The 72,089-nt window shown below is 43.2% G+C and overlaps 2 protein-coding genes and 1 pseudogene across 2 annotated transcripts; 1 reads left to right on the top strand and 2 right to left on the bottom strand.

The window, feature by feature from the left end:
* Positions 1–15,421: 15,421 nt before the first annotated feature.
* LOC147420374 (uncharacterized) lies at positions 15,422–30,354 on the bottom strand. The gene is made up of 13 exons (XM_086503905.1): positions 30,218–30,354; positions 28,845–29,056; positions 20,727–20,787; positions 20,465–20,645; positions 20,318–20,356; positions 20,180–20,241; positions 20,035–20,071; positions 17,207–17,256; positions 16,993–17,059; positions 16,811–16,877; positions 16,658–16,731; positions 16,031–16,099; positions 15,422–15,917 (listed from the first exon to the last, which is right to left on the bottom strand). Exons 2-13 carry the CDS (start codon positions 29,020–29,022, stop codon positions 15,855–15,857), a joined length of 948 nt encoding a protein of 315 aa, XP_086360031.1. The 5' UTR covers positions 29,023–29,056; positions 30,218–30,354; the 3' UTR covers positions 15,422–15,854.
* On the bottom strand, positions 30,241–45,263 carry LOC147420373 (uncharacterized). The gene is made up of 5 exons (XM_086503906.1): positions 45,125–45,263; positions 44,842–44,940; positions 30,841–30,926; positions 30,541–30,625; positions 30,241–30,456 (listed from the first exon to the last, which is right to left on the bottom strand). The coding sequence occupies exons 1-5, from the start codon at positions 45,173–45,175 to the stop codon at positions 30,361–30,363; spliced, it is 417 nt and encodes a 138-aa protein (XP_086360032.1). The 5' UTR covers positions 45,176–45,263; the 3' UTR covers positions 30,241–30,360.
* Positions 45,264–58,624: 13,361 nt separating this feature from the next.
* On the top strand, positions 58,625–59,093 carry LOC147420372 (uncharacterized; annotated as a pseudogene).
* Positions 59,094–72,089: the final 12,996 nt, after the last annotated feature.

The raw sequence follows: 72,089 nt of genomic DNA, 5'->3' as shown, positions 1-72,089 counted from the left end.
TATTTTGGCTACTAGTCCTTTGCTCACAACTTTTGAGTTTTTCAATGGCACATCAGAGTGTGTGCCTTCATCCACATCTATCTCTTTTGACAAGAGCAAAATGGTAAGGATTTGACCACAACAAGAATCTCTCTTTACATTTTTTTCCCTAAATCCTCAACATTGGAACCCTGAATATGAGCTAAAAGTGACTATTTAACATAGCAGGCTTTAAAAGCTAGGGTTTGCACTTGATTGACCAAGAGTAGCTAATTATAGTCCTTGCACCTAGTTTTAAGCTTTTTGAGCACCACATAATTACATGAAAAATCACCAAGACTCTTGATCCATTCATAAGGCTATCTATATATAAAAAAATGGGTTTTACAAATTTGAAATTACATTGATCTCCAACAATAGGAAGCTAGGATGCTAGGTGCACTAGCAATGTCAAACCTTCCCGTATATGTCTCATATATTGGGTACACTCAAGAGGGAATAATTCTCACTATCATCCTTCCTTTTGAAATATTGAATAGCTAGAGAAAGATTACTGGGTGGATTTGACACCATAAGCCTCCAGTGGTGCACTATTCAAAACCCACCTATATAATGTGCGTTCAGGGGGGAATCTAGAAACCTCTTTTTAACATATATGAATGAATAAAATGCCCCACACTCAAAAAAAGAATAATTCACCAACATGATCTCAATTCTCTATCAGAAGACCAGCACAAGGCCATTTATTGGTGATAATAAGTAAACATCTAATCACAATATCCAATACATATCTTTGAAATCACTAGCACATTTTCTCGGCTACATATTGCTTTCAATCACTAGTACACATTTCTAGGCTATTGACAAGTGAGAATTTCACCAAGGCTCCACCAAGATTGTCATATTGGTTGTGGTGGTTAAGATAGAGTTTCACCAAGCACCGTGCAAAATTTACCAAGCAAACAAAAAACCGAGCAAAATCTAGGCGAAACATGCACGCGCGCGCGCGCGCGCGAGAGAGAGAGAGAGAGAGAGAGAGAGAGAGAGAGAGAGAGAGAGAGAGAGAGAGAGAGAGAGAGCGCAAAAGAGAAGGAATTATTTGTTGCCATAACCAAGTTTTCTTTTTGATGTTTTCTTGAACACTTTATTGAACACTAACTAGCATCATTCTTAACAACAAAGTAATTCTCACATTGGTTTCATCAAGTACAAAACATGATACTTTACCATGAATCACATTTGTTCTTCATGAAAGCATGTCTTGTATGTGAAAAATACGGGGGGAGAGAGAGAGAGAGAGAGAGAGAGAGAGAGAGAGAGAGTAGGAGAAGAAATTATTTGTTTCAAAATCAAAGCCTCATCACCATCCAATGCTACACAAGCACGCTTCGAAGAGAGACATGCTCTTAGAACAGGAGCAGTCCCACATCCAAACTCCACACAAAGGCCATTCCATCGTCACAAAAGCACCATAAGACTAGCAATGAAAGAAAAGTTGTTACATTGCATGCATCCACACCATGCAAACCGAGAATCCATGATTGCATAAGCAAACTCTAAGCCTTTCAAAATATCTTAAGTGCATAGTGAAGAGTATACATAAACCATATCTTAAGTGTTGTGTAGTAAATCATAGACTACATGCTGACACAAAAGACTCATACATAAACAACATAGACTGCAGTTGATTCGTAAGCATTGGACAATATAGAAACAACATTGAGATAACTGTCTTTTACTTTATGCTCACACCTGTCATGTCAGGTGCAACATTTGTCTCGTGTTGCTTCTTTTTATCTCTCGGGAGCGAAGCTATTTAAAGCAAGGATGGCCATTGAGAACGACTCTAAAACCTACGATCTACATTACATCTATGCACCAAGACATGCATCCTCCTCAACCATATTGTGTCGCCACGGAAGCATTTACGACAATGTCCCATCCCGAAAATGGATCCTTACTCTCAAAACTTTATGGCACTCAGTGAAATGCAAACAAGGCCACAAATGTAATAAAGGTTGAGCAATTCAAGAGCTTGTTAATAGAATGGGAGATTGAACTGACTATCCTGCACCAACACGATATGGATTAGAGCCATGCCCCAAAACAATTATGAAAATCTTTTGTTTGCTTTACTATTCCGCAGATAACCACTTTTGTGCACTTAACTCTCTTGCACCGACACGATGCTGATTGAGGCAATGTTCCATGTGATGCTAATTTTGCTTTGTAAGCTCAATAAATTGCATGTTTTTCACCCTTACCCCTCCCATGGCGACGTAGTACTGAGTAGAGCCAAGTCCCACTTGATGCTTAGTTTTCTTCCCTACTCCAAAGGCACTGTTAATTTTGTTTGTTTAATTGATGACTTTATCAGTGAAGACCCCTTGGGTAATCTATACACCTCTATTTTAAATTTTAATGATGGGTCTGTGTTGTGTGCATGTTCGTTAATATAAAACTAGGAGTGACATGAAGGTTACATTTCTTGAGCCTTTCAATGCTTTCACTAAGTTGTTAAAATACAAATTGTTAATTTCGATAAACCTAAGAGAGTAGGTTTTCTATCTTTACCCTCTGCATCGACGAGGTATTGATTAGGGGCATGTCCCGGTGTTATAGCAGCAAGCACACTACACTTCAGCTTTGCAACATTATCTCTGGCCCTAAATGCCCCGCATCGACGCGATGTGGACTAGGGCCATGTTCCGTCGGATTAATGATGCAAAAATCATTTACGACAATGTCCCATCCTGAAAACAGATCCCTACTCTAAAAACCTTGTGACACTTTGAAATGTAAACAAGGCAACACACTTAATAAAGGTTGAGCATGGGACATTGGACTTAGCTATCCCGCACCGACGCACTATGGGTTGGAGCCATGTCCCAAACAATTATATGATTTTTTTGTTTGTGTAACAATTTCGGAGATAACCAGTTTGAACTTAACTCTCTTGTGCTGGCAGGGTGATGATTGAGGCAATGATGCTATTAAGTTCACTTTGCAAACCCAACAGATTGCATGTTTTCTCACCCTTATCCTCCGGCGCCAACGCGGTTCTGAGTAGGGGGAAGTCCCACTGAGAGAGAGAGAGAGAGAGAGAGAGAGAGAGAGAGAGAGAGAGAGAGAGAGAGAGAGAGAGAGAGAGAGAGAGAGAGAGAGAGAGAGAGAGAGAGAGAGAGAGAGAGAGAGAGAGAGAGAGAGAGAGAGAGAGATGGCAGTGGCCACTACTGTGCTCACGTCTGTATCTAGCTTTTCATAGTTTTTCCCCACACTATGTGGAGCTGCCAAAAAGCATGCAATGCCCCCGTTCTTGACCCTTCAACATCCTGCGTCCGCCCGGAAGGGCAAGCAGTAGAGTCTGAAATCGTTTCTCATCAACAAAAAACCATAATTTCGCTTACACGTTCTTTGTCCTTCAACATATGGCATTGGCATGAAATGTTTTACAGCACAATCTGCAGAGATTTGAAATGTTATCTAATGAGGAAATCAACCCATGTTGTGGCTACGATTATTGGAGTCATGCAAAATAAATATTGTGTGGAGCAAAACCCAAACCTGCACAGAGATAAGGACGCAAATTGTGGCCTAGATTCTTTCGTGCATAGATTTTGAATGTTTTTTTGCTATTGAATGGGCATTCCTCTCTCTCTCTCTCTCTCTCTCTCTCTCTCTCTCTCTCTCTCTCTCTCTCTCTCTCTCTCTCTCTCTCTCTCTCTCTCTCTCTCTCTCTCTCTCTCTCTCTCTCTCTCAATCTCAATCTCAACTATACTAATAGGAAAGCTAGATCAAGCAGAGGTGAAAGCTGTTGAGTAGCGGACAATTGGTCTAGAGCTCGAGCCTCAGATTCAATGGGCGCACTAGCTGCAAGCTTGCCCAGATGGACACTTTTCCCCTTCAGATGCAGTTTCAAAACCAGGATCTTCGACAGTGCGGGTCTGCTATCCAATGGTCTTTTGTTTTGTTTTGTTTGATGTTGTCATCAATTAAGGGGTCTGATATCGAATGGTCCGTTTCCTGGCTTGAGAGAGAGAGAGAGAGAGAGAGAGAGAGAGAGAGAGAGAGAGAGAGAGAGAGAGAGAGAGAGAGAGAGAGAGAGAGAGAGAGAGAGAGAGAGAGAGAGAGAGAGTTTAAAGTGCTATTCTAGGAAAATTACCAAATATCCTTGTAAATTGTGGAAATTTCCAAAATACCCATCAAATTTAAAAAATTCGCCAAGTACCCCTTATATTTAGCAAAAACTTTCCAAAATGCCCTTCAATTCTACCAAAATAACCCTAATTAACCTCGCAACCATCTCTAAAAACTTTTTTTTTGGTGTAAATCTTCATAGAAAGATTGGTTTTCCTCAAGAGAAGATGATAGAACTGGGATTTTAGATGGTATTGAGGACTCTTCAGATGAGATCGTTCATCATTTTTGTACACATAAGCTTCTATTTGTGAGCTCGTCGGCAAATAATTTTGTTTGAGACGCTAAATGATAGATCCCCATTGTCATAAACATTAAACTATGCAAAAAATGGGGCAAATCCATACTAAAATAATGCAAGGGTATATTGGGAATTTTTTCAAATTTGAGGAGTATTTTGAGAATTTTCACAAATTATAGGGGTATTTTGGTAATTTTCCCTTTATTTATTAACCTATGTGTTTAAGATAAAACATGGTTCTCTCATTGGCGTGTTCTCACGTGCACTCCCAATAGTGCTTCTCAGCGCTGAGACGGTGGTGCGATGATGATTGCGGTGTGGGCGTGTCCCCGAAGCTCGTTCTTCTCGTACGTACAAGTGTAGCCTCTCTAGTTGGCATACCGATAGGAGCTGCTCATCTTGGAAGTTGTAGGCCATAAATTCAATTCTCCAATAGTGACAAGCGTGACCTCTCTAGCTAGCACAACGAGGGGAGGTGCTCATCTTGGAAGCTGTAAGCCACAAATCCAAATTTTCAATAATAACAAGAAATATGGGCCCACTAAATAAAAGTGCAAAGGTTTATGTGCTCCCCGAGCTTGTTCTTCTCGTACGTACAAGCATGGTCTCTCTAGCTGGCATGATGATAGGAGGCGCTCGTCTTGGAAGTTGTAAGCTACAAATTCAATTCTCCAATAGTGACAAGAAATATGTTCCCATTAAATAAATGTGCTACTTGCCAATTACCTTACAAACACATGCACTTTGTGTATTTTTGTGTCCTTGGGTTGGACTATAGCTCATGATTTTGTGCATCAATCCGCACTACCAAAAGTGGAGCTATTCCAAGGATTGGGTGGGGGTAGAGTTTCAATATAGCATCGACTTTACATGCTAAAGTTTACGAAACTCTATGGATTGGCCATTTTTTGGATTCCTTATAATTGCCATTGCAGGAGGAGTGCTTGGAGTTTCAATAGCTTATATTACTTAATCAAATACAAATTTGTATTGTGGCAATAATCACCTTCATGCATTGGAGTTTTCAATCCTCTGCAGATTGACCATTTTGTTGGACTTTCTACATTTGACATTATGGTGGGGCTTAATCCAAAAAGCAATTTGTGTTACAATTCTCTTTACTTTTGCTCGAAAAAATGCCACCCTTGGTTTTTTTTGCTTGGTGTATGGATTTCCTCGTTAAGATAAAGCTCTATCATTATGTAAAGTTAGTGTGGTATGGTTGGAGATATCATAGAGGGCATAAAAGCTCCCACGAAGGAAGATTAGCGAGGATTTCTTGTGCCTTAGATTTGCCTCTACAAAGGCATATATGATAGAAATAAAACAACATAATCTCTTCTTCATCAAAACACCATCACAAGCCCATTTATTTGTGACACTAAGTAAACAACTATTCACAATAGCCAACTTATTTCTTTGAAATCACTAGCACACATTTCTAGGCTACACATTTCATCAAGAGTGCCATATTGGTTGTGGCTATGATAAAGCTCTTTCATTATGAGATGTTGGTGTTGTATGGCTGGAGATAGCATAGAAAGCATAAAACAACACGATCTCAATTCTCCATCAAAACACCACTACAAGCCCATTTAACGTGACAATAAGTAACCAACTATTCACAATATTCAACATTTTCACTAGCACACATTTCTACGATACACATAATTTTGAAATCACTAATACACATTTCTAGACTATTGACAAGTGAGAATTTCACCAAGCCTCCCATATTTGGTTATGGCTAAAATAAAGCTCTATCATTATAAAAAGTTTGTGTGGTAAGCTTGGGTATTGTATAGAGAGCATAAAACTTCTCATGAAGAAAGCTTAACGAGGATTTCTCGTATGTTACAAGTACCTCTACAATGACATATATGATGGCAACAAGATAATATGATCTCAAATTTCCCTAAGAACAACACCACAATCCCATTTATTTATGCACAAGCTGCAACCTGCATGTAGTCCTAACTGAACCATCCTTTGTAAACTTCGAACGCTGCATCTTACCCAATATACAGCCTTCACAAACATGCTTAACAGGTGCTTCAAGAGGCGGCAAAGAAGCAACCATATCAACTTTTTACAAACATAGCAAACTGGTAAAATTTAGATGCCCAAAACGTGCATGCCAAAGTTTTGTATCTGAAATAGCCTTAGAATCCATAACTGCATTTGCAAAGTTCTATCCACGCTCGTCATACAAAGTGAGCTTATATAGACCACGACATAAAATGCCTGATGCAGCAATCTCATCACCAAAACTGAGATAATGAATTGTAAATCTGCCATCCACAAATTTCACATCAAGACCAAGTCTTGCAAGTGCAGATACAGACAAAAGTTTCTACTTGATCCCAGGTACATAAGTGCATCAATAAGTATGAAAGAACAGCCATTCACAAAAAACAGCCAACACAGTCTTTCCAACTCCCTTGACCAGATAAGAGACATTGTGGACACAACTGACTGAATTCCCATGAGGGACATACCCTGAAGAGAGGTAAACAAGTCACGATGAGAGGTAATGTTCTTTGTAGCACCACTATCAAAGTACCACACATGAGCATTTGCAACAAATGGCATACATGCATCATTCGACAGAAGGACATAAGTGCACTCTGCACTGAAAGCTTATTCTACATCAGCATCACAATCTTCTTTCACAGAAGACTCTATAATTGTTGCACTTGTAGTGGAACTAGCCTCTTTTGCCTTCAATTTCGGACACTGCTTGATCAAATGATCATTAACTTTACAATAATGACAACGCATCTTCTTTTTGCCCTTTTCACTAGAATCCCCAAACAAATTGTTGCTAGCAGAAGCATTAGGAACATGTGATTTACCACTCGTAGAAGAGCCATGAGAAGTGGCTACATTGCTATTACCACCTTTTCTTTGAGTAACAATAAAGGCATGTTCAATTGCACGTTGTTTACCCCTGTTTTTTAATGGAAAGTGACTCTTGCAGCAACAATGTGCATAATGCATCAAACTTGACAACTTCTGGATTTCCTTAGGTTATAAGTCTCCAAGTACTAGCAAAAGTCTTGTAAGAATTGGGCAAAGCATCAAGAACAGCCTGCACAAGGAAACCGTCAGAAATGACTTGGCCTAATTTACTCATTAATATCCTTGACACCAGTGAGGAAAGTGTCCATTTCATCTTCCTTATGCATATTATTTGACTCCAGCTCTTTACGCAGCAATGCAATTTTAGCCTCACTGCGACTTGCATAAAGACCAGCCAAAATATAACAAGCCTATTTTGCAGATTTAGCTGAACGAATGTGAGGAGTAATAGTGCGCTTCACAGATAATGCAATCAATGCATCAACATGCACATCTCTTACATCCCAACGAGCTTGTTCACCCGTAAGCAAAACAGCTTTGGCAACAACAACCCTACCACCAAAACCTACAATATCCTCAACATCGTCCAATATTCCAAACGCCCTTTGACACAAGGTCATGTTGCATCATGTAAGCACACATAGGGTAATTTTCCCCATCCAATCTATCCTCAGCAACAAACATCTTGAACACATTTGTGATGTTGTCAACCATTGCGAATGCATGCACATGATGTGAAAACTGCCCGAAAAGAGGAGAAATGAAGCGGGACCAACACGTGCTATATAACACAACCCATAGAAGATTGTAAGGGACATGCTATGTAGAAAACGACACTGACAAAAACTCTACAAAAATGACAAAAGTGATAATATGGCCTCTTCCTCTTTAAACGTGAAGAATTGAGAGATTTGAGGGCACTAGATTTGATTTATGGAAAGAGAGAATGAAAGGCATTTTTTTCTCAAATGATTGCAATGATGCATTGTAAGATGCGAAACATGTAGCTATGACAAATGAGGCATGGCTTAATCTAAAAAAGGAGAGTTGTGGCAGATGAAATTTTGGTAGACCTTAAGGGTCTTGACACTACCTATGCTGTGTGAGAAAATAGGACGCCTGTTCCAGGTGCACTTGATGTAAAAATTGATGCGTATGCAATTGGATATTGCACAATCTGTAGCTTTTTACATGTATTCTTTCCCACCTCTAGAATTCTGGTTTGTCCTGTTTTGATGATAAGTTAAAGGCTATTTTCTTGCTTATAAGCTTGCTTGATTCTTGGGAGACTTTGGTGGTCTCATTGTCTAATAACCCAAACCTTACCGTTGATGGAGTAAGGGGTTCTATCCTCAATGAGAGGAAATTAAACGAAAGGCAAGTGGTGAGGCTAATGCTTCGGATCACATGGTTAGAGGAAGGACAGAGTAGGAAAGGCCATAATAAGCCAAATTGCAGGTACTTTTTTTTTAAAAAAGCAAGAAAGAAGAAAGAATGTGGGTGACATGTAAAATTTCACCAATTTTTACAAACTTTTTGCAAAAGTAAGTGCCATAAAAGTAATAGGACACTTTTGAAAGGTCCCCTTTGAAGCATGCTGAATGTTCAAATTTATCGCCCATAAATTTGGAGATTTTTACAATTTCAAGGTGCAATCCACAAATTGATATATGGCAGCTATGTGCATCAAAACGCCCACTTTTCAATGCTAAAATTGACATCTAAATGCTGAAATTTGTCCAAATTTGGACCAAAACACCTGCTTTTTTGTAAATTTTCAACAATTTTAACAATTCTCTTACATACAAAATATGCTCCCATTCGAGAGTGAAGCATACTCCGAGGTGAAATTTCTGAAATGCACTTGTTGTGATAGAAAAGAAGGTGCACACAAGTAGTCAACAAGTGCGCACAAGAAGCAACGAGGCCTTACAAGCAGAGAGGGGTTGCTTATCGTCCCCAAAAATAAAGGGTAAAAGGAGACAATGTTTTTTTTTTTGCATGCAAATCAGAGATAGAAGGGGCCACCAATGAAGAGCGAGAAGTGAGTGAGCTGTTGGAAATCAAAAAATAAATTTGACACCAAGATCACACGTAGAAGAGTATTGAACATCTTATGGGCCGAGATGGCAAAGAAACAAAAGGCTGTCCATGTATTCCCAACTTCTACCATCAATGAGACTTTGGAAGTAGGATAATGGCAATGCCATGCGAGGCACGCAAAATCACTCTAAAGAATTCAAAACCTGCAAGGCCCTCTCTCTCTCTCTCTCTCTCTCTCTCTCTCTCTCTCTCTCTCTCTCTCTCTCTCTCTCTCTCTCTCTCTCTCTCTCTCTCTCTCTCTCTCTCTCTCTCTCTCTCTCTCTCTCTCTCTCTCTCTCACACACACACACACACACACACACACACACACACACACATCAACTTCATTACCCTTCTTGAAAAACAGATTTCTTACAAGATCTAGGAATTTTCATTAGTATGGTCTTCCCAAATAATTGTGGGTCATACCCTACTCTCCCTTGTAGTTATAGAAAAGAATCAAGATGATTTGACTTTCCTAAAAGCAACCAGATGTATAGTCTTTCCAAAAATGAATGATATAAAGCTTAGGTAGCCCAACAAACGAACATACTCCATGTGTGTAGTATGAATTCTTAAATTTCACCTAATATGATTGTAACTTTTGATCTCATAGGTCAGTTTGACATTTTGTAGCGTTGATATCTCTCTCTCTCTCTCTCTCTCTCTCTCTCTCTCTCTCTCTCTCTCTCTTCTCTCTCTCTCTCTCTCTCTCTCTCTCTCTCTCTCTCTCTCTCTCTCTCTCTCTCTCTCTCTCTCTCTCTCTCTCTCTCTCTCTCTCTCTCTCTCTCTCTCTCTCTCTCAGGGATGAGCAGGCTAGGTACATGTGGGTGAGATTGAAAGCAGAGACAGGCAGATATCTCTACCTAGCTATTTGCTACTTTCCGCCGAGTACATCAGTTTATGCATCACCCAGAGGACAGTCCTCTTTCTCTATTTTGGATGATGACATATGGGAGTTCTCTAGGGATGGTGACATTATCATCCTAGGGGACTCAATGCTAGGACTGCCCATCATCAGGCAGTGTTTTATGATACTTCAAAGGAGATGCTAAGAGAGCTAGATGTTGTAGAGACGGGCCTGTCCAGACTATCACACGATGTGGAATATACTGAGTATGGGCGACACCTAATAGACATGGGCACCGCACATGGATTGGCCATCTTGAACGGTCTACATAGATTTCCTGCTCTGCGGGAGGTTTTACATGCTTCCCACACAGACATGGAGCCAGCAGAGTGGACTATGTCATGGCACAGCCGAATCTCATCCCTAGTATCTAGGATCTCACAGTTGGGCCCAGATCGCTTGGGGTGGCAGTGGATCATGCTCTGGTGTCGATGACCATCTCCTTCCAGTTCAGTGTAGCACACATGCCACGGGTAGCAGCGCCTACTCGCTACACATTCACACGGGAGACAGATTCTGTATACATGGACAGGATCTACAGACGCCTATGCACTGAGGACCCGGGGCGACCTCTGGAGAAGCTAACTACTATACTGACACAGACATTACATGATGCAGCAGCAGAAGCATACCCACACACCCAGCTTGAGCAGAGCAGCCGACCAGGGAGCATGCCTCAGAATAGCTGGTATGATGAGGAGTGTCGCCAGACTAGAGCCGACTTCAGAGGGAGGTGCTTTTGGGGGACGTCACTCACAAACAGTCACAGATTGACTTCCGACGCCTGGTGCGGCGGAAGAAGAGGGCTTTTTTGGCTCGACTCGAGCAGGATCTATATCAGCTATTCTTGAGTCAGGACTCGCGTGAGGCGTGGCGGCTCTTTCATGAGCAGTCCCCCCCCCCCGCTATTTCCTCCACAGAGACCTGGGGTCAGTACGCATCATCTTTGTACACAGTACCTGGACAGCCGCCCCTCCCCACCCCCCCGATCCATGCCCACACACGTGTTTTTTTCACCGCTGAGATGGTGAAGAAACCTATTGACAGGATGAGGACTCGGAGAGCATATGATCATGATGGCTTAGTCACTGAGCATTTCATGCATGCCAAAGACCTACTAGCACAGCTTCTAGCAGTTATGTTTAACCGTGCCATGTGTGAGGGCCTACCGGACACTTGGAGCCTATCTACGATCGTATCTATCTTCAAGTCAGGAGACCCCATGGAGCCTGGGAACTATCACACTATTATGATTGGGCACACACTGGCACGGTTGTATGCATCCATTCTTGAGCAACAGCTGAGTAGATGGGAAGAGAGGGAAGGAATGCGTGCAACTGGGTAGGCAGGGTTCAGGAGAGGCTTCTCTACTCTTGACCATATCGTGACAGTCAGGGCCATCATCAAGGAAGGCAGATCTCATGGGAGACGGATCTATTGTAGCTTTGTGGACTTCCGCAAAGCTTTTGACACGGTACCCAGAGCTAGATTGATGCGCAGATTACAAGAAATGGGAGTACCCACAGAGCTCATTTGGGGGATCATGGCATTGTACAGATCAGTAGTAGGGCATGTACGCACCCCTGAGGGACTTTCTACACGGTTCACTCCACTATTGGGGTGAAGCAGGGCTGCCCGCTCTCTCCTACTCTTTTCGGTATGTATGTGGATGAGGTTTCTGACTACAACGATGGGGATAAAGGTGCACAGTTGGCAGGGACATGGATTCCACTTTTGTTATATGCTGATGATATATTGTTGATCTCCGAATCCCCAGAGAGAATGCAACGTCAATTGGATGCTTTGCATACGTTTGCCCACGAAAGTGGTTTGTTTGTCAACCTTGGTAAAACCAAGGTTATGGTGTTTAATACCACCCCACAGTGGATCAGGAGGTCAGCACCTACATTCACATACGGCCAGGAGACTGTGGAATACACAGATGCTTACACTTACCTTGGAGTGGTTTTTAGCGAACTTGCATTCTCACTCAGAAGAGCAGCAGAGACCAGTGATTAGAGCCCACGCAGCATTGGGTAGATTGGAGAAGATGTGTTCGCAGGTTCAGTTTCAGGAGCCCCGGACGAAGCTCTGGCTCTTTGACACTTTGGTGGCTTCAGCATTGCTCTATGGAGCTGAGATATGGGGACCTTCATTGGATCACCGCGGGAGGCCGGGTCGCACAGACGGATGGGGGAACATGGAGAAACCTCTCGTCTCTATGATCTCGCGGCTCATTAGAGCCAAGGCATCAGTACCACGGGCCATTATCCGAGCAGAGCTAGCGGCCCCCCCACTAGTAGTGGAGGCGCTCACCAGATCAATCTCCTTCATAAACCGCACATGGGAACTTCCTAGAGATAGATATGCTCGCATAGCACTTGAGTCCTCTCGACAATTAGCCATACAAGGAGATACAACATGCTGGTATGGGGAGATGACATCATGGTTTCAGGCGCATGGGTTCAGCATAGACAGACTGCCACCATTCTAGTACTCATTGGATGCACCATCTCTCACTCTTACACAGTCAGACATCACCAAGCTCATCCGCCAAGACTTGACCCAGCTAGACACTAGGAGGACATGGATACAACCAGCACAGGAATTGGACACGAAGATATATACCTTCATAAGTTCAGAATAGTCTGAACTCATGAATTATAAGAGGGAATAAAGCACTCATAAAACTATAAAAGCAAGGGACACACGAAAAGAAAAGAAAGCAAAAACAAACAAACAAACAAACTAAATCACTTTGTTTGCTACAAAACAAAACTAGATAAAACAAAACATTATTAACTTAAAAATGTTTTTAGAAAAGGCATGTGTAAAATAAGTTGACGCAACTTGGCTTAAACAAGTACTCAACTTTAAGCAAAAAAAAAAAAAGAAGGATAAGACATCTTAAAACTTTATCTCAGAAATCAAACTTCACACAACCTATTGGACAACAGCTATGAAATCCCTACTCGCGTCGTCAGTGCCCAAGAGTAGGTGCACGAAGATGGCTTTCTACAGAGACCACCTTCTCCAGCTTACGGAAGCTGGTTTTGTGACGAGACCCAGATACATGGATACCCACTTGTCTCATGGGATACGATGTGCTATTGGCCAGTTACGCACATCTTCTCACCAGCTGCGGATTGAGACTGGGAGATACAGCGGAGTACCAGCAGAGGCTAGGACATGCCCCTTGTGTGACATGGAACCTGAGACAGAGCTACATTATACATGCCGTTGCCCCGTCTACTACGAGATACGAGGCCGCTTCCATTGCTTGTTCAGGGAGGGTTTTGGACCACTCTCAAGAGTCATGGGATACGAAGATCAGAGATGCCTAGGCTTGTTCTTGCTAGAGCTACGCAGACACAGAGATAGCCTGATGAATGGCGAGGCTAGCCAGTCCCAAAGACGGATCACAAACTTCTTCAGAGTAGACACGGGACAGCTGCAAGAGCCACTCCCACAACAGAGCTCCCCCTCGTCTCACACCAAAGGCACACTGATCGATCGAGCGATTGAACTGGGAAATCCAGGCGCCCAAGACTGCGGAGGACTACACAACATCGACGGAGGCTATGTCAGAAGATTCAGAGCACGCTGGCTAGGCATGCACGATGCCCGATCATACTACTAACCATGGAGAAAATTGATGAGATTCGTCAACGACCGATGCTAGATCTCTTGTGATTCAGCTATCCCAACAAGCCGCCCATTTTTGCTTAGTTCACATCGACCAATCTAGGATCCCATAGTATATATCTTTGTTTTGTATTGTTGTTATGTTATTTTGTTACTCTGACTTTGTATTAGATCCACCACCTTGTAACTTTCTAGCCTCATAGGTCACTATGGCCTTTTGAAGACGTTAATATAACATTTCATTTCTCTCTCTCTCAGACACTGAGGCCATACTATAGGGACCCATGAGAGAGCTCATGGGATGATCACCATTGTATACCTTCTCCATTGTACACCTCATTAGCCCTCATGTGACGACGATAATAAGGATGTAAGGTACCCTCATTTATTTTTACTTTTATATTCCCCAGACAATGTACTAGAGTCACACATGGATGTAACCTTTTGGTCTCGTAGGTCATTTTGGCCTTTTGAAGATGGTAATATAACATTTCATTTCATCTCTCTCTCTCTCTCTCACACACACACACACACACACACACACACACACACACACACACAAAAGCACTATTTAGAAAGGTGCAAATGAAGCATCAACACAATGAAAGAAAACTTGAGGGCATGTATAAAGTAGCCAGAAAATCGCTAAACCAAGCTTTCTATGCCATGGCAATCGGTGAATGATGAGACTTGTCCCCAAAGAGTTGGTCTAGTGATAGGCTTTGGCCTCTCAACCTACGGGTTGTGGGTCCAAATCCCCCGTTGGGTCACACTCTAGAGGGACACCTTGTGTGCACCTGGTGTTCACATTGCTAGGGCTCTTGCCCTTGGACACCCGAGTGCATCCTCCGCCTCAAGTGGGTCACCTACGGAGGAGGTTCCTACCTGGCTGCTACAAGTTCTCTCCGTTGTTCCCAGCATGTGGTGCATCAATTAGGTGGCCATGGAGATGCCTACGCGTGGCTGTTACCCGATGCTACGCAGCCCTTGCCCGACCATGTAACATGGCTAATATTTGGAAGGGATAAGCACCTCCCCCTAAGGGACCTCTGGTGTGTCGGGAGGAAAAAAAGATGAAAAGTCCGTGTTCATATAATCTGTTGGGGTATTTGAGATCAACCATCTGAAAAGCAAATGCCCTGCCAACTACTACCATTTGCTTTAAAGGGAAGAAAGGTGGCAAGCAATTTGAGCAGAAGATATTACATACTTGATGGTTCAAAACCTGTGTGTTGAAAAACCAACATCCCACCAACTAATGTGTTTAAACATTCAGTTACTAAGAGCTAGTCCAAGGAACACTAGGAGCTTATGAAACACTCCCTTAGTATGATGACACAAATGCTTTTGCTATCATATAAACACTCAAAAAGTTTCCAAGTTGGAGCACACTTCTTTACAGCCAAAGACACATTTAAAGTGGCAATCAAAAATTTCTTGGAGATGGTAACCATCTGACTTTTAACCAATTTCAAGACTGCAACAACTACATTTTTACTCATATGTCACACCAATCTTCATGCGACCAGCTTCATAATACCAAGAACCCATAACTAACGTAGACATACATCGGTTACCATGATTATAATCGTTCCTCGTGTAAAATCAACTACCTCTCAAATTACTTGTTTCTTTTGAAGGGTGATGAGGCTGACACTTGAGAAGCCCATCCCATCTGATTGCAGTCGTCGCTACAATGCAGATAACTGGAACAGAAGTATGTATGGCATTACACCTGTATACAAATTCTGTGATATTCCTCGTGAAGGACAAAAAGATGCATTACAGTGGGATGTCCTCTCATTCAGTATTTTGTATATACATTTGAGCAATTCACATCATCTTCAGCACCAGAAGGCTTTTCACAGAACTTCACATAAAGAATCAATTAATCAGTAGGGAGGACATCCAGCTTCATATAAAAGGATCACACTGGGGTTACTGTAGTCTACATCCTCTTGCTGTCCAACTTCGTAAAAAAATGAGATCTTGTGCTAGGCGCTATCCATTTAAAACAGATCTAGGATTAGTTTCACAATGCCAAACACTGAAAGACAGCTCCAACTGTTTACTTCATTTCATTATTCTTCGAATGTTGCATGAATATCTCGTACCTCTCGAGTATCAGTCAAGCGAAGAAGACGTAACTTGTCACCAGATCGTAAATGTGAAAGGGTTGCAACCTGAACCATAACCAAAAAATGTTGAGTCTCTCCGTCAACTTGTGTCTGTTAATCCTTTCACTATATAAAAGATTGATACCGGTAACCCATAATTGAAGCAAGTATTGAAGGACCCAATTTAATGTTTCTTTATGATGCCATGCTGAGCAGGGAATACAGCAGCGAATGGAGAAAATCAGTTCTGATTTTCAAGCACATAGCATATTCCGAGATAGCCAACTTTGTTAAACATGTTAAACTTTCCGTTGCACACAAACCCTCCAATCAAAGGCCTTGAATCTATTTGAATTGGGTTGCCAACAGAGAGTTGGCTTGCCAACAGTAGAGAACATTTTTCTAGTTTAAAAATTCTCTGACCTCATTTACTCTTATGTCGACAACCATAATTGATGGTCTGACGACGAGGAATGGCACACTAAAACACTTCTCAGATGACACAATTGATTTGCCTGGTGTGCTTGTTCATATCACGAATTAGAAAAGATCGATGCCACGCTTATAAATTGGCCTTTGTGACAACCCTACACTGAAAATTGAACACAAAAGTTAGCTATGTACCCAGAAGCTAAAGCGTTCAGGATCATTTGAGCTTGGAGCTTCATTTAAGAGGTCTGAAAGCCCATTGCGCCTCTCTGAAAATTTCAAGTTCTACATGATTAGCGATAGTACCCATCACTCTGAAAGTTAAGTCAGAAAAGTATAAGACAAGACCTCTTCGTGATGCTTCTGTTATCCAGGATCGAGCCAAGTTGGCAGTAGATTCTGCTGTGGATTGAAGCTGCACCAACCACTCACTTTGTCAGCCCAGAATAACAGGGTAGAGATATTAAACCCCTCGACATTAGCTACTGTTATGTCTGTGCTACAGGTGCATGCTCTGTATTTTCAAGTACCTCTGCCAATGATTGCCCATCTTCAACAGCCACATCTTTAAGCCATGTCACTTCACCGACACGGTACCTAGAACATCAAAAATCTCAACTACTATACCTTAGCTTTGAGCCTTTTGAGATTGACAGAAAAGATACAACTTTGTCAAACATGCTACACTACATCGTGAAAAGCTTGTAAAGTTATCAAAGAGAGATGAAGTGTGGATTTCTCTACCCATCCTGGTCCCAAGTCTTGATGATATTGCACCGTCTACGACCCTCTACCTGCACAAGAAGAGTAGTTGTTCAGTGAAACGAACTGTACAAGATTTTTGTTCTTCTCTTTTAAATTCTTGCCTTTTCTATGTATTTACGCAACAAGGATTTTCATCAATAACTTCTCAATCGTTGTTGGTAAACATTCTGGGCACAGTGTTCACCCCAAAAGCTCAAACTAAAGAGATTCATTTTCTGTCACTTAGAACAATGGATCCCCTTGCAAACTTCTCTTTATATCCCATTGAAAGATTGCTCAAGAGAGGTATAAGCATGCAAATGCAGAATATCGTGCTCCTGCTTACGCTGGGAAAAGATCAGCGACGGCACATGTTCAAAGATAATACCCATGTAGGTGGTCGGTAAATGTGGGCTACGTCTCCCTTATAAAGAGAGTACTCTGTACAAAATAAAAGGGAGACTCTCCCATGATTCACAACACATGTACAATGGCTAGGTCACAAAATGGGAGGGGGGAAGAGCCACACACGTGGGAGGCTCTCCCATGATTGACAACACATGTACAGCAGCTAAGTCACAAAATGGGAGGGAAGAGCCACACACGTGGCCTCTAGTGCCAGTGGATTCCATGGTCCACTGTAAAGAAAGCTCCTCGCCACCCCAACTGAATGAATGCTTGGTCCTGTCTCCTAGCCTAGCCTTGTCGAGCTGCCCTGTATGCTATCATACGGTTCTTTGAGAGAGAAAGGCCGAGCCCCGAAGGCCCATAGCCTCTAGTCTTCTTTTACCACCTCCTCAAGCCAAGGGTCAAGGACCACTATTACGATGCCGTTGCCGCAACTCTAATCCTTTGGAAAGTGCACTCTAAGACCAAGGCCAACTCTCACCGAACGTGCGAGAGAGGACCCTCCTCTTACATCTCAAAGAAAAAGCATGTCTCTTTAGGCTCTAACTGCAATCAACACAGCTCACAAGGTAAATGTCAATCTGCCAGAGCACTATCGAAGTTAGATTTGTGTGGCCAGGAAGGGTCTCTGGTTGTGAGAGTTCTATCAGAATAGGCAGAGAAAGATGCAATGAAGATGAGAACCAGCCTTCGACCCGGTGGACACCTTGACTCTGATCTGTTGACTCTGATCTGGCTCGACTCCGATAAGATCTTCTGACACTAGAGAACACTTGCAATGCCACATACATGAACAAGGCAATTGTGGACAAGAGAGATCACTGAGGTAGAAAGAGACAGGACGTTTGAGAAAGAGACAGAGAGAAAGATCTACGTCGTAGGAAACTATCCCAAGAGACCTTAAAGATCTATCCGATGAGGAAAGTTGAACTCAAGACCTGTTATTCAAGAGGGAAATGGCATAACCAATCTACCACACTTGGGTGATAGAAAGGTTATACCATTTTCCTCTTTTTAGTAGTACACACACACCCAAGAAGAAGATTGTTTTTACCTCGTAGGAAACTATCCCAAGAGACCTTAAAGGTCTATCCAATAAGGAAAGTTGAACTCAAGACCTGTTATTCAAGAGGGAAATGGCATAACCAATCTACCGCACTTGGGTGATAGAAAGGTTATACCATTTTCCTCTTTTTATTAGTACAGACACACACCTGAGAAGAAGATTGTTTTTACGTTGTAGGAAACTATCCCAAGAGACCTTAAAGATCTATCCGACGAGGAAAGTTGAACTCAAGACCTGTTATTCAAGAGGGAAATGGCATAACTAATCTACCACACTTGGGTGATAGATAGGTTATATCATTTCCCTCTTGAATAACTGGTCTTGAGTTCAACTTTCCTCGTCAAATAGATCTTTAAGGTCTCTTGGGATAGTTTCCTACGACGTAAAAACAATCTTCTTCTTGGATGTGTGTGTGTGGGTGTGTGTGTGTATTAATAAAACAAGGAAAATGGTATAACCTTTCTATCAGCACACACAGAGAGAGAGAGAGAGAGAGAGAGAGAGAGATGCCTCAAGGCTGCCAGTGTGGCTGCCCTCTAGAGACGGTGGAAATCTCTGCTCTCCTAAGCCTGCACATGCGGGAAAGTGCTCCGTGTCTGACGACGATGCGCACAGAATGGGCTGCCCTGAGGGAAAAGACTCATCTGCTGCCCATCGTCCCTAGAGAGGAGCGTCTGCAAGTGCTGCCCTTGGCAAGGCTTGGCTGCCACCAAAACGCCCTACAGCTGCCCACCACAAATGCTGATGGGGCTGGCTGTAAAGCGCTAGGGGAGGGGGCTGCAAAAACGCAGATCTGTGGCTGCCAAAACAAGGGCTGCTCTACTGGGCTGAACACACACTACAAGAGGACCCCTCCTGGGCCCATATATAGGCCCATCTCGAGGCTGCCTGACCTGCCTTTCCCCTCCACGACCTAATAACAAGGGGAATGAAGGGCCCTAAAAAAGGGAAAGACCAGCCTACAGGTCACTCAGCATACCCAGAAGGCAAGGGGAAAATACACAGGGCCTGAAGGAGACTACACGGCCATGGATTAGAGCCAAAACCCCAGGCTACACATGGCTGGAAGTTCCCGACATTAGAGAACTACCTCACACTGGCCGGGCATAGCCACAAAACAGCCCCAACACCTGTCCCTGGGAGACACCGGGACCGACTGGACGAGTCCACAGGATGCCATAACTCTAGCAAGTTCTTAGCATAGAGAGAACGAAAGTAGAGAGCAAAAGGGGATTTTCTTTGCTTGATGATAGTGGGATTTAGAGTTTCCTGATAGAGGTGATGCTCACAAGAGTTAAAAGTATTCATATACTAAAAGTAGAGTTTATAATAAAATAGCCATGAAGGTCTTCACCTCCAAATAAAACCGTCCATCAGGAAGAGGCTGGCATCTACACGTACATTTGCAATGTTAGAAAAGTTGCAACAAAGGAAGATGGGTAAGAAGCAAGCAAAATGCAAGTCAACAATTTGGTATTTCTATTTTGAAAAAATCTTACTCGGTTATTTCCACTTCACAAGCAACATCCGCAATAGTCCCTGTTTGTGCATCAATGCCAACCTGCATTAAGATTCACAGCTTATCAAGGTTTTAATTTTAAGGCAATTAATCAGGATAGAAAGCTAATAGGACAAACCATGCCCATTCTATGATTTCCTTCCATAACTCTCCTGACCTACAAACATACACAGACAATGTGCAAATTCAAAATATGCTACAATGGACATTTCTGTCAAAATAGCATGATCCAAGAATAAGAGGACTCCACCTAAGTGTAGCATACCATAAGACGATATCGAGGTTCAAAAATGTTAAGACACATTTTTTCCATAGGCATTATAAAATCCATCACAAAGAAAGGCAAAATCTCCTTCCCCTCGCTTACTGCTTTTGTGTCCATTTCCTCTTTTCTTGCTGCAAGTTCCTCCGGGAAATTCTTTTCGATAATTTTCTTCAATGTTACACTGCACACGGTATGGAAACCATTTGACACAATGCTAAGCCTACAAAATAACAACTCCTTAAAGACTTGGATTAGAGCACACCTTACAGGGTAAGTTTTAGGGCTCAATAATAAGACAACTCTGCATATTGGGCATTTGTTACCTGTTTAAAAGCGTCTCTCTCTCTCTCTCTCTCTCTCTCTCTCTCTCTCTCTCTCTCACACACACACACACACACACACACACACACCTTTCTTTTTTTGGTAATGTCACATTGAATTACTAATGGGAAACCTCAAAACGAGGAAAACCTAAATTTCGGGGATTGACGACGAGAGGTGGAACACATGATCCACCTTTACTTGCTGAAACATGAGAAGAGTACAAGCTCTCCAAACAAATCCAAAGCACCCAAAAATGAACCCAAGCGAAAAAGTATGCATATGGCTGAAGCACTAGCAGAAACACTCCAAAAAGCCAGAAATATCGACCAAAAGATATCCCACGGAAACGAGTGCGAAGGCATGTAGAGATGTAATCAACAAACCGAGAGCAATACCACAGCAACTGCGGGATAGTCTCAATCCTTGCAGTGCAACGAATGCATCGTGAAGGAGCGACTCTTCAGGTTTGAAGAAAATTGCCATTTGGGAGAACTCCAATGAGACATCTCCACATGAACAATCACTCTTTCAAAGGAAGTTTAGCATGCCAAACGTTCATGACCCCATTGTGCCACCAAGCAGTACATTTATGCATATTCCATACCATATTGCAGTGATCCACTATCCAAGAGGATGATTGCAAATGGTAATATACCTTCCTGGCACATAAGGAACGCTTAGGAGAACCATCCTAATGCCAATCAGAGTGATGATCCTCGACAAAAAGTGGCGGAATGGAAGATTTAGAAACAACAATATCCTGAATAATCTACCATGCATGTCTATAATGCATACCAAGACCAAAAGTAATAGCCACCTACCGAAATGAAAGTACGCTCCCATTAGCGTCAACCACATCGGATATCGAAGTAATGCATTTTTGGGAGAGAAAATATGCTTGCCTAGGCAACCGTTGAACTAAGGTCTCTGGTCAAATACCATGCTCCAATCTTTACTTTCTAGCCTAAGTGAATTGCCACTATCGCCACCACGACCATGCCAGGACAAATGCTAGAGACTTGCTTGCAATCAGCTATAAGATTGGATGCGAGGAGGCAGCTCGGAATTGTAGCTTCAAGTTTTCCAAAAACCACATTCCAGTATAAAGGTTGCCAATGACCAAAAGCGGGTGTAGAAACCACATGAGAGCATAAGCAAACATCAGCATCCAGGACTTTTTTGGCTCCACTAAAACTAACAACAACGTGGCCTTCCTGGCATAAACATGAGAGCATAAATGTAAAATATTCAGTTCACCACAAGATTTTGGAGTACATATTTTGTCCATAGAAAGTAGTCGCAATCCGCGTTGGTGTGAGGAAGTGGACCAAAAATGTTCTTAAATCCAAGACATGAAAGCACCAAGACGACGAGCCGGCCAATGTAATAATGGTAGAAAAAGTTGCATGTATACTATCAAGATGGACTGAACTATTGAGGCATAAATGTGAGGGCCAGGTAGACAATTTCCAATAATGTAATTTGGATCGAAATTTATGCCTAACCCAGTCCAATCGTTTGACATTGTTTACCAACCAAGCTAAAGGATATCCAAGATGTCACACAATCTGATCCGGCCTCGCAATCTCACCTGACCATAATATAAAAATGCCAATCCATCTGATGCAGTGGCAAGAGTTTAGATTTTCAAAAATTGAGCTTAAGACTAATGGCCAGCCAATAGATACATCGTACATCAGCTGGCTGATTTTTGGGCCAAAACATGGAACTATCAGCATATGCTTGTGCCACAAAATGATTGCCAGATGGTAATACCAATCCATGCAAATGTCCAGCTGTTGTCAAAGAATCCAAATAAAGCAACAAAGGATGAGTGGCAGTAGCACATAACATGGCACTCAAAGGACATCCTTGTTTGACAAAATGACCACGATCCCATGACTGCCTAAGCTCGCCATCGATTATGTTGGAAGATTGACTATATTCATAAAGAAAATAAACCACCCGCCGCATTCGAGTACAAAGCCCAAGCACACCATTATTTGTGCGATGAAATCCCAATGAACCGTATCAAATGATAAGTACATCTTGATTGTATATTTAGCGTATTCAATTCCGAGGAAGGTATTAGCAAGATTATCCATAATTTGTCTTTGAGGAATGAACCCATATTGAGTGGCATGTATGCCGAAAAACAAGTGATCTTTAATGCGTCTAGCAAGCATTTTCGACATCATTTGTAGATGACCGGCATAAGTGTAATGGGACACCAATGAGAGAGAAATTCATTGTTTAGGGAATAATTCAACCAAGCCTTCTTTCCACGGACAAAAATTATGTAGTCCATGCATAATTCATCATGAAAAGTAGAGGCTGCTTTAAAGAATCCCAAAAGCAAAGCAAAAACTCAACAGTAAGACCATCCAATGACCGAGATGTAACAAACTGCTATGTGACTCAGCTTCAGTGAATTCACCCTCAAGGGTGCATCTGCATCAGCCACAATCAATATAGGATGCACATCTGACAACGATAATTGCTTGGCTTGCAATACTTCCTGTGAAGGAGCCATAGGAGCTGCAGAAAACCGTTGATAATGACCCACCATAGCATTTGCTAACTGTATCTTAGTGGTGGTCCATTGTCCAATTCACTCTCCACTCTTTTAATGGCCGTTTGTTGTCGCAAATGATGTAAGTTCTTGATGTTTTTTTTAGTGACCAATATTTGTTCATAAAATCGGATTGACACGATATAACTTTTCACTTTTCCACTTTTCGCATGTTATTGTGCATCAATGATGTCTTGGCAGCACATAAAATCTCTTGCTCAGATGGAGTAAACAATCACAAATCCACAAGGGTTTCTAGCTCGTGACATACGGCCTTATCTTCTTGCACCTTGCCCCTTTGCCATTGCATGTACCATGTACCATAATCCTAGATTACTACCTGTATACGCATAACAAAACGAAATCAAGCCATATCCAGATCTATAAACATCTGAGAGATAAGAGGAGGAATCACTGATTCAACCATATTTTGGAAGGCCTCATGCGATCAATTCAACCCCTCTAGTTCCAAAATTCTCAGTATGCAAAAGTAGATCAGAGGTTCCATAGCATCCATCACCTCATTTGGTTCCTCGATTGTACACATAACTTCTCTAGTGGGAATAAAATCCTCTAGAACCTCACCCAACAATTTCATAAACTCTTCATTATCTTCATCTCCTCTTTGCTTTACATCCAATATCCCATAATGTTGTTGGATGCCCCTGTCATAAGGAACTTAAAGCCCTCACTAAGCCATCATCCAAAATAACCATAAGCTCCACGTCTTCCTCTGCATAAGACAAATATTGTAACGTAATCTTACACTGATCACAAGAATCCTCGTCAAGTTGTTGTCCCAAGTAAAGTTGTTAAGTATCCTTCTCATATGTAGCACACAATCCCTCCAAAGCTTCATCCAAAAGACACACGATTTCCACAACTTCCTCGTCATGAAAGAAACCCTCTTGAGAACCCATCTCATGCTGCAAGAAACCCTCATCTTATGTAGAATGCAAATTGGCTATATGTCCCTCCAACATTTTCTAGACCCTCTCACCTTCTTTCAAGTACCTCTGCACCTCTACAGCATAGAAATCTGTATGTTCCACGAAGATAGCATTCACTTCCGTTTCCAAATCATCATCATAAGCTTTCCACTCATTTCTAGCAAAACAAGTTTGCATATCAATCTACACCCTCTCTGAGTAGGCATCCACATCTTTGGAATTTCCCTCATCTATCACATCGCAAACATATGAACCATACACAAAAGCATCAACACCATCATGTGAACCTGAATTTTGCATAAACATAACATTGTCATTTTGCATTGAGTCATCAACATATGCACCCTTCCCATCTATGGAAGATGAATGCTCATACGTGTGCTTGCAATTACCCTGTGACAAATTATTTTCATCCTCTTTATGCCTCGGATATAGTTTGCATACCGTAGGCAATTCTCTTTATGCCCAGGGTATTGCTTGCATACGTGGACATTCCAAACTCATGTTACCTTGTAAAAAAGTCACTTCATGACAAGCACATCTCCACATGGATTGGAAATAGCACCCAGATCACAAACCATCTCTGAATAACTTTCCTCACCTTCCATTTCACTCTCTGATGTCACTTCAACTTGTATATCGTCCATAGATACTTCTTTGCATTGCTTTGGGAGCCTTGAAACATCATAGCTTTAACCCCAAAAGAACAAAACTTATGTAAAGAAAGTGGAATATCCAATTTTTCATACACAACTTTGATTATGTCATTTTCTTTGGCATGTAATAGTTGGTCATCTTGTAGAAGACACTCACCTATAATGGCTTCTAGCTTTGCTAGAACTTGATCACCACCACACGCGTCATTTGGTACAATTCCCTTTGCCTCTGTAGAAGCAATCCCAAGTGTACATATTCAAGGTACTCTTGCTTAATGGCTTCTTCAATGTCATCCCAACTCTCTTCATATTCCCTTGCAAGGTCTTGGATTTGCTCACAACAATTTGGAACCACTAGTTGTTCAAACGTTGCTATCATCTAATGTTTTGGTACCCCTCAAAGCTTCATCTCCATGGCATCACACACCTAGGTTGTAACCTTCAAACATGTTCCACTTGTCAAATACCTCACCTAATGCCGCTTCTATCTCTTCTTCCATTTTCTTTTTCTCTAATATTTGTTCTTCTTTTGCGGCCTATACCTGTTGCATAAACACAACAAAGGCTTGAAACATTTGCATGGTGGCTGGATCAAACCACATCCCTGAGCTTTGAAGCTCTATGTGGAGACCTTCAAAGAAGCTTTTGAACCCTTACCCTAGCCTACTTCACATCGGGTTCACCAAAAACTATGTCAAGTACGCAGTGTGGCTAGGAAAGCGCCAGGCCTTTGGTTGTGACGGTTCGTAGGAAGATCAAGCGAATCGAAACCTTTGAAGCAAAAGACGCACTTGAAAAGAACAAAATTCCCGCCATGAAAACCTCACTCTTAAAAAGAACCAAGATCAACTCAAAACCCTTGTGTGTCTGTGATGATTTGGTGTAGCCTCGCTCTCAATTGCACGAATACAGTTCTCATTTGCCTTGTTAAAAAAACCCACCCTAATTTTTTAATTCAATTCTTTCTCGAGACCATTTCATGGAAGCTTAGGCACTTCATTAGACAAGCACAAATGCTTATTTAAAGAGAGAAAACCCTACTTGGTGGCCTCAGACAGGGTAGAATCAACACAAGACTGCACTAGCATCTTCCCTACATGTGGGTGAAAGCATCTTCCCTTGAAACGGTTTACCGGGTACCTATTGTATCAGCTGCTACACCCACGTAGTTTTAGATTGTAGTAGTAGTAGTAGTATTTTGTTCCACTTCTAGTTCTTTTGTACCCAGACATGGTATTAGATTCACTATTTTGTAACTGATTGGTCTCATAGGTCATTTTGGCCTTTTGAAGACGTTAATATAACATTTCATTTCATTTCATTTCTCTCTCTCTCTCTCTCTCTCTCTCTCTCTGTGTGTGTGTGTGTGTGTGTGTGGAGAGATAGACGCCCATTAAGCTCTGGAGAGCTAGACGCCCACGTCTACAAGGGCGACCACGACATCGACGGAGGCCCCATCAGAGGATCAGGACTATTCTAGCACGACATGGGAGACGTCCAGTACGACTATTTACACTAGAGGACATTGACGATGCTCTTCAGCGCGACCGGTGTAATACATTCTCGGAGAATCGCCCGATGCCAGGCATCCTCAGACATTGGTGATGATGATGATAATTTTAATTTTTAATTTTATTACTTTACTTCATTTTTATTTTGTACCCAGACATTGTATTAGATCCACCAAGATTGTATCAGTTTGGTCTCATAGGTCATTTTGGCCTTTTGAAGACGTTTAATATAACATTTCATTCATCTCTCTCTCTCTCTCTCTCTCTCTCTCTCTCTCTCTCTCTCTCTCTCTCTCCCCTTCCCGAGCCATTGAGCTCGGGAGAGCTAGACGTCCACGTCTACGAGGGAGACCACGACATCGACGAAGGCTCCATCGAGGATCAAGACTATTCTAGCACGACATGGGAGACGTCCAGTACGACTATTTACAGAGGCGGACATTTGATGATGCTCTTCAACGACCGATGCAATACTTTCTCGTACAACGCCCGATGCCGGGCATCTGTAACAAACTGCTGACGTGTCAAAGCCTAAAGAATGGAGTCAACGTACAGATGTGGCCGAGGGGCCTAAACCCTAATGTCTGCCAGAAACCCTAACTTCTGAAACCCTAATGCTGGAAACCCTAACCCTGAAACCTGAAAACCCTAACCCTAAAACCTGCAAACCCTAATTTCTGCCAGAAACCCTAACCCTAACCCTAAGGTAGCAGACAAATTCCGAAAATTGCGCTGACATGATGACGTGGCAGGCTGTACGGATTTCCGCGTTTTGCGTTGGCCGATGACGTGGCAGGCTGTACGGATTTCCGTAAATTGCGCTGGCAGCTTTTTGGCTTTGCTTTTGAACCAGAAGCTTTTGAGTTTTAAAGGCTTTTTACTATAACTGCTTTTCAGGCCAAGGGCCTTTAAATATGAGGCTAGGGCTCATTCTCTGGCATGCTTCAGTACGAAGGTGCAGAGTCTGGAGTACCGGCTTGTACTGTGTTGATGCAATATATAGAAATACCAAAAGGGGCGCCAAGGTTTGGGGCCAATACTCTCTGGGGTGGAATTCCGCCCTCCGTGTCGCGTGTCGTCTCTCTCTCCATTTCAGTTCAGTTGTTATTTGAAGTGCTTAAAGTTGTTCAGTCTGTTCTTTTCTATTGGCACGTGGTGCCCGCCTTGTGACAGCATCCTCGGGTATTGATGATGATGATTTTAGTTTTTTCACTTTACTTCATTTTATTTTGTACCCAGACCTTGTATTTGATCCACCAAGATTGTATCAGTTTGGTCTCATAGGTCAATTTGGCCTTTTGAAGACGTTTAATATAACATTTTATTTCATTTCATCTCTCTCTCTCTCTCTCTCTCTCTCTCTCTCTCTCTCTCTCTCTCTCTCTCTCTCTCTCTCACACACACACACACACACACATAAACACACCATGCACACACGCGCACAAACATTTTCATGATGACTATTAATCAATATACACCTTCTCATATAATCATACACCCATGATGAGTACCCTTTGATCTGAAGGCACCTTTTAATGGGAATAACCTTCATGTATCTGGTTGATTTCTGGACCATGTGTAGCATGCTCTGAAAGCTTCAAATGAACTAGCTCTTACCTTCCCTTCCTGCCATGCAATCCTTTGAGCAAGATTCAAAATCTTTCATGAGGGGAAGCCTCAGGTCTACAGGAGTACTTTAAAAGGCCACTGAATTATGAGGGTGCTTTAAACACAGGTCTACAGGGAGACAACAGATATGGGTATTTAAAAGGGGTCAAAAGACATTTTAAAAGATGCTTTTTGTGCTTTCCCTGTCCTGAATGGAAAGAGGAAACATTTCCAGATTACTGGGTTAACCTTTCAATGTTACAAAAATAGGGCATACTCACCAGTACCTTTCAAGCATTACAGAACATTCTTCTTGTCTATTGAAATTGACTTTGCAAAGAAAATGCAAAATTCTAATTTCAAACTTTTTTTCGGCTCACATATTTAAAGTGAAAGAGAGTTACACAACTATGGAAGTTGCATAAATTTAAAACAGAAACCTAGAAATTGACAAAAAGAACTCCAGATGAGGTAGTATTGGCAAAAGGAGGCCCACACAAATGCCAAAAGCACAAATTCTTCATATCGGCAATTGCTTTTGGATTAATAGTAGCTTTTCAGTTGAAGCGACAACAAATACAAGTATATTGTCATAGAAGCTTCAACCTGCAAACATTGCTTTTTACTCCCATTGGCAACTATGCATATAAAATCTTCTCCCGACTCATAAAAGCTTAGAATAAGACGACCATCATGTCACCTACTTAAAAATACCCATTTGCAAAGAATAAACACAAACCTCCTGAACAAAGCACTCACCATGGTCCATGGCTTGAAGAAGACATGCGCGGCAAAAGGTATGGCCACAAGGTGTGGTCACTGGATGATATAATAGCTTCAAACAGAGAATACAATCAAAATCGTCATTGTATTGGAGTTTAGCTCGCTTTCTCCTTTGGTCTTCGGCCGTATCAAGAAAATCCTTCTTGATCTCCATCTCCACCTTTCGCAATGCATCTTGGAGAAGGAGACTGTCAAAACCAAAACACATCTCTCTCTCTCTCTCTCTCTCTCTCTCTCTCTCTCTCTCTCTCTCTCTCTCTCTCTCTCTCTCTCTCTCTCAAAGAAGGCTATCAATAGGATGAAGACTGGGAGAGCATATGATCGTGGTGGCTTGATAGCTGAGCATTTTATACATGTGAAGGATCTTTTGGCTGATCTTCTTGCATTGATGTTACGTGTGAGGGTTTTCCTGATACTTGGAGCATGTCCATGATTGTACCTATTTTCAAATCTGGGGATCCTAGTTTGCCTGGGAGTTAACACACTATCATTATTGGACACACATAGCCAAATTATATGCATCCATCTGTGAGCATGAGATGAGCAAATGGGCAGAGAGAGAGGGTATCGGAGTGCGAGGTCAGGCTGCTTTCAGGAGGGGTTTCAACTTTCTCTACCCTAGATCACATTCTCACACTACGAGCTATCATTGAGGGTGAATTTCATGGAAGGAGGATTGATTCAAACTTTGTGGATTACCTCAAAGCTTTAGATAGTGTTCTGAGGGGCAAATTGATGCACAAACTACAAGTGCTCGGAATGCCTGTATTATGCTAGCCGTTAGTTGCTCTTTATGGCTGTATATATGCTTAGATGGTTCTAGTCATCAGATATCATACTTTCTATGTGTCTAGTGTCTAGCACCGCACATCTGCACTCTCCCTGCACAGTTGGAGCCTCGACACCCCAATTGTACCTATGAATCCTCGGCTTGAAGCTGAGTAAGCTGCCAGCCAGAGTATGTACGGGTTCCATGAGTTAGTCGAGTTCCATTGAGTTCTGAGTCTGTTGTTGTGTCTTTTGAGTTGGCTTTGTTCCATTGCTCTATAGTGTTTTCGTTCTGTTGGAGTGAGTTTTCATGCATATTGCACTGAGGAGCACCCACAATAAAGAGCACGACACACTTTTTCTCGTACAAAGTTACAAATGCTCGACACACATTGGCAAGCTGAAGTTCAATCACAGAGAAAAATACTAAACCAAAGAAAACCTGGAGGCATAGAAGCCTGCAGAAGAGCCCCATCTTGGATAACTATGAGAAGATTCAATGTGCTCCGCTATTGAGTCTATTAGAAAGTATCAATGTGCTCAAACAAAATAAAGTATATCAGAGAGAGCAGCTGTATTACCTGGAAGGATCTATTTGCAAGCCCTCATAAAAAGCTTCCTGTGCTTCATGATATCTCTCTAACTGTCAACTCAAAACAACAACGGAGTAAGCTTACTTTCTCTTCTTTTGTGTTGAAAATTTAAAAATAGAAAAGGGCCTGTTTCAACATGCCAAAAGTAGTGCTGCGCCTTTCCTGTAGTAGCCTTTTAACCAACAGTTTTTCAGCTTGAGAACTTTTTCTGCATCCCTTAAAGCTAGCTGAATAAAAAAACACGAAGGCTTCAATATAAAGGAACTTAACGTTTGCAACCAACCCTCCTGAAATCTTTTTGGCTACGTAACCTCTGCATGAGACGTAGGATCCAACCCGAACAAAGCATTCTGTTCAGAGACAGCAGCTGGAATCTTTCGCAAGTGCTGGCTTAACCTTCATGACAATATTTATAGTATTAATTAGATAAGTTCAGGCTTTCTTTCAGCCAAGGTAATTTTTAAAAAAATATATTGCATTTCCTGGAATCAAGGTGACTCTCTATAGACAGTTTTTCTAGAGGGTTGTAGTGTTGGGAGGCTTGTCTTCAATGTTCAAGCATCAACATTGAACATAAGCAACATTCCAAATAGATGGACAAAACACATTACTTGGAAAAGGCCACACTTCGATTGCTCAATATCAAAAAATGTCCAAGTGGTAGCAGCTTGTTTGCTTTTGAATACTCCTTAATAGCCTGCAGAAACGGCTCTCTCTCTCTCTCTCTCTCTCTCTCTCTCTCTCTCTCTCTCTCTCTCTCAACAAACGAGGCTGATTTCTATTACTTGAAAAGTACCTCAGAACGCACAAATGATGCCGATTCTGAGGGCAAGTACATCACTGATTACAAAGCAAGCCAAAAGGCAATAGTCTGGAAACTGTAAAAACTGGAAATAGCTAGCCACATGGCAACTGTAAAAACTGAAAGCAAGGGTAAAAACCTCTACTAAAGAGAGTAAAAAGTGCCCTGGCAAGCTAAGTGGACAGAGGATGACAGCAGCCTCTGAAAGATAGCACTTCCACCAAGAGCAAACTCCTCTAATGCAAATCAAAAACCAGAACCATCAGAAGCCACTAGCGAAAAAAGGACACGGAACTTTTGCAATAGCAAGAGCTCGAACGTCCGGCATTACCCGCCAATTGGTAGAACCAAATAGCATCAGGCAATGAAAAGACAGAAGGAGAGAGTTGTTGGTGATAAGATGACAGAGAAAAGGAAATCGACATCAGCAAGAACCCACAAGAGAATGCCACAAGATGCGTAACAGAGCACTGCACTGGAGTTGCCAAGGAGCTATCAGCTACGGTAGAAACCAGTCCACTTGCTGAAGGTGGCTCCTGAAAGCCAAAGTTGGGGAGGGAACTCCAAGAAGACGGTGAAGGAGGCTCGGGGGACAACCGCTTTGGAAACCTGATGTAGAAACCTAGTAGAGCAAGTCGAGAGCAAAGCGGAAATCCAGCAAACGTAAACCCAAATAAACCCAATGTGAAGAACACAAGGGAACAAAGAAGGCAAGAACATGGGGGAAGATAACAACAAATAAGAAACAAAGGAAATGAAACATACTCTAAACACACACTTCACTCACACTTATGAACCCACCCGAACACACACCCATATGCACCAAGGTTGCATCACTTCGTACATACTGATGTGTACTATACAGTACATCCGTATGGTACAGAACAGTATAAGGTTTCGTACAAAATGCTTTTTCTCCTCTTTTTTTCTTTGGGAGGGGGGGGATGTGGGGGGGGGGGGGGGGGGGTGTGTGACTGTGAAAATCCAAAAAATACCTCATTCAAGTCGAGCACAGCCACAAAACAGCCCACTCCCTATTACCTCTTCTTAGGAGATACCAAGATCGAGGAGACAAATCCAAAGACATGCCCATACTCTAATAAGTGTTCTCCATACTCATGGAAAACAACCCTTACACGTTATGATAGTTACATAGTTGACTATGGAGTGGGGTCATTGTAGACTAGATACATGGCTGATATGTATGTAATAATGTAGAATTTATGGTTTAAAAAAAGGGTACGTACTGTTACATACCTTAAAGTTTTACCAATACAAAGGTACATATCTTACGTATGAATCCCAAACCGTATCTTACGTACCTTTCCACCTTGATATTACGCACTCTCACCCCAAAGTCGATTGATAGAGTATGAAGAAAACAAGCATGCAAAACCAACTCTACACCGACACACCCAACTCACACACACTTTTTTTGTAAATCGATTTGATTGATTTACTAGTGGGAAACCTCGAAGCGAGAAAAACCCACTGAAAGGGTCATATACAAGGAGAAGAACACAGAACTACTCAGCTGTATAGAGTAGATAGAAACATTTATAAGAAAGCCGATGTATCTCTGCGGTGATATCACCAACTTCCAAAGCAAACCGTAATGATTGCCTACGAGAAAGCTTGAAGAGTGGGAACGGGTCTGCATGAGTATGATGAAAAATGTAAGCATGTTGACGCCACAAGGTCCAATAAGCCCAGTATCTGACCCACATAAAGAAGACCGCAAAACGATGTAGTGTCAGTGAGAAAATGCCAAATACCCAGAACCTTTTGTTAAAGACAACCCCAGGAAAACGGAGCCGCATACAGGCCGATACACGGCAAATGAAGTTTCTAGTAATGCAGCAATCCCACAACAAGTGGCAAATATCCTCTTCTATCGTTGAGCAACGAACACAAGAAGAAGGGCGAATATGAGCGCCCTAAGAAAAGTGTCGATTGGAAGCACTCCAAGCAAACAGCGCCAAAGAAACAATCACTCCTTCAAAGGCAAATGGCTTTTCCACAAGGTAGAGAGAAGCTTCCTCCACCAGAGATCAGATTTGTGCATGCGCCAAAGGGCATTACGCGCGCGCACGCCCACACACACATATAGCAATGTAGGAATTGCGAGCTGAAAGAAAAGAAAACAAAAAGAAAACAAAGAAAATCTTTACCATAGTTCCATCATGGCGAGAAACTTCCACTCCTCCACAAATATCAACCACCGCAACTAGATGTAGGGCATGTGCTTGCAGAGTTCACTGCAGGCTTGGCTAAAGCAAGAGCGGGGAGCCCCTCCAAGCGGTTTCCTTTACACTCCACCGGGGCGTCCAACGAGGCAACCTAATGCTCACATGTTTGGGCAGCAAACAAGAGCATGCGTTGCATGGTGTAAAGGTTTCCAGCCAAGACGGAAGACATCTAGTGAAGGTGGCCAAGTAGAGCTCTTTAAATCTTTTTTTTTTTTTTTTGTGTGTGTGTGGGGGGGGGGGGGGGGGGGGGGGGGGGGGGGGGGGGCGCACGAGGTGCCACAAGCAAGGCTAGCAGCATGGTGGACAAGAAGCTGAGCAGCCGAAGATGCCAATGAGTAGCCAATTAGCAATAACAATCGCATCTGCAAGGCCCACACATGTAGAAATCGGCACCAACGCAAGATGGACAACGCCATGATCTACAGCTGCGCGAGAAGCCTCCTAGCAACAGCGATGAGGTTGAACAGCAGCAGCATCCTCCACACAGCCAGTAGGGGCGGCACATGCCATCGCTAGGGGGCTACATCCGGTGCATCAACCTCTACTTTGGATCACAATTGTCTTCAATAGTGGATCTTTCAACCAACAAATCCTCTGAAGTACTAGATACATGTATACAAATCTGGTCTTTGAGGCTGCACCATATCTACTCCATTGTGACTCCTAAACATAGTGAGTGCGTGATGTCTCTTGCTAAAGAAAGTGGTCATTTTGGTTGCATCGAAAACCACACACTACACTCAAGGCAATTTTCCTATGTGCTCTATGAGAAAAAATTTCAAGGTTTTGCTTGACCTACCTCTGGCATACTTAAATTTGTGATGTCAAGGTCCATTCTCTGGTCATTCATTGTAGGGCATCACCATATGGAATTAATGAGTTGCCAGCTTTACCAGCTGTCTCTCTGTTGTTTCTCGTGTGCCATTGTCCCTCTCTTTCTCTTGCTACACACACTAACATGGTATCAGAGCACAAGGTGTGCTGAGCTAGGATCTGCCATCGCATACCCCAGGAGCTTCATCTAGAGCATTTTCATCGTGAAAACTCGAAATAGCCCACCTGCGCTTTTTCCTCCTTCCTTGCATTTGGCGGCTGCCTTGCCTTTTCTGGTGAGATTTCCTCAATTCTTGCTCCTCCTATCACAACTAGATGACATGGCATGCTAGTACTAGACCTAAGAGTAAAGAAAGAGTCGCCTTGAGTTAACGCCATTTCAGTGGACCCACGAGGCGCACCCAAAGCTACTCATGCCAAAACCTGATGACGACGACGAGACGGGCTGAAATCTGAAAACGCTAGGGGCTGAAATCTGCAAATCTTGTATCTGCTGAATTCTGACACTATGTCGGCAAGGAAAGCAATGGCGACGACGCGACGATGATGCGCTGAAAACACAGATGCAGAAATTTGCGAACAACGGGCTGAATCTGAAAACGCTGCCTGATTTGACAGTGCGGCGTGGATCTACTACAGGTAGGTGAGATCTGCGAGGTTTGGGGCTGATCTTGCAGAGTCTAAGTGCTGAAAACTGAAACGCTGATGCTAAGGGTTGATCTGTCGCTGGGAATCTGCAAAACGCTAGAGCAATCTGCAATCTGCCAAAACGCCAGGCTGAATCTAGAATTTGCTGACCCCCCTGATCTGGTGCTACTGAAAACGCTAGGCTGAAACTGTAGCCAAAACACTGGTCTTGATCTCCTATTGGCTTGAAACGCTAGGTCACCCGCCGGTCTTGCTGAGAAGGTGCATTGTAAGTTGGTGAACTTCTACTGCCTCTTCTGCCAGATAATGCTAGCGCTAGGTTTCTTTTATAGAGCTTAACAAATTTGCCCTACACAGTTTAACAAAGTCACTTATGAAATAATAAGTGAAAAATGGCTAAAATAGGAAAAATGGGTTCTGTGCACTGTAAAATGTTCACATACCAATGTAAGGTGCAGCGGAAGTGAATGTTGAACTTTGCTCAAGATGACTACTGATTGTAATGCTCATGATCATGTTGTGTGCAACCAAAGGATATGCATGTAAGGTGCAGCGGAAGTGAATGTTGAACTTTGCTCAAGATGAGTGCTCCGAACTGTGCTCAAGGGTTCCTTTAACTTACGGAAGGGAGAGCCTTTCGTTCCTTTAGTGAGAGAGTGCAATGGACATAAACAAAGTGGTGAACACTGTGAATGAAGGTGCATGAGACTGAGAGATAGAGAGAGAAGAGAATACGACACCAAAAATGTCACGTGACACATCCAACCCTATGTGTCCGTGGACAAGCTACAGCATGACCAGGGTTCAGTTCAGCCAAGTCAGTCTAGAATAGGAAGTGATCTGGCACTTTTGTGAGTCTGTTCGCAGACCGTGCATGTCCAGACACTTAGATTAGATGCATATCCTCTGGTTGCACACAGCATGACCATCAGATTCCAGTCGGATCCCATCAGTAGCATTTTTACAGTGCATAGGCCTATTTTCCCTATTTTTGACATTTTTCACTTATTATTTTTAAGTGACTTTTGTTGGAAAGTAGGTAGGGCAATTTTGCTAAGTTTGCATAAGTAGAAACCTAGCGCTAGCACTTTCTGGCAGAAGAGGCAGCAGGAGCACCTTGCTCGACAGGCAACTTTTCAGCAAGACCAACCCACGCGACAACTCTGGCGTTTTCTTCCAACAGAAGGCCTAGCGTTTTTGCACCAGATCAGCCAGCGTTTTTGCACTTGCAGATTCACGGCGACAATAGGCAGCAGATCAACCCTAGCGTTAGCAGATTCCCCCGCAAGGTCAGTTTTCAGCCCTAGCGTTTTTGGTTTGCAGATCAACCTCAGCGTTTTTGCAGATCATCGCCACAGAATCAGCCATAGGACCAATGTTTTCAGTTTTTAGCAGTCAGACATCGCAGAAGAAGTCCCGAACCTCGTAGATTCCACCTTCCCGCAACAAATCCTCGCCGCACGGTCAGATCCAGCGCAGTTTGCAGATTCAGCCTAGAAAACGCAGATTTCAGCATCTGCGTTTTCAGCGCGTCATCATCGCATCATCGCCCTCGACATCGTCACCGACATAGAGTCAGAATTCAGCAGATACAAGATTTGCAGATTTCAGCCCTTAGAGTTTCCAGATTTCAGCCCGTCTCGTCGTCGTCCTCATCGTCGTCGACATCGTCGGCAAGTCCAAGCATTGTAGAGATTTGTGCAATCATAAGTAGACCGCTCTTGCCATAGAAAGTGGGGCCTTCGGAGGAGGGTTTGACAACATCTCTGGTGTCGTATTCTCTTCTCTATCTCTCAGTCTCATGCACTTCCATTCACAATGTGCATTCACTTTGTTTGTGTCCATTGCATTCTCTCACTAAAGGAACGGAAGGCTCTCCCTTCCGTGAGTAAAAGGAACCTTGAGCACAGTTCGGAGCACTCATCTTGAGCAAAGTTCAAACATTCATTCCGCTGCACCTTACAAGAAAAGTGTCAAACCCTCCTCCGAAGGCCCCACTCTCTATGGCGAGAGTGGTCTACTTATGATTGCACAAATCTCTACAATGCTTGGACTTGCCGACAATGTCGATGATGACGAGACGGGCTGAAATCTGAAAATGCTAATGGCTGAAATCTGTAAATCTTTATCTGTCGAATTCTGACTCTATGTCGGTGAGAGTGTCAATGGCGACGATGCGACAACGACGCGCTGAAAACGCAGATGCTGAAATCTGTGTTTTCCGGGCTGAAACTACAAACTTCGCGGGATCTCACCGTGCGGCGAGGATCTGCTGCCGGAAGGTGAGATCTGTGAGGTTTGGGACTTCTTCTGCGAGGTTTGGGACTTCTTCTGCGATGTCTGACTACTGAAAACTGAAAACGCTGGTTCTACTGTGGATCTTGTCACGATGGAACTGCAAAAAAACAAAAACGCTGGCTGAATTCTTGTCCTTGTTGCAAAAACGCTAGCGATCTGCTGTCCTCTTGTTGTCGGGCTGCTCTGCAATGCAAAATCGCGAGGGCTGATCTGGATACTGCTGTTGCCAGGAAACTGCAAGTGCAAAATGCTGGCTGATTTGTCTTCTGCTGAAAAACGCTAGGCCTTGCCTGTTGCAAAACGCTAGGGTTCCTCTGTTGGGAGTCCTGCTGAGAAGGTGCCTGTTGAGCAATTGCTGTTGTTGCCTCTTCTGCCAGAAAGTGCTAGCGCTAGGTTTCTATATATACAAACTTAGCAAAATTGCCCTGCCTAGTTCCCAACAAAAGTCACTTAAAACAATAAGTGAAAATTGGCTTAAATAGGAAAAATAGGTCTATACACTATAAAAATGCTCTTGATGGCTTTTGATGGAAATCTGATGGTCATGCTGTGTGCAACCAGAGGATATGCATCTACTCTTGAGTGTCTGGACATGCACAGTCTGCGAACAGACTCACAAAAGTGCCAAATCACTTCCTAAGCTAGACTGACTGGACTGAACTAAACCCTTGTCATGTTGTAGCTTGGTTACGTACACATAGGGTTAGATGTGTCACATGACAATGCAACTACTCTAAGTGCCTAGACATGCACGACCTGCGCACACGCTCACAAAGGTGCCAGAACACTTCATAAGCTGCCATGAACCTTGGTCGTGAAGTAGCTTGTCCACATGCACATAGGGTTAGATGTGCACGTGACAGCTACTCTCCAAAAGCCTTGTGCCAAAAGCTCACCAAACTAGGCCGTACGGACGTGCCATGTGGCTGCTCATAAATCGCGCTGCGATTTGCTGAAATCTGTCACCGGCTTTGATCCACACTAGGAGTAGGTGTTGCTTTGTTTTTAGGGTTAGGGCCTCTTGGCCATACTCTGTAAGTTGGGAGGGTTAGGTTTTATTAAACCCTCACCCTTATATCCCCCTCGGACAATCTTTTAAGTTGGGAAGTCTGCCACGTCACAAACTTGTGACTCAGAGTGTCAACTTTGATACTTTTATGGATTTCAAGTCACAAAAAAACCTTTGGCCTTTATTCAAGGGTAGTGTGATACAGCTTTTTGTTGGAGGCAACTGTACCGAAGCTTCCAAAGTGAGGAAAGCATTCGCTCAATTGAAGGGGAATGCATATACGTAGTGGGGTCAAACCTATCATTACATGGACAGGCACCACGAACTTAGGGGGGTTTCAAGCAATTGTTCTCCTCCTTGACGCCAAAGTACTAGGTAAAGATTTTGACCACTTGGACCCGTCTATGGATGACACAGGATGACACTTCCGACTTACAATCAAAGATTTCGAAATACTTTTCTCCAATAGTGTCACATGCACATCTAACCCCCATGTGCATGTCGACAAGCTAACTCCTACTTCTAGGGTTTCAGACAACCTAGGTAGTGTTCTGGCACCCTAGTGAGCCTGTACGCAAGACGTGCATGTCTAGGCACTTAGATTAGTTGCATACCCTCTGATTGCACATGAGCACACCCAGTGTCTACTAGGTGTAGTCACTGGGGAGTGCTCGCATAGTCTAGCATCACTATCCCCAACCTAGGTATTTACCTCCATGCGAAGCACCTCTTATAAGTGAGTTATTAACTTATCTATAAGTGAGATTTAGCCAGCATTATAGACATCGTGGGTTTTTATTGGTATTGCCTGACCCAGATTTAAATCCATATATAAGTGGCCCTAGGGGTCACTTCTCAAACATAAGTTAGCACCCTAAGGGCAGCCAACCCCTCAGCACTACAGCCTTGGCGTTTTACCATCGGCAGGACAGGACCAGCGTTTTCAGCATAAGCATTTTTGCTTCAGCATCCCTAGCACTTGCAGATTCTCTCCACAGAAGCACATCAGCCCAGCGTTTGTCAGCATTCAGCCTCCCGCAACATCAATTGCAGATTTCAGGCGTAGCCTCATCGTTAGATTGCAGTTCCAAGTCAAATCCGCTAGAGTTTTTCAGTTTTCAGCCCATCCTTGACATCGGCCATAGCAGATCAGCATTCTCGTTGACGGTTGCAAATCCCATCAATTCCATTAGCATGTTGTGCCACGTGCACATGGCTCTGTGTGCCACATGGACCTGCTTTATCGACTTTCAGAGCCAATTTTCCACCTATCCTTAGATAGGAGTGTCTACAATCCTAGGAGGATTAGAATTGGCAAATTTGTGAGCCCTTTCGCAGGACCTACATGTCCGAATGAGTCCATTAGATTAGGTTTTCCAGTTTTGGAACCCTCTTGCATAAATGGATTGTACAAACTTTTTGACAGATGTTATTACACTTTGGTGGGCATCCGGCAAGACGTGCATGTAGTTTTAGGTTAGAGAAATCCAATGAGCCATTCCCCGTGTCAATCGGATTCCGAGGTGAATAGATTTAGCGGAAGTCAAGTTTATTGATAAATCATTTTATGATTTATTTTGCCATACCCAGACCTTAAGAGATTTATAAGCCCCATGCCTTACCTATAAAGGCAGCACTTGGCCTAGCATTTTAGCATCCTAAGAGCTAGCGCCATCAAGGAGCACCAGCATTTTGCAGAGCAGCAGAGAAACCTTGGCGTTTTGCTTCAGACCAGCACCAGCGTTTCCAGATTTGCAACCAGACCTAGTGTTGTTGCTCAGCAACGCCAGATCAGCCCTAGCGCTTGTGCTAACAGCAGATCGGCCTCAGCGTTTTCAATTTCGGCCCTTTCCGTCGCCGAATAGATTCTGCCCTCGCAGCTTTCCCATTGCGGTCCGGTACTTCGGCAACCCATTGAGTCTCTCCTCGGTCATTCCCTCGCGGGCATCGAGTGCTCCCATTGCTGTCCATCATCAGATCATCAAGATCTGCATTTCAACCCTTCATTCCTCTCAGATCGGGAGCGAATTCAACCCCATACCTACCCCTTGGTGGCCATCCGCAATCCCACATCGAGAAGGATCCAAAGGTACATCAAATCAGGCCCTGGAGTAGCCTCGTCTTGATGGGTTACCGCGGCGACATTCCCATTTGAGTCAGTAGAGTCTGCACTTGAGGTATTGCATGTGTGTACATTCCATTTACGCCATCAAAAGCAAATAACACATCGGCAACACTGTGGGGGGGCTCTCTCTCTCTCTCTCTCTCTCTCTCTCTCTCTCTCTAAAGTAAAAGGAACCATCATTCAAGCTAAAAGAAATCACTAACGCAAGGAAAGAAAGTAAAAGATTTGTGAAAGCCCTAGATCTTCACCGTTTCAGTTCCGCTACACCTGACATTTTGCCTTTTCGGCCCTTGGCCTCCCAGATCCAAGCATCCACCGCAAGATCCCATTAGCATCTCAACATCTAGGACCATTGTATCAACATTCTGCAATATAAAGCAAATACCTCTCTAGTGATAGAGAGGGGGGGGGGGGGGGGGGGTATCCCATCTGGTGTTAGTCTCCTTTTCTCTCTCTCTTTCAATCATTGAACCTTCACTCAAAAGTACCATTTCTTTCTTCTCTCTAGTCTATCGTACATCTCTCACATGAAGTAAAAGGAGCCCTCTCATAGGAACCTTGAGTACACATTGAGCACTCATCCTGAGCATTCACCATCAATCACTTCCACTGCACATTACACACAGCTTCTTTCAGAAAGGTTCCTGTCAAGGAAAAATGGAGCAGTATCGTTGTGGCTTACCGACAAGCTAAAAAGCTATTGTCAGAAGCGTAGGTCTCATAGCACCTTGGAGCTTGTGGACCATGCTTCCTATGGATATTCATTTTCCAGACCATAGTTACATGGGACGGCGGGTCGGGGTCGGGAACGGGGTCGGGACGGCAAAAGTCAGGAAACGGGGACGGGGTCAGAACGGCAAAAAAAAAAGAGAGTTTTTTTGGCATTTTTTGACCTACACACATGCCACACACATAGAGCATCACTTTGACCATAAATTTACACTAAATAGACCAAAGAACACGAGTCATATAGGCTGAAATGTGCTAATAAAACATCGATGATCGATCGATACAAAATGAGAAGTGCATGCCACAAGGGCTCAAGAGTCAAAAAGCCTAAAGGACTTAGGGCAAGCCTGAGGCCTCAAGGATAACAAAAAGTACAAAGGGCTATGTAGTAGGTAGAGTCGTAGACTCAAGAGTCTAGACTCGAGAGTCGAGTGATCAATGATCATCAAACTCAAGAAGTGCTCGCCTGCTGAATCTCCACATCGTCGTCGTAGTCGAGGTCGTCAGCAACGTATGAGGGCTCCGGCTCGGGAGGCTCGCATTGAGGCTCGAAATCCTCCTCTAGCTCCTCCAAAAGAGTATCGGCCATAGATGGATTCTCTTGTGCCATCTCCCACTCAGTGAAAGGATCTGCCTTGTGTGTGACGCTCTTGGCAAGCATGCGCAAGTTAGCGCTCACAAACACCAAATCATTGGCCCTCTGAACCACAAGGCGATTCCTCTTCTTAGAGGCAATGTGGCTGTACACACTCCATAGTTGCTCCAAGCAACTAGTGGTACATGCTTGGCTAAGGACACGAACAACCAAGCGCTGCAAATGTGGGCCATCTCCTCCATAGTCCTCCCACCACAAAACCGAGCCAATCTTGTTGCGATCAAGCTGTGCATCTACACATCCATAGGAGCCCTTCTTTTGCCTGTAGTTGAGTAGCTCGTCTCTAATCTTGCGCCTAATGTCACTGCTAGGCTCAAGGCGCTCCAATGCAAGCCGCCATCCTTTGCTCACCTCCTTGTCGGTCTCTTGACGCCTTCCTTGAAACTCAGGGTCAAGCACATAAGCTGCCGCATGAAGTGGAGAGTAGTATCCATTCCACCTCGACTCACACAAGCCATGAATCTCCGCATACTGAACAGGGTCAGGCACAAGCTTCTCAAGTGCCTCTATCATCCGATCCATGGCTTCATAGACTTTGCCAATGCATGGCTGCAAGCCATCCACCACTCGAAGTAGGTGTAGAATAGGCTTGACCATGGCGTCAAGAGTCTTCATCTCCTCCCACCAAGCGGCGTCGTCGGCCCATTCTCGGCATTCCAATCCTACTGCTGATGTAGACTCCGGCATGGCCTGGAACTCATCACTGAGAAAGAGGCCCCTTAAGGCTCCGCCACATGTAGACAAGCGGCCTAGCATAAGCCAATTGAATGCAAATCTTGTCTCTGAATATTTGAGCAAAGACAAGTGGCTCCTCTTTGAGAATTCATGGAGCACTTTTTGATGGTTGAGCACAAAGGAGACAATTCGAGAGGCGTCACCAATGGTGGGTGAAATCCATGACAAGTTCCCTATGTCCTTGAGGAGGTTATTGAGGCAATGCGCCATGCAAAATGTGACATGGATGCTGGGATACATGCCCTCAATGATAGCTCCGGCTGCCCTATTTGACGCCTCTCCATCTGCAACCATACAAAGGACATTTTCCGGGCCGGTGATCTCTATGGTGCTTGTCCACTCCGCAGCAAGCATCTTGGCGGCCTTGCCACTATCAGATGCATCATGTGACTCCACAAAGTACATCTCCCCCCGAGAGCAGGCCACCATCCCGTGGATGGACCGCTTGCGGGTGTCGCTCCATCCATCTACAAGAAGAGAGACGCCATTGGTCTCCCACAAATCCTTTGTTGCTTGGGCCGCTTGCTCCACGGCAAGCTTCTCTTTGTCAAGGAGGGTGGTGCGAAGCCTCTCCGATGAAGGTGGCACATAAGAGGAGCCATATTCCCCTATTTTCGTAACCATGGTTCGAAAGTATGGAGACCTATCAACACAAAATAGAGCATGTTGCGTTAGTATGGAGAGTCGAGAAATTATAACCCATTATGAATACAAAATGGAAGATTGCAATGTGTATATGCCAAGGGAAACTCACCGCGAAGCATAGAAGGCAATGTGGTCGTGGAAGAAGAATCGGACAACCAACCTATCCACCTCTTCCTTCAATTTAGGATTCCAATTTTCGTTGAGAGTGGTTTGGCGATGCGGAAGGGAAGAGGACGGTGTAGATCCATGGCTCTTGAAGGTTCGAGAGATGTCGTCAAGGTTGGCTTCCCTTTGCTCTCGCGGTGTCGCCGTGGCAAAGGGATCAACGGCAACAAAACGGCCCCTCTTGGCCGCTTCCACAACCTCATACACCGTGAGTTTCTCAAGAAGATCCAACCTCTTCTCGGGAGCTACATGAGGGCAAAACTTCGCCTCGTGACCGGGTTCATGAAGAAGATGGGCTCGCACTTTGTTTGAACCACCCGATCTCTTGTATGGACATAGCTTGCACGTCCATGGTCTCGCACCGCCACCTTTGCCACGCGAGCTAAAGTCGACTTCATCCCACCACGACCACGTTTGCACGGCGGGCCTCCTTCGAGAAGAAGCGGCTTGAGAAGTGGAGTTGGCTTGAGATGACATGATGGTGGAGAGACTCGAGAGAGTAGAGCTTAGAAGTTAGAAGGGTTAGAGGAGAGCTTGTGTGGAGAGAGAGTAAAGGAGAGCTTCAAAGTTCAAACTTGAGCCTTGAGCTTGAGGGAAATGGAATGAGCTTGAGCCTTGAGCTTGAGGGAAATGGAATGAGCATTGAGCATTGAGACTATGAGTATTAAGAGGCCCAAGGGAGCCTTTTATAGCCTCCCAAGGGCCAAGGCTTAAAAAATATGGCACTTGGGGCTGCACGGAGCCGTTGCAAACGGTCAAAAACGGCCATTTTTTTTAATCCGACCCCTACCGTCCCCGTCCAGTCCGTCCGACCCCGGTCCGGCCCGGCCGTCCCCCCTGCGACCCGCCCGTCCGGCCCGTTTTCCGTCCGTCCCTCGGCGTTCCCAGCCGTTACCGGCCCGGTTACGGCCGTCCCCCGGCCCTAGGGCCCATCCCCCCCGTCCCCTGTAACTATGTTCCAGACACATGCTTGATACCTAAGTCCATGGAGAAAGAGACCTCCAAAGAAGAAGAAGGCGGCATATGGCTAAAACTTTCCTTGCTCAAGTGTTCCAAGCTTTACCGAAGAGAGATGACAGTGATTAGAGCGCGACACAGAGCTAGATAGGCCATGCGCATCATGTTTGTATATCCAAAATATTTTGCATTTTGGGCCCTTAGACACACTCCATCCTTTTCTACAGCACACCACCCTGAATCACACCCTCTCAATTGTTGTGGTTGTATACAATCAATCACCCCGTCTAGGTCTGGTTCCATCTTCATTTTAGTTCTATCATTCAAAGCTTCCTTTACTTAAGGGATGACAAAGAAGATTTCACCGTTGTACACCGTTGTACATTATGTCAATAGGCCGAGTTCAAACTTTAGAAGACGTTAACAAAACCTTTCTTTCTGCCTTTCTTTACATGTACATATTTATCTATTCATGATGAGGAGAAAGCACCAACAACTTTGGGTGGAATTTCTAAATAGAATCTCTTTTCTTAACCTTTCGATACAAAATGCTTAAGCACTTTTTAATCATTAGTTCTTCAAAAAGTTTGTTTCCAGCTACTTCCTTACCATTGATGTCGCTGCCAAAAAGAGAGATAAATTTTGTTGTGGGCTGCCTTTAAGCTTTGCACAACCATTGCATTAAATAAGATACTACATGATGTCTCACGGTCTCAATCGCTCAAAGTGTGTTCGGGTATGTAATGTGAGTAAAACCTTACCTCCTCGTACGATCCCTGCCGAAACGCAGAGTTTCCACGGCACACAAAAGCATGAATGGGTTCCAGATGTTCAGATGGAACCAAAGAAGCTGCCTCACCCTACACGCAAGGTGAAGCTGGGTAAGTGGGTGACGCATAAATCGATCAATTGTGTGTGTGTGTGTGTGTGTGTGTGTGTGTGTGTGTGTGTGTGTGTGAGAGAGAGAGAGAGAGAGTGTGTGTGTGTGTAAGGTGTGCGTGTCTGTGTGTGCGCGCGCGAACGAGAGGGGTAGAGGGGGCGCACAGAAGAGGCAAGTTCGTCGACGTCGTCGAGCGAGAGAGCGCTGTCCGCCATGATCGTCTCCTGCCTCGTCGATCAAAGCTCACTCGGCAAATGGTTCTCTCGTTTTTGCTTTTGTATGAAGCTTGCCACGTGGCCGTTTGTCAACCCAATAGAACTTGTGGTACAAATCCCTCTTCGTTACAATGGAAGTTTGAACATGTTCTTTTCAACTCTACAAAGAGAAGTGCATCGGAGTGGGATCAGTGCGCCCATATCCAAGTTATTAGTGTAAATTTGCCAGTTGAAAATGGAAAATCCCGGTCGTTAATGGCTCAGACTTCAAAATCAAGGTAAAAAATTGGGCATTCTAGTTTTAAATCCCGGCAAAATACCCTAGATTTTGGTATAAACGTCTTCTGCCTAATTTGCCCTTGAAAAGCATGGCCTAGCGAATGGTTTTTTTCAAGCAATGTAGCGGATCATAGCCAATAACTATCAACAAATGTCCATGGCTTATCGTATGATAGTCAATTTGTCTATGTAACTTTTTCTACAGTGCCTGATAAACATTTTGCTCATAGCCCCAATCACCATCTCTCTCTCTCTCTCTCTCTCTCTCTCTCTCTCTCTCTCTCACACACACACACACACACATATATATGTATATGTGTGTGTGTGTGTACAAAAATGAATGAATGTGTATATATATGTGTGTGTGTGTGTGTGTGTGTGTGTGTGTGTGTGTTTGTGTGTTGTTGTATTAAACTTATACACAAAAGAACATAAACATTCAAAAGACAACTGGCTTTAAACAAAGCACAGAGATTAGCACAAAATGACTCAGTCTTAGATTCAGTTTTGTAAATCAGTGTGAGAATGAAGTATCATTCTAGTGCATTTAAACATGGGATAGTTAAAAGATTTGGTTCTAAGGTAGAGGAAGCAAGGTTCTTTAGTGTCGGACAATGGCTAAGCCAAAAAGATCATAAGTAAAAAATAGAATTCTCACTTGCCTCTATATAAACAAGACAACATATTTGTTAAACTTGAATACGTATTACAAGTGTCAATGAACATATAAGTTGTTATCCATGTCCTACTTAAAATTTTAAACCTACTATCCTTTTTAGAGTATCAAATAGTGCAAAGTATTTAGGAGACTAACAACCCATAGAAGAGTAAGTATATAATCCATAAAAAGTGTGTATCCATATGTTTTGAAAGTGATCAGAAAGCAACAACCCCTTTTGATCCAAGTATCAAAAGTTCCCCTTAATTTTAAAGAGTATTCGTTATGATCAAAAGGCCACCACCTCTTCTGATCCAAGTGTCAAAAAGACCCCCCCTAAAAAATTAAAAAATTAAAAAATTTAAGTATTTAATAAAAAAGAAGTGTATATCCATATGTTTTGATAGTGACCAGAAGGCCACCACCCCTTCTGATCCAAGTGTCAAAAGTTTCCTTTAACCACCACCCCTTCTGATCCAAGTGTCGGAAAGATCCCCCTTTTAAAACAAAATTGTTCAAAGCATGATGTGACCAGATAAGTTATGCATCTTTCTTACTGCAAAAAATATTTTTTATTGTTATGTGGATCAGAAGGCCACCACCCCCTTTTGATTCAAGTGGTATAACCATTAAGTCTATGAAAATTTGTTTTGAGTGATCATTCCTTATGGTCTTGGATTATCCAGCTTATCAACTTAAAGCCATATGTTAGAATGATTGGATGTCAAGTTTTTCTGTTAAAGTCTTGACAAAAGTCATTAGTGCACTTCTCAAAAGTCTTTAGTGATGCTAAATGAATAGTACAAAAAGCAACAAAGAGCCAATAGTTCGGCAAGAAATAAGCTAATTATCAGTTGTTAGTCATTGTAAACCTAAACAATAATGAGCTGCATCAGCTCATAATCTATACTGAGCTTCATTTCTACACTAATACGCAATTCAGTCAACAATTTTAGGTCAAGATTGGTGAGTTCTAGGTCTAGCCAAAAAGCACCTACACTCGGTTTTACAATATTAAGAGTCAAACAAAAAAGGCTGCATCCCTTTTTTTGGAGCAATGAAAGCCTCTTATCAAACTCTCCATATTTCTACCTTGTATAACAATAGACAATACCCATTGTGCCTATTTTTATGAATGATCTGTAAAAGCCAATGTCTTAACTCTAAGTGGCCATCTCAGCAAATCCCACTATAGCCAAATTGCATTCCATTAGAATCTACCCATTTTTTAGACCCTTTTCATAAATCAGCAAATTTTACAAAAGTGAGAATTCCCAAGGTTGAAATATAGTAGTAAAAAAGCTCCCAATAGGCATTAGTAATAGAAACCAACAAAATTTCCCCAAAATCTAGAGAAACTAGTACAAAAACACACAAAAATCTCCCAATATAGTAATAGTACAAAAACTCCCAAAAGCCAGTAAAAATAAAAACCAGTAGCATTTGTCCATTTTTAGAGCATATCCGTGCTTTTCCACCAAAGAAGATTAGTGAACCATACCCCATTTAAACTGTTCAAGCCAAAAAAGTCCCTCATGTATCAATCATCTAATGGTCGAGACATGATACCAACAAGAGTTTTTAGCTTAGTGTATTCAAAAAAATCATCATCTGCCATAGATTTTTTAGAATAGCCAGCAGTAGATCAAGAAATACCAAGTTATATACTAAACCATATAGTAAAAACAAGCCCTTAAATGTCAAAAAGATTATAAATATAAACACAGCAAAGCCAATAAAGCTTCTCCATAATCATAGAAGCTTCAAGATTGAGCACTCAACTATACACAATGATGACTTAGAAAATTTTCTCAAACATCTTAGATGAGCAGAAACAGTGCCAACCAATACGACATAGCTCAAGCATCCATACAAGCCAAGCAAAACCCATATCAAAGGTAAAAATTTCAAACTCTCAGTAAAACTGCCTACAAAATTAACTGTAAAAACTAGCAAGTTTTTGAAAAAACTTGTGCAAAGAAGTGAACCCCGCCGGCTCCAAAATATAGCAGAGCAACCATTATTGTAAACTAAAAAAGTCAAGAGCACTCATTAGTTTCTAGAGTCTCTCCGTAATACCACATATATTTGAGCAGAATATTGAATCATGGCCCACATCAGTGATTCAAATACCATCACAGTCACATCCATAGTAATGTTAGAGGTTGGAAATGCCCCTAAAAACATAACATTTAGTTCTCTCTTTTTTGTAATTCTGAAAATAGTGATGTAAATAGACCATTTTCTACAAAAAGATGTCTAGTACTCTATGTCTATTCAGGTTGCGACAGAAGACAACGAGCAAAGCTTAGACCAGTTATAAGTAATTAGCACAAGTTCTACGTATTGCTCATAGTTCAAGCATCATAGCCTCAACATTAGGTCTTTTTTTAATGAAATCTCACCTAACATAGGGTCAACATTCTAGCCTTTTTAAGAAGTATGAGCATCATAAAAATGCCCTCCATAGTGAATATACAGATTAATAGCAGGTGTTCCCAGGTCAGCATTGGCCAAAAGATGTCTACCTCAAAAATGAATAAGAACCACCAATGCCTATTTGTACGAGCAGGCCAGGGGAACAAGCCTTGTGCAAATTGTAACTTCTCAGCAAAGTCACTCCACTCATTCGCGAATTATTGGACCATCAAGGCCAAGCTTTTACCCATAATCACTAGTAATTTCCACTTTTTTATGAACGATCAAAGTAGTCAAGCATAGCTCAGAAACAAAACCCTCAATGCCTATTTGTGTGAGCAAGCAAGGGAGACCAATAAAATTCGGAGGATCGGCAAAAATCATATACTCCAAGATACCATATTATTCAACATAGTAAATCCAAGTGATTTGCTACAGTATTTATGAAAACCATTAAAGTGAGATTGGCACCAACCTACAAAACATTAGTCTTCTCAACCAAATCCACTTTGAAGTAAGTAGGACAGCAAACAAAGCACGACCCTCATTCACAGATTATAACTAGTAACATGCAAAGCAAGGCTAATTGAGGGATAAGAGTGTCCCTCATCAGGTGTTAAATAGGTTGTAAGAGGAAGTATACACAGCAACCCTCGAGCAATGAATTTCTCCAACTCTGCCTATAGAATCAGCCCAAATTCCAAGCCAACTTTAGAAGTCATGTGAGGGAGCATTTAGCACGCCATCTCTATGAAGATACAGGGAGGAGAGAGATAGGGGCAAACAATCAATCAAACTAGTACCTAGTAGGCATAGTTGAGAGGTTTGGAGAGCATCAATACTCGAGAGGAGGGTGAAATTGAAGCAAGCTCATGGAATCATCCAATGGCTCAAGGATGAGAGAAATAAGGAGGACCAAGGATCATACAAATGTGCATTATGCAGGCAAGATCACCAAAGCAAAAAATCCAACAGCTTGAGAAGGGAGATGAATAAAGGCCCTGTACGCGGCTCTAAAAGTGGGTGGGGGGATGGTAATTACCCATTTACTCAAAGGGTTTAGGGTTAAGTTCACACCCAATAAACTCATCCCACTAGGGGATTGAGTTTAGAAGAGTAGGATAATTTGCTTGGGCGGCCTAAGGTTCTCTAATTTTGGACGGCCATTGCGCCTTTTGGGCAGACGGTTCCCCTCAAGGGACACCACATTTGGCATACATATCGACTAAAGCATTGCCAAGCATCACATCTTTCTCCATTGGGTGGCCAATAACCTTATGGTTCATGGGTGGGTGGCCCTCAAAGCGCACCACTTTGGGCACACACTTTAGCCCGGACATTGCACTGGCTCAAGCACTACAGAGCACAACTTTTTTCTCCGACTCGACGTGGTTGCACACTATAGGAGACAACATTTCGGACAAATAACTCATCAAGAACTATAAAGCTGCTGTCCCAAACTTTGTGGGCCCACTAACTGAGGTTGCCAAACCTGCCACAAGTCATATGGTACCTCATCATCGGTCGTCGTCACAGACTTCAAACATTAATATCTTACAACTCCGGACTCCAATTGGCAAGTTGTAAATTCCTATAGACTTTTCAAGCTGCATAGAATGCATACAAACCCTACTGAGGTTGTAAAATTCCCAGATGGCACACCGACCAAGGCAACCAGACTGGTACGAAACTGGCCCCCGATGAAATTTAATCTGGCAATATCTTGGTAATGGTAACTACGATCGCTAATCTCAAAAAGGAAGAGGGTGAGAGAAAACCCGACAAAAGGAAGGTACGAGAGGAGTCTGAGGAGGAAGTGCATGCAAAGGAGTCAGAGGAAGAGGGTGAGAGAAAACTCGACAAAAAGGAACGAAGGAGGTTATGAGCAAGGAAGAGATGAGCTCAAAGGAGGGGAGCTCTCGGGCAAGAGCAAGAGGAAGCTAGGCTTTCTCTCTCTCGTTCTCGGACGAGCAAGGGAGGAAAGCAAAACACAATCTCTCTCTCTCTCTCTCTCTCTCTCTCTCTCTCTCTCTCTCTCTCTCTCTCTCTCTCTCTCTCTCTCTCTCTCTCTCTCTCTCTCGCATGAAGAAGGGAGTCTCGTGCTTAAGCAAGGAAAAGAATCCACACTCTTTCTCTCACTCTCGAACACAAGCAAAGAGACGAAGGGAGGAAGGGTATTCGAGCAGGAGGAAGATAATCAAAAAGGGGGCAAGACAAGGAGGTAAAGCTGGAGAAGCTAGGGGGAGACACGCTCTCTCTCTCTCTCTCTCTCTCTCTCTCTCTCTCTCTCTCTCTCTCTCTCTCTCTCTCTCTCTCTCTCTCTCTCTCTCTCTCTCTCTCTCTCTCTCAATCCAAGCTCAGAGTCTGAAGCTCTCATATCTCTCTCTCTTAAGTATAGAGGGGAGGAATCAGGCAATCAGAGCAAGTGGATTAGAGGAGAAGTCGAAATTTGTAAGCGGCAATTAAGGCAGTGCAAAGCACACAGAGCAAGAAGCTGTAGAATATTCGACAATAATTGAAGCATGATGATTGAGGCAGTGAGCAAAATTAAAATTTGTAGTATCCAAGAGCAATTGAGGCAGGTAAAGCGACAAGCGAAAATTTTCTTCATCGACATCAGGTTGAAGGTTGATTAATCATCGTCTTAAGCCTCGATGTCGTTAATGGCCTGATTAATCCTGTAAAACGAGAGCTTAAACTCTTAGTTAGCACATGATCCAAGTGACGGTGTTGTTAACAGCCCTTCTTAGCTAAGGATTAAATTGTACTTAAAGCTTGACTTGATTAGTTGAAGTTTACGGTGATTGCCATAGAATTTTTCACGTGCTGTTCTTATTCTCTCTCACGTCTCTCACAGCCAGAGGACCGGTGCCTTCCTATCTCACGTTTCAAAAACATATCCCCCAACATCTTTGGTGAACCCAAAGCGAAACGAGCCGGGGTGGGAGGTAAAGATGGAGAAGCCAGAACAATTGAAGCAGTTTATTGACAATTTCAATTCTAATAGATAAAAATCTAGCGGTTGCAAATTTGCCAAAAATGATGGAATTAGTTTAGGGATTTCTGCAGGAAGCGAAAGCCATGCAGATAAAAAAACGGATTGATGATGCAATAAAGATGGCACTTGATGCTGTATGGGAGCAGTATCGTGTTTTTCAAGGATATGATCCAGAAGGTTTTATTGCATGTTATGAAGCCGAGATGAAGAGCCAAAATGTTCCAAAAAAATGAATGATTGCAGCTTTTCAAGAGGTTGTAAACTCAAATTTTAAAAGGCAGGTTCAAGAACTAGCAGAAGCATAACCCACACGGTGGGACTATTTTGCAGAGAAATTTATTTGCGAAAGATCAAGGATTCTAGATCTGGAAATAAAAGAGATTACTGAATGAAGCCAGGTTGTCTTCAGTAAAGGTGAAGGGGATTAGCTATGCAGTTCCTCAACTATGAAGAATTTTGGGAACACATTTCTGCGAGAAGAAAAGCCAAAGAAATTATGGAATTGGAACTAACAGATTCAGTTTCAGAGGAGCATATTTTGAGCAACGAAGAAAAGATAAACAATGAATTTGATGCTGAAATAGAATTATATGATTTTTTTTCAAAGATTGCTCGCATGGACGCTACCTCCAATAATGGTTCCAGTGAAGACATAGACTGTACAATAAGTGGTTCACAAGCTCCTGACCTTGACATAAATTATTCTGAAGGATTTCATCAAGCAGATGAGCCTCTACAGGATATTACTGAAACTATCAGCACTATAGCCGAGCTAGATAACATGTTTGCTGTAGATGATTGCAAAAATAAAGCTATTATATACACAGTAGCTGATGACGTGACCAAGATTGTGGACCCACCACAGGATGAGCTTGAGGATGTCAATGAACCTATGATTGCTACTAACAATATGTTTGCAGATACTGTTATCACAGAAGAGGATGCCAATATCGATGATTTTTTGTCTAAATCTAAAGGAGATGATCATGACAATATAGAAGAGCTTTCTGATATGTGTACCTCTTCAGAGGGGGTGCCAGATGAGCCTTTACAGTGCTATGATGGATTGCTAAGTAACATGGATGCAAATGAGGAAGCAAAGGATGACATGGATGAGTATGACGATTGCCTAGATCATGTTGATTGTGAACAGGTTATCGATATGGATTTTACATCTATGCTTGTACATGGGCTGCATGAGGAGATAACTCCTACAGTTTTGATGCATGTTGATATTTTAAAGAGTGATTTTCTCGAGGATGCTATGGATGAATATTTATAGGATAAAGTTGTTTTTCATGATTAAGCTGAAATCCCAACAGGTAAAAATTCTCTAATGATAAAGGTCCAGAGAGTCCCAAGTTTTTCATGATGGACATGAAGCTAGAGGGGGTGATGATGCCAAATCATCATTGATACTACAAAAAGTGCACATAGTTTTTCATTTCCTTGGACAATGTGCCAAATGTGGCTAGATTTGGATGCTATTCCTATTGATACTTATGTCAGTGATGTCCTGGCTGCCAGTAAAAGGGAGTCAAAATTCTTTAATGCTTGCTGGTAACAAGCTTAAGTTGTCAAAAGTTTATGAGATCTGGGTGATGCACTATGCTTCAGGTGAAGCTCTAGTATATTGCAGAGACCATCAATGCCATGTGATCTCAATGGTGTTTGATCCAGGAGATTCTAAGGATATTTATAAGCAGCTTCAATATGAATGGATATTGTTAAGTATGCATAGTAATTGCGTGCTATTTGAAGTAGGGGTAGCATATTTGCACTAGAAATTCTTGATGTTGATTGATACAAGAAATATATACTCATGTAAATATTATGTTGTTTTAGTGTGTGGGAAATTCTTGATTAATCCATTTGATCCTGGGGGCTACTGAAGTGCAAGTTGCAGATTTGAGGAGTACCAGTTATCTGTTGTAGCAGGTTGCATGGTACAAGGTTTTGGTTTCTATATTATCATAAGTTAGAAGAGTTTTTGGTTATGTGTTCAATAAGATCACATGGTTTGCTTCCACTTGACTTCTTTGGACAATTGATGAAGTATCTTCACATCTTTTAAGTTGGTTCTAATACCAGAACTTGAAGTGAAGGACTTGACGGCCATTCCGTGTGCAGACGGAGTAAGGCATACTTGAGTCTGATGATGGCAAAGAGCTTAAGGTACCTATAGCAGATGCAGATTGAAGTGCAGTTGGTGCAGATCGGAGGCTTTGCAGGTTCAGAGGGGGTGGATGTTGTGCAGCTCCGCTTCCATGATGGGAAAAAGAGCAAAGAAATGCAAGGGAAGCTTCTTTGAAGCCTACACATTTATTGAGCAGTGATCAAGGCTTCTTAACATGCCAAGTTTAATGATTAATGTATGCCAGATACGGCTTTAAAGGGCCAATAGATGCCTTAATGATGCTAAAAAAGAGTATGCTTGAAGTTAGCACAGATGGGAGTTTATGATCTAGAAATGTAGTGCTTCAAGGGCTCTACCGGCTTGTCTTTATGGTTCGTCGATTGGAGCTATGGTGAGGAAGTTATCGCAGGTGAAGTTTGAGCCAATTGTAGATCCGTACTGGATTGGGCAACTGTAGCTGAGGGGATGAAGTGGATGCATGGCCCTAAAGTGCTCACTTTGTGGAGCGCGTCAATCTTTTCAGATTAGTGATTGGAGTTACTGTTGCCAAGATATTGCCATATTAAATTTCATCGGGGGCCAGTTCCGTACCAGTCTGGTCTCCTCGGTCGGTGTGCCATCTAGGAATTTTAGAGTCTCAACAAGGTTTGTATGCATTCTATACATCTTGAGAAGTCTGTAGGAATTTACAGCTTGCCAATCGGAGTCCGGAGCTGTAAGGTATTAATGTTTGAAGTCGATGACAACGATCGATGATGAGGTACCAGACTTTTGGCAGGTTTGGCAACCTGAGTTAGTGGGCCCACAAAGTTTGGGACGATGGCTTTACAGTTCTTGATGAGTTATTTGTCCAAAATGTCATCTCCTATACTGTGCAACCATGTCGAGTCAGAGAAAAAAGTTGTGCTTTGCAGTGCTTGAGCCGGTGCAATGCCCGAGCTAAAGTGTGTCCCAAAGTGGTGCCCTTTGAGGGCCATCTACCCATGAACCATAAGGTTATTGGCGACCCAAGGGAGGCCGCTCAATGGAGAAAGATGTGATGCTTGGAAATGGTTTGGTCGATATATATGCCAAATGTGGTGTCCCTTGAGGGCAAACTTCTCACGAGACAATGCCTTTGTGAAAATATCTACAAGGTTGTCCAGTGTTGGTACATAAGCCAAGTTGATCTCTCCTGCTGAGAGCCTCTCCCTGACATAGTGGTAATCCACCTCAATGTGCTTTGTGCGAGCATGAAAAACTGGGTTCCTTGCAAACTGCCAATGCGCTCTGACTGTCAGTGTAAATGATGTTGGCAATGTCTTGTCCAACACCCAAATCATCCATAAGGCGTCTGAGCCATATACACTCAATTGTAGCTGTGAAGACTGCCCTATACTCAGCCTCACAACTAGAAGTGGCCACAGTAGGTTGCTTCTTGCTCAACCATGAAATACATGAACTACCAAGCATAAAACAAAAACCACTTGCGGACACTCGCGTGTCATAACAACCAGCCCAATCTGAGTCCGAAAAAGAATTTAAATCTGGCGGCAATGATCCCCCCTTGGGATAAAACAAGCCAAGATGCAAAGTGAAACTCGAGTAACGAAAAATCCTCTTGACTGCTTGCCAATGCTCAGACCCTGGGCTACGCATAAATTTGATGACATGTGAGACTACAAACTAAATATCCGGCCTCGTGTTGCATACATAAATGAGGTAGCCAACAACAATTTGGTAAAGAGTGACATCAACAAGATCACCAGCACCATGTAGACTCAACTTCAAACTTGTTTCCATGGGAGTGTCAATAGGTTTGCAATCCTCAAGTCCAAACTTACATAGCAATGTCTCTATGTAACTTTTCTGACAGAAGGCAATACCACCATCACACTGCTTAAATTGTATGACCAAGTAATGATGCAACAACCCCAAATCTTTCATCTTGAAAGTAGCATTCAAATCAACCTTAAATTTAGCAATATGTGATCAATAAATCATCCACATAAAGAACAACAATGAGAAGTACATTGCCCTCACGCTTAACATACAATGTGCTTTCTGTTGGACTGTTACGAAAGCCTTGTTTGACCAAATGAGTGTCAGCTTTCTCATACCAAGCATGAGGAGATTGCTTCAACCCATACAAAGCCTTCTTACATCTGCACACTTTGTCCTCTTGTCCTTTCTTGACAAAATCACAAGGCTGTGTTACATAGACTTCCTCAAAAATGTCACCATTCAAGAAAGCAGTAACAATTTCAGATTGATGTACATCCCAACCAAAATGAGCTGCCAATGCACATAGAAAATGAGCAGTAGTCATACGACAAGTGGGAGCAAAATTTTCTTTATAATCTATGCCTTTTTGCTACGCATAGCCTTTTGCAACAAGTCGAGCCTTATGGCGATTAACCTCACCATTTGGCTTGCGTTTCAACTTGTAAACCCACTTTGTACCAATGGCCTTTTTTCCAAGAGGCAAATCACATAAAGTCCATGTGTCATTTTCTATAAGTGCATCATATTATGTGCTTCATCAAAAGATAGAGGTTGCTCTATATCACATAATCTAGACATAGCCAATAACAATCTGCTGCATAAGAGGCATGGTGAGAACCTAAACGAGTACAACTAGAAAAAGATGCAACCAATTTACTGTCACGCAAAGTGTGCACCAACCATTTTGGCATACCTCTAACGTGCTCATTTTCAGCCATTTTGGCATACCTCTAATGTGCTCATTTTCAGCCCTTTCCTCATCAAGTACATCATGTACATCAGCATCAGTAATAGGCTGATCTATAACATTTTCTAAAACCCCCATAGGTTGTACATTTGCCTCAATTGAATTTACATTCAAACTTCCACCACTGAAAAGAGGCAATAAACTGTCATAAATGTCCTGTGAGCTTACATTACTATCTCTAGTACATGACAACAAGGGCTGAACAGAATCTTCCACAAGCACAACATCATGTGAAACCAAAATAAGTTTTGTTTGCGGATGGTACAACCTGCTAGGGAGGATAATTTCTCTCAAATCTCTTTAAATATTTTCTTTAGTTTGGGTTCGCAGAGCTCTAAAACTAATAGCTCTAGTGTCACTGTTATTGGCCCTGACGGCTCCTCCTCCGTTTATAGACAGGCTAGGGATGGCTCTAACCCTATCCCTCTAAAGCATTTTATTATTGCATTGTGCTAAATATGGCCAACGTGTCAGCTCTCGTGCAGGCCTTCGGATGGTTTGAATGATGGTGGAACAGAGGTGTGCCCCGGCCAGCGCGCCCTAGAATGTAAATCAATTGGGCACTCATCCACGTAGGGTGATTTGATTGCTTGGATCAGCAGGCTCTGTTGTAGATACGACAACCGGGTGCGAGGCACAAAGGGGGTGGCCGTCTTTGCTTTCACCGATGGAACGCCTCATGGGCACGTGATCTATACAACTAAAGGGCAATGAATAATATTGTTGAAAGGGTAAGGAGCGGCCCGCTAATAAATCCCTAGGAACCACCCCTTCTGCAAGGACATTGGCAGCCCCAGATTATGTTGCACTTTATGAATACCTACCCTGGTGGGTCCCTTAAGAAGGAGGTGGAGAAGAGATGCCAATAGATCGATTTGACAAGGTTCCACTTAGACTACAGAAGGGTGAGGTAATAATAGTAACGGGTTACTACGGCTTTGAGGGGCCTTAGAATACCAAAAAGATGTTTGACGTTAGCCTCATCCCTAACCAGGGGTCTAAAGCTACAAACACGTTCCGTTGTTCGAGGAAAAGCTGAGGCCTATGAACATTTTGACCGCCCTAACCTCAAAGCGCTTGACATAATCCGACAGGCCCAGGTCCTTGAGAAGTCCCTGGTCACCCCAATGATATTCCGATACATAAAAATCTTCTTCTTCTTCAACATGATACCAAGAGGTCATGATCTTCCGATACATAAAAATACTAGAGGCGGAAAGGTGGGCACGAAAATGGGATCCTAAGCGGTACGGGAAGATCGTGCCCATCCATTCTTTCGTCGCCTTTTGCATGGGATTTCATTAACCATGCACAAAACGGGTGGAGGGCAGTGACTAATGGTTTATAGAACAGAGGGGGGGCCACTAGCTCCATGCTTGATCCCCCTGTCGTTTTTAGAGTTTGAGTTGATCTGCGACCTTCTCAACTGCGGGTGCCACCTATTTTTCCAGAAGGGGAAATAACGCCTCCCAGCAAAGAAAGAGCGGAGGGTTCTTAGAGAAGATTTAGTGGGAGATTGTGCAGTCAGGGCTCCACATCCCACCGGATCTATAGGGTTTGATGTGGGTTCGCTCCCTCATGGAATTTGCCTCAGTGATGTGGACAACACCTTTGTTGTGTGCACAATTAGAAACTACCTTGGGGATGAAGGTCCCTTTATATAGGAGAGGACTCCTTCGAGTGGCCTTCATCTTTGGGGGCAAGGTTCTCCCCTCCGAGAGAAACCTATTTATGGGCGGTTGTGTTCAGCAGGTGCCCGTGTGGAGTTTTTTTCAAGCGGGAGAATAACCTTCCTAAGAGAGGTCCGTGAGGTATATAAGAGAACCCCCCTATCCGGGGTAGGCGTGTTCTTGTGTCTCTTGCCCGCCCAGGAAGGTTGTGTGGCTGAGGTTAGAGCACCTATCCTTAAGGGAACCAAGCTACACAAAAGGAGACCGTCCTTTTCAAGCTCGCTAACTTTGTAACCCCCCTTTTGAGAAGGAAAAGGAGCTCGCGATCTATTAAGGATCCTTGAAAAGCAAGCAGAAGAACAAGCGGGCGAGGAGATAAGAGGAACATCCGAGTCATACCTTGAGCTAGACACCCACATAGGGGCATTGTTGGTCGATCGGTTTAAGGATATGTGGTCCTACCTGCTTCCAGATGAATAGTGGTATGAATATAGAAATCAAACGTGGGATAGCCCACCCAGATGGGCTTATGAGATGCTCAATAAGATAGAGGAGGCGATGAAGGGAATTGGGGTTGCATTTACACGACCGCAAAGGAAGAGAATGAGCTCCCAACATCTTCTTCAATCAGTGGAGGAGCGCCTACGCCGGCTCCTTAAGCGGGCAAGGATGGTTGATGCAAGGCTCCCCTTTCTCAATTGAGTCCTTGTTCCTCATGAGTCAGGGCCGCAGCTACACCCACCTAGCCCCTTGTGGGTCTACATGAGCTATGCAGGTATTGAGCTACGTACACCAATGACCCCTATTCAAAAAACCTTCCTCCTTACTTTGAAGGGATGGAGATGTCTTAAAGCTAAACCTGTTGAGAGCATTCCTTAGGCTCGTCTTCACATTAGATACATGAGATCAATTTAGTCTCTTTCTGTGGGGGACCAGAGCCACAGGGAAGTTGACCCTAACAAAGCTCTTAGAGTACATCCTAGGGAAAAGGTGCAAGACCCTGGATGTGAGCAAGATAGCTGATTGATTTGAGTTGACACTTATAGAAGGAAAGAACTGGTTACTTTTCGTGGATGTGACTCGACAACCGAGTAATGCGGCCACCATCATATTAAAAAGTTTCTCTCCAACAAGAGGATAACAGTAGAGGCTAAAGGGAGGTCCATTAGGTCGGTTAAGCCCGATGCCCACTCCTTATTACGGCCAATTCGAGGTGGCCCAACGTGGACCGATCTAGCAGGGGGAGGAGATGCTTCCTCTTAATACACACCCAGAATGATGACACGCCGCAATCCATTTCTTATTGAAAGGCTAAAGGGGGGCGCCAAGGGGCTAGTGACCTAGGCCTTGGGAATGTCACCCAAGAAGGTGTTAGGAAATAAGACGTAGCTAAATAGATATTTGAGTAGATTAATTAATGGAGAGAGATAGATTTCACACACAAGAGATTATAGAGTAGAGAGAGAGAGAGAGAGAGTACACACGATATACGTGGTTCACCCAATGTAGGCTACGTCCATGAGAAAGCAACCACTCAATGGCTTTAGTACTTTAAAACAAGAAGTAGTTTACAAAGGGATTATACCCTTAATAGAGCTCCCGCGTTGCTTCACTCTCACCACCTCACACTCACCTTGTTGCATCAACTTCACACTTTGAAATGTGTGTCGTTTTATAGGCCAACAGGGCTGCCCTCTCTCATGAGATGCAACCATGTGTAGCCGCCCTTGTGTAGATAAGTCCAAATCAGACCCTCCAATCCGCCCATGTGCGGCCGCCCTTGAGAAGACAAGTCCACTTTTGAATTTTGCCACCGACCACCGGCTATTGACTTCTGACCACCGGCCACTGGCCATTGACTCCGGCCACCGACCAACCGACCGATCATTTTCCGACCACTTTCCGGCCGCCGTCCGGCCATAATATTCTAGCGAAAGGAATATTCCGGCCCTGATTTTTGGCCGTGAAAATTTTGGTTTTCGGTGAGTGATTTTTCTTCACGCACGATGGCTTCTCCTCATAATGGGGGCCTTACAAATGTGCGCTTTTACCACAAAAAATTACAAGGGGTAAATCAGGCTGCATACTTAACAATCTCCCACTTGGAGACTGATCTCCAAACCAAACCTGTGACCGCTTTCCATCCTGGCTTCTTATCCTTGAATGCCAATTGAAGATGAGCAAAAGCTCAACTTCTCCTTGTTGACCACCTTTGTAAACATGTCTGCAGGATTTTCACTTGTATGCACCTTTCCTAGCTTTAGCTGTCCCTCTTCCAAAAGAATGCGTATGAAGTGATATCTCACCTCAATGTTCTTTGTCCTTGAATGAAAGGCTGAGTTCTTCACAAGATGGATAGCGCTTTGGCTATCACTGTACAAGACACAATTGTCTTGTTTGAATCCAAGCTCTTCTAAGAATTTGTGAAGCCACATAATTTCTTTGCTTGCCTCCATCATTGCTACATACTCTGCTTCCGTGGTAGAAAGTGAGACCACTTTCTACAGCTTTGAAGCCTAGCTTACTGCTGTGCCTCCAACCGTGAAGACATAGCCAGTAGTGCTCCTTCGAGTATCTTTGTCACGTGCCATATTTTCATCAGCATACCCTTCTATAAAAATATCAGTTCCTCCAAAATACAAAGCATTTATTGTTGTCCCTTTTAGATACCTAAGTATCCACTTCACAACTTGCCCGTGTTCTTTACTCGGGTTGTCCATGAACCTACTCACAACTCCCACTGCATGTGCAATATCTGGCCTTGTCCAGACCATAGCATACGTTAGAGAACCTACAACTGCAGCATATGGAACTTTAGACATATAGGCTATCTCCTCTTGTGTCTTTGGACACATATCCTTCGTTAGTTTAAAGTGACCAGCCAAAGGTGTAGAAACTGGTTTTGCATTTTGCATTGCAAACCTTTCTAGTTACCTTCTTGATGTAATCCTCTTGAGATAGCTTTATTGTCTTCTTCGTCCTGTCCCTTGATATTTTCATACCAAGTATCCTCTTTGCAGCACCTAAATCTTTCATTGAAAAAGATTTAGACAGCTCCTCTTTTAGGTCTTTGATGTCCTGCATGTTAGCACTTGCAATCAGCATGTCATCAACATACAAATTAGGATGATGAACTTCCCATCTCCCAAATTCTTCGTGTAGACGCAATGATCTAAGTTGCATCTTCTGAATCCATGATCTAATATCCATCGATCAAACTTCAAGTACCATTGTCTTGATGCTTGCTTTAATCCATACAAGATTTTCTTTAATTTGCAAACCATTTTCTCCTTACCTTTTACTTCATACCCCTTTGGTTGAAGCATGTAGATTTCCTCCTCTAAGTCACCGTGAGGGAATGCCGTATTTACATCCATTTGCTCGAGATATAGATCATGAGCAGCCACAAGGCTTAAGACAAGCCTAATTGAGTTCATCTTTACAACAGGAGAAAATATTTCATTGAAGTCAATACCTTTCTTTTGAGAAAACCCTTTTACCACAAGCCTAGACTTGTACTTTTTCTTCCCACCTTCTTCTTCCTTCACCCTATCTATGTGCATACAAGCCTCACACCCAAACACTTTGAGAAATGCATAATTCACCGGTTTATCTGTCCATGCCTCTTCTGGAACTCCCTCATCCAATGCCGTTGAGGGTGACCGGTTGATTAAGTACACATACGTACTTACAGCTTCCGCCCAAAGCTCAAGTGGTAGGCCTGCATGTAAGTGCATGCTTCGTGCTCGCTCCATGATTGTCCTGTTTATCCTTTCCGAAATCCCATTTTGTTGAGGTGTCCTTGGGTTTGTCCTTTGCCTCCGAATGCCATTGCTAGCACAAAAGCTTTCAAAAGCTTGGCTGCAATAAGAGGCATTTATCCTTGGTACCTGTTTCATTCTCCACAAAGGCTTTCCACCTTTGAAATATGCAAAATACATCGGACTTATTCTTCATGACATAAACCCATGTTTTTCTAGTCGCATCGTCTATGAATGTTACACAGTACAATGAGCCACCAATTGATGGTGTACTTGCAAGACCCCAAAGATCAGAATGAACCAACTCAAGTTTTTTATTTTTTCTTTCATTTCCTGATTTTTGAAATTTTACCCTCTTTTGTTTACCATAAACACAATCTTCACAGAACTCTAAGTCCAGTTCTTTCAGACCTGGCATAAGCTTCTTTGTTTGAAGGATTTGCATTCCTTTGGCACTCATATGCCCAAGACATAGTGCCACAACGCACTGTCAACTTCTGTAGTTGCTGCACAAGTTGAAGGTTGCGTGCTCATAGTACACAAGTAAAGTGTACCGACCTTTTCTCCCTTGGCAACCACCAAAGATCCCTTTGATATCTTCCACCGTTTGTTTCTGAATGCAATTTTGTGACCTTCATCGTCCAATTGTCCTGTAGAGATCAAATTTTTCCGAAGAGAAGTAACATGCCTAACATCTTTTAGCTTCCACTCATTTCTGTTAGCAGTTTTGACAGAAACTGTACCTTTGCCGACAATCTCACAAGCTTCATCATCTCCCAAGTATACATACCCAAAATTACCTTTGGTGTAATCTTGGAAATGTTGCTTGTGTGGTGTCGCATGGAATGAAGCCCCGGAATCTACTATCCAAGAATTAGACACATTCTCTAATGAGAGAATTAGGGCATCTTGCTCTACTTTACCTACCACATTGGCCTCTGATGTTGGCTGCTTGTCTTGAGACTCTGTCTCCTTCTTCTTCTTGGACCAGCAATCCTTCTTGACGTGGCCCTTCTTGCGCAATTCCAACATTCAAGAACTGACTTTGTGCGTGACTTGCTCCATCTTGAGCGATCACGACCCTTTTGGTTTTTGAACCTCTGCTTAGTCCTTCCTCTTGTTTCCACTGATAGTGCAGCACTTGATGACTCTCTTGTACTTCTCCTTCATATTTCCTCACATAGGAGAACATCCACAACATCATCAAACTTAAGAGTATTTGTGCCAGAAATAGAATTACTTACAACCATCACAAGGCTGTCCCAACTATCCGGTAGAGATGATAGTATAAGGAGAGCTCGCACTTTGTCATCGAAATTGATTTTCATCGATCGAAGTTGACTTATGTTTGTGTTAAAGTCATTTAGGTGTTCTGCAACTGAACCATTCTCTGCCATCTTTAGATTGAACAAGCGCTTCATAAGAAATACCTTATTAGATGCCGATGGTTTCTCGTAGAAGTCATCAAGTGACTTCATCAAGTCCTCCGCGGTCTTCATCTCCGAAACATTGAAGGCCACCGTTGACACCAAGCTTAACCGGATTGTTTCGAGTGCCTTTCAATCAAGGACAATCCATGCTTCATCTGCCATTGTTGCGGGCTTTTTCGCAAGACCGCCTAGTGGCAAATAGAGGTCCTTCTGGTAGAGATAGTCTTCAATCTGCATCTTCCAATGTTGGTAGTTTTTGCCTTTGAACTTCTCAATCTTGAACTTCCCTTCCTCCGCCATAACTCCCACTCAATTCAAGGAATCCTTTCGATAATTTAGCTACGAGCAAACCTTGCTCTAATACCAGTTGTTAGGAAATAAAACGTAGCTAAATAGATATTTGAGTAGATTACTTAATGGAGAGAGATAGATTTCACACACAAGAGATTATAGAGTAGAAAGAGAGAGAGAGTACACACGATATACGTGGTTCACCCAATGTGGGCTATGTCCACGGGAAAGCAACCACTCAATGGCTTTAGTACTTCAAAACAAGAAGTAGTTTACAAAGGGATTATATCATTAATAGAGATCCCGCCTTGCTTCACTCTCACCACCTCACACTCACCTTGTTTCATCAACTTCACACTATGAAATGTGTGTAGAAATGGCCTCCTTTTATAGGCCAAAAGAGCTGCCCTCTCTCATGAGAGGTAGCCATGTGTAGCCGCCCTTGTGTTGATAAGTCCAAATTGGACCCTCCAATCCGCCCATGTGTGGCCGCCCTTGAGAAGACAAGTCCACTTTTGAATTCGGCCACCGGCCATTGAATTCGGCCATCGGCCACCTGCTGTTGACTTCCGACCACCCACAGGTGGCCATTGACTACCGGCCACCGACCAATCGACCAGTCATTTTCCGAGCACTTTCCGGCCGCCGGCCGGCCATAATGTTCCGGCGAAAAGGAATATTCTGGCGAAGGGGAAAAAAAGTCTCAGGTAGCCCCTGATTTTTGGCCGTGAAAATTTTGGTTTCCAACGAGTGATTTTCCTTCACGCACGATGGCTTCTCCTCATAATGGGGGCCTTACAAATGTGCGCTTTTACCACATAAAAGTATAAGGGTTAAATCAAGCTCCATACTTAACAGAAGTCTCGGATAGGTCACATTGTAGAATCCCTTAACGAGTTAACCGAAGGCAGGGCAGACTACTCAGGGCTGATAGAGTGGGTAACTAAAAAAAGTGAGGTATGACCCGGGGGCCAAAATCCACTAGGAGCAAAGAAAATGCCACTCCTCGAGTCTCTCTATGAGGACTATACCCTCTATGTAGATGCGAATGGGAGAGAACCAATCCCATTTGCCCAATTCAGGGATGCATTAAATGACATTATACAATCACAGGGATATCGCAACGTTGTTCTTAAGAGGAGATCCACAGGGAGAGTAGTGCAAGGGCTAAGGCTCGGTTATGGGGAACCCATAAGGAAGAAGAGAATAACGGGTTCAATATGGTACCTGATGGAAACAAATCCTTGTCCCAGGTTTAAGGAGGACAAGAAAGAATGGGAACGAGAGGCTGCGAGATGGTGGACAATGTTGAAGGCATGGACGGTGTTGATAGTGTCGATAGTGCCGATAATTTTGAGGATTTTTTCCGATAGGGAATACGCGGAAAGAGAGGATGATGTGCATAAAACACGAGGGTGCCCTCTATCCGACACAAGGGAGAGCCGATCTTGGAAGAAGAACCGATGGTGAGAGGCAATGAAAGCAAGCCTTTGGTGGAGAATCAACTAACCCACCCCGAAGAGACCCATATATTCTTAGAGTGGTATTTGGAGCTTGGGGAGGCCTATCGTGGGAAGGAGATATGGACAGAGGACCAGATTGTTTAGTGGATAGTGGCTCACATTAAGTTAAGAGAGTGCCTAAAGGAACTACTAGGTACCTTTATTTCCAGGTGGATAAGGCCCCCGCCTGAACCAGTTACGGGTTGCCACCCCTATTGCCTAGTACCACCTTGGTCAACCTGCCCTAACCTATATCGGGCCAGTTGGGCTTTGGGTTATTGAGGTTGGTTGCCACCCCCTCTTGATACAAAGAGCTCGTGAATCTCCTTAATAAAGAGAGCAAGGCTATAACCAGCACATGTTACCTACTCTTTTGCTTATTTAGCCCCGGAGACCACCCATATTTCCATCGTTGATGCCCATGAAACACCTATTTACCACCTCATATGTAGAGCTTCTCAATTACTTGCGACTCGTGCCAAAGAACGACTTTAGTAGAGCCACCCTAGCCAACCTAAGACGTGACCTTAAGAGGGTCATTCAATGGGTGATCTACTAGCTTGTTCTCCCCCATGAACTTACCTTGGATGAGATCGACATGGTGCCACACCGGCATCTATGCTGGCCTGATTGGCCAGATTAAGGCACCCAATACATGGGAGGCCTACCAGTCTGGGTTTTTATGGCCCTTTTTTATGGACAAGTGGGGAGACAAGTGTCCCAAGACCCTCTTGAAACGGATCCTTTACTTTGGCCTAAATGGGGCCAGCTTGACTAGTCAGATGGGTGCTATTTCATTGAGCATTAAGGCACACTAGACGCCCTCATCCACTAACCTCATTGAATTTGAGAGGGACACCCAATCCTATGAGAACTTGCCCTTTTCACGATATGGTGGGCTCCAGGAGCCTGGTCTATCTTCCCTCCCAGACAAAGTTGTACTACGGGAGGCCAGAAGAGGAGTCTTTGCGGAAAGCCCACATAGACTATACCGCAACGGGTTGCTTACCTCTCATATACTCGCCTCCCATGAGGTTGTTCTTCTAATGCATCTTGTTTTTTACTTGGAAGATTCACACTTGGGGATCCCAATTAGCTTAGAGAACGATGGGTTGGTCCACCTTACTTGATGTTTGAGTTGTCAAATCCCGTTGGAATGCAAAGTCTGACCCACCCCCCAAAAAAACTCTTGAAATGCTTAAAGCTAATGACACTATTGACACAATCAACATTATCACCCCCCCACCCCCCTTCTCTTTGACAACCTTATATTCACCTTTTGTATGGGCTTAAAACAAACAAACATGATGCCACCTTCTTTCCTTGCTATTACCTTTCTCTTCTATTTGTATGTCATCAAGAACAGCCCACGCCGAGTGCCACCGGCAATCACGTGGGTTCATTGTCCCCATACCTATCTTGGTCGTGTTGTATCTGCACTCATCATCATACCACCGATTCTAGGCATACTCACAAATGGTGCAACAACTCTTGTGTATGGTGGGGGAAGGTACTAATGGCTAATGTATGTAGAAGAGAAGAAAATGGGAATTGATGGGATGTTGAGAGAGGTGATCAAGTGTGTTGGAATTAGGGTTGCAGAGAAACACACACAACTTGGAGAAGACGAAGGAAGCTCAAGGCACACAATAGAGAGTGTGTTACTTAGTGTGCAATGGAAAGATAGATAGCCCTAGAGTGATGGGCATATACAAAATTCTCGGGGGAAAAAAACTCCTAAAGAGGGAAAAATGCCCCGGCGGTCCTAGTGTGTTCACACACATCACTACCACATGTATATGGTAACAAATCCCCTCTGGAGTGATGTGGTGAACGAGAGCTGGCACATGAGTAAAGGGAAGTGTCATGCCCTGAGGACATGATCAGTCCACAAAGGGGAGTAAGCCCAAAGCTTTGCGGAAAGCTTCAAGCTTCTCACGAGACAATGCCTTTGTGAAAAGATCTGCAAGGTTGTCCTGTGTTGGCACATAAGCCAAGCTGATCTCTCCTGCTGAGAGCACATCCCTCACATAGTGGTAATGCACCTCAATGTGCTTTGTGCGAGCATGAAAAATTGGGTTCCTCGCAACTGCCAATGCGCTCTGACTGTCAGTGTAGATAGTGTTGGCAGTGTCCTGTCCAACACCCAAATTATCCATAAGGCGTCTGAGCCATACACACTCAATCGTAGCTGTGAAGACTGCCCTGTACTCAGCCTCACAACTCGAAGTGGCCACAGTAGGTTGCTTCTTGCTCAACCATGATATACATGAACTGCCAAGCATGAAACAAAAACCACTTGTGGACACTCACGTGTCAAAACAACTAGCCCAATCTGAGTCCAAAAAAGCATGTAAGTCTTGCGGCAATGATCCCCCCTTGGGATAAAACAAGCCAAGGTGTAAAGTGCCACTAAGGTAGCGGAAAATCCTCTTGACAGCTTGCCAATGCTTAGACCCTGGGCTATGCATAAATCTGCTGACCTGTGAGACTGCAAACTGAATATCCGGCTTCGTGTTGCATACACAAAGGAGGCAGCCAATAGCAGTTTGGTAAAGAGTGACATCAGCAGGACCGCCAGCATCATGTAGACTCAACTTCAAACCTATTTCCATGGGAGTGGAAATAGGTGCAATCCTCAAGTCCAAACTACATAGCAATGTCTCTATGTAACTTTTCTGACACAAGGCAATACCACCATCACACTGCTTAAATTGTATACCCAAGTAATGATGCAACAGCCCCAAATCTTTCATCTTGAAAGTGGCATTCAAATCAGCCTTAAATGCAACAATATGTCTCTCATTTGGTCTAGTGATTAGCAAATCATTGACATAAAGAACCACAATGAGAAGTACATCACCTTCACGCTTTACATACAATGTGCTTTCTGTTGGACTGTTACAAAAGCCTTGTTTGACCAAATGAGTGTCAGCTTTCTCATACCAAGCATGAGGAGATTGCTTCAATCCATACAAAGCCTTGTTACATTTGCACACTTTGTCCTCTTGTCCTTTTATGACAAAACCGCGAGGCTCCGTTACATAAACTTCCTCAAATATGTCACCATTCAAGAAAGCAGTAACATGTCTGATTGATGTACATCCCAACCAAAATGAGCTGCCAATGCACATAGAAAACGCACGGTAGTCATACGACAAGTGGGAGGAAAAATCTCTTAATAATCTATGCCTTTTTGCTGTGCATAACCCTTTGCAATAAGTCGAGCCTTATGACGATCGATCTCACCATCCGGCTTGCGTTTCAACTTGTAAACCCACTTCATACCAATGGCCTTTTTGCTAGGAGGAAAATCCCATAAAGTCCATGTGTCATTTTCTATAAGTGCATCATATTCTGATTGCATGGTAGCCATCCAATTTTCTGAATTCTGTGCTTCATCAAAAGACAGAGGCTCCTCAACATCATGTAAGCTAGACACAGCCAAAGCATAACAATCTCATGCATAAGATGCATGGCAAGAGCCTGAACGAGTATGACTAGACAAAGGTGCATCCAATTTACTGTCACGCAAAGTGTGCACCAGCCATTTTGGCATACCTCTAGCCTGCTCATTTTCAGCCCTTTCCTCATCAAGTACATAATGTACGTTTGCATCAGTAATAGGCTGATCTGTAACATTTTCAGAAACCCCCATAGGCTGTACATTTGCCTCATTGGAACTTACATTCGTATTTCCACCACTGAAAAGAGGTAACAAAGTGTCATAAATGTCATGTGAGCTTAAATTACTATCTCTAGTACATGACAGCAAGGGCTGAACAGAATCTTACACAAACACTACATCCCGAGAAACCAGAATACGTTTTGTTTGCGGATGATACAACTTGTAACCTTTGCTTTCAGCACTATAACCAACAAAAATACATTTGACAGCCTTATCATCCAATTTTTTGCGCTGTGTTTGTGGCACCAAAGCATATGCCAAACAACCAAAAACACGCATGTGCTGAATAGAAGGCTTTCTATCATGCCATGCTTTATATGGAGTAATAGACTGCAAAGATTTCATAGGACACCTCTTACGTACATAAGTGGCACACATGATGGCCTCAAGCCAAAAAGAATGCGGCAAAGCTTGACTTTTGACCATACATCGTGCCATTTTCGTAAGTGACCTGTTTTTCCTCTCAGCAACACCATTTTGATGAGGTCTATAAGGCACTGTACATTGGTGTTTTATCCCACGACTAGCCAGAAATGCATTGAATTCATGAGACATATACTCCCCCCCTCGATCGGAATGGAGGGTGCCCATAGTACATTTCGAGACATTTTCAGCCAAAGCCAGAAATTGTTTGAAGCACATAAAAACTTCGGACTTCGCTTTAAGCGGAAATACCCATGCATGCCTGGAGTAATCATCAATGGAAGTCACGAAGTACAGGTAATTGCCCAAGGACGGAGTTTGCATGGGCCCACAAACATCACTATGCACAAGCTGCAACCTGCATGTGGCCCGAACTGAACCATCCTTTGGAAACTTAGACGCTCCATCTTACCCAAAATACAGCCTTCACAAACATGTTTGACAAGTGCTTCAAGAGGCGGCAAAGAAGCAACCATATCAAATTTCTGCAAACGCAGCAAACTGGCAAAATTCAGATGACCAAAACATGCATGCCAAAGTTTTGCATATGAAATAGCCCTTGAATCTGCAACAGTATTTGCAAAATTTTGTCCACACTTGTCATAAAAAGTGAGCTTATATAGCCCACGGCACAAAAGGCCAGATGCAACAATTTCATCACCAAAAATGAGATCATGAATTGTACATCTGTCATCCACAAATTTGACTACAATTCCAAGTCTAGCAAGTGCAGATACATACAAGAGATTCTTCTTGATCCCAGGTACATAAAGTGCATCAACAAGTGTGAAAGAACTGCCATTGGCAGCAGTAAGCACAATCTTTCCAACTCCCTGAACTGGATAAGAGGCATTGTTGACACAAGTGACTGAATTCCCATGAGGGACAGACTCGAGACAGGTAAACAATTCATGATGTGAGGTAATGTGCTTTGTAGCACCACTGTCCAAATACCACACATGTGAATCTGCAGCTGACAAGCATGCATCATGGACAGCAGGATTGTAAGTGCACTCTGCGCTAAAAGCCCATTCTACATCAACATCAGCATTACAGTCTCCTTTCACAGAAGACTCAACAATTGCTGCATTTGTAGTGGAACCAGCATTTGCAATGGAACCACCCTCTTTCTTCTTAGCCTCTTTGGCCTTCAACTTAGGACACGACTTCATCAAGTGATCATTAGCTTTACAATAATGGCAACGCATCTTCTTTTTTCCCTTATCACCAGAATTTCCAGACGAATTGCTGCTAGCAGAAGCATTAGAAAGAGAATTTTTGCCACTCGCAACAGAACCATAAGAAGTGGCTGCATTACTGTTACCACCCTTTCTTTGAGAAGCAATAAAAGCCTGTTTAACTGCACGCTGCCTAGTCCTACTTTTTCTAGAAAGTGACTCTTACAACAGCAATGTGCATAATGCATCAAACTTGACAACTTCAAGATTTCCTTGGGTCATCAGTCTCCAAGTACTAGCAAAAGTCTGGTAGGAATCTTGTAAGGCATCAAGAACAGTCTGCACAAGGGAACTGTCTGAAATGACTTCACCTGTAGAAATAAGTTGCTCATTGATATCCTTGACACTAGCAAGGAAAGTGTCCATATCATCTTCCTCATGCATAATCTTCGACTCCATCTCTTTACGCAGCAAAGTAATTTTAGCCTCATTGCGGCTTGCATAAAGACCTGCTAGAATATCCCAAGCCTGTTTTGCAGATGTTGCTGAACGGATGTGAGGAACAATGGTGCGCTTCACAGACAACGCAATCAATGCATGAGCCTGCTCATCCTTTATATCCCAATGAGATTGTTTTGTCTCGCAGGCAAAACAACTCTAACAACAGCAATCCTTGCAGCAAGACCTGCAACATCCTCAACCTCGCCTACATCCTCAGAACCAGGACATACATCAATGCCCTGCACAATGTTCCAAACACCCTTTGACACAAGAACATGTCGCATCATATAAGCCCACATAGGATAGTTGTCCCCATCCAACCTGTCCTCAGCAACAAACATCTTGACCACATCTGTGTTGTTGTTATCAGCCATGGTAAATGCTGCACCTGATCTGAAAACTGCCCGAAAATAGGAGAAACGGAGCGGGAACAACACGTGCTATATAGCACAAACCGTAGAAGACTATAAGGCACATGTTATGCAGAAAATGGCACTGACAGAAATTCTGCACAAAATGTTGAAATAGCATGTGCAGTACTGCCTATAGTGGAAACGGAGGCCGAAATGAGCCCAAATCAAAAATCTGAGCAGACCAAGCTCTACGAGCTTTCGCAAAATATTTGTTGACCTGCGAACGCTCGCCAAAGCTCACTGAAATCGGAGAAAGTGAGCAGGCGTGTACTGAAGCAGCTGGCGACTAAGCCCGGGAGGACGCAACCTGCTCTGATACCAATTGTTGGAATTAGGGTTGCAGAGAAACACACATAGCTTGGAGAAGACGAAGGAAGCTCAAGGCACACAATAGAGAGTGTATTACCTAGTGTGCAATGGAAAGATAGATAGCCCTAGAGTGATGGGCGTATATCCAATGCACGGGGGAAAAAACCTCCTAAAGAGGGAAAAAATGCCCTGGCGGTCCTAGTGTGTTCACACACATCACTACCACATGTATATGGTAACAAAGTGTTGGCCTCTCTAGATCCAAATGTGTAGTCCATTGTGTTCCCCCCTTGGAGACTAATGGTGGATGCATGTCAATCCTGCTGAGTTGGACCACTGAGACATATTGTTGTAAACAACGTTGTAGTACTATGACCCTAACCAAACTATGTGGTGCCTATTCGGGGTGAGGGGGAATCCTACCTATTGAAGTGCTCTTTACTGCCACCTTATCCAAAGGTGTACTATCTCAGACTCCTCAAAATCATATAGGACTTGCATTAACTGCTATATGTCCACACCCATTG

Source organism: Adiantum capillus-veneris, chromosome 28 (assembly GCF_014529385.1).
Source record: "Adiantum capillus-veneris isolate H3 chromosome 28, ASM1452938v2, whole genome shotgun sequence".
NCBI classification, from domain to species: domain Eukaryota; kingdom Viridiplantae; phylum Streptophyta; class Polypodiopsida; order Polypodiales; family Pteridaceae; genus Adiantum; species Adiantum capillus-veneris.
Note: the sequence above shows the minus strand (reverse complement) of the source record. Positions and strands in the feature narration are given on the sequence as shown.

What these genes read in the sequence shown, in the direction of transcription:
- LOC147420374 (XM_086503905.1), bottom strand. Translation starts at nt 29,022, where the DNA reads ATGGAGATCAAGAAGGATTTTCTTGATACGGCCGAAGACCAAAGGAGA. An exon ending in AAGACTTGGGACCAGGATGG is followed by an intron (nt 17,060 to 17,206) that starts GTAGAGAAATCC and finishes TTGATGTTCTAG; the next exon opens with GTACCGTGTCGGTGAAGTGA. An exon ending in AACAGAAGCATCACGAAGAG is followed by an intron (nt 16,732 to 16,810) that starts GTCTTGTCTTAT and finishes TGAAATTTTCAG; the next exon opens with AGAGGCGCAATGGGCTTTCA.
- LOC147420373 (XM_086503906.1), bottom strand. Translation starts at nt 45,175, where the DNA reads ATGGCGGACAGCGCTCTCTCGCTCGACGACGTCGACGAACTTGCCTCT. An exon ending in TCGACGAACTTGCCTCTTCT is followed by an intron (nt 44,941 to 45,124) that starts GTGCGCCCCCTC and finishes CCTTGCGTGTAG; the next exon opens with GGTGAGGCAGCTTCTTTGGT. An exon ending in ATCCTACGTCTCATGCAGAG is followed by an intron (nt 30,457 to 30,540) that starts GTTACGTAGCCA and finishes TTTTTTATTCAG; the next exon opens with CTAGCTTTAAGGGATGCAGA.